This window comes from Rutidosis leptorrhynchoides, chromosome 2, assembly GCF_046630445.1.
Source record: "Rutidosis leptorrhynchoides isolate AG116_Rl617_1_P2 chromosome 2, CSIRO_AGI_Rlap_v1, whole genome shotgun sequence".
Taxonomy (NCBI): Eukaryota; Viridiplantae; Streptophyta; class Magnoliopsida; order Asterales; family Asteraceae; genus Rutidosis; species Rutidosis leptorrhynchoides.
Genome location: NC_092334.1, coordinates 71964664 through 72036752, shown reverse-complemented (window position 1 = coordinate 72036752; position 72089 = coordinate 71964664). Strand labels below are relative to the sequence as shown.

At 32.7% G+C, this 72089-nt stretch overlaps 2 protein-coding genes across 2 annotated transcripts; one reads left to right on the top strand and one right to left on the bottom strand.

Annotated features, from left to right (window-relative positions):
• Positions 1-22101: 22101 nt before the first annotated feature.
• On the bottom strand, positions 22102-30416 carry LOC139891000 (protein argonaute 16-like). The gene is made up of 23 exons (XM_071873933.1): positions 30303-30416; positions 28883-29134; positions 28598-28803; positions 28302-28511; positions 28072-28208; positions 27890-27987; positions 27718-27815; positions 27458-27626; positions 27250-27366; positions 27064-27171; positions 26898-26960; positions 26673-26786; positions 26307-26472; positions 26109-26221; positions 25856-25993; positions 25628-25758; positions 25246-25311; positions 24861-24924; positions 24197-24308; positions 24039-24112; positions 23579-23673; positions 22899-22930; positions 22102-22562 (listed from the first exon to the last, which is right to left on the bottom strand). Exons 2-23 carry the CDS (start codon positions 29120-29122, stop codon positions 22387-22389), a joined length of 2727 nt encoding a protein of 908 aa, XP_071730034.1. The 5' UTR covers positions 29123-29134; positions 30303-30416; the 3' UTR covers positions 22102-22386.
• A 7246-nt stretch (positions 30417-37662) lies between these two features.
• LOC139887971 (uncharacterized) lies at positions 37663-61028 on the top strand. The gene is given in 3 exon segments (XM_071871012.1): positions 37663-37735; positions 60485-60672; positions 60675-61028. Coding segments are annotated over 3 exon segments (615 nt in total).
• Positions 61029-72089: the final 11061 nt, after the last annotated feature.

Here is a 72089-nt window from a genome sequence, read left to right as displayed (position 1 = left end):
TAGGTCGATTCAAGATAATATTTATCAATTTATTTCTGTACATCTAACTGTGGACAACTAGTTGTAGGTTACTAACGAGGACAGCTGACTTAATAAACTTAAAACATCAAAATATATTAAAAGTGTTGTAAATATATTTTGAACATACTTTGATATACATGTATATATTGTTATAGGTTCGTGAATCAACCAGTGGCCAAGTCTTACTTCCCGACGAAGTAAAAATCTGTGAAAGTGAGTTATAGTCCCACTTTTAAAATCTAATATTTTTGGGATAAGAATACATGCAGGTTTTATAAATGATTTACAAAATAGACACAAGTACGTGAAACTACATTCTATGGTTGAATTATCGAAATCGAATATGCCCCTTTTTATTAAGTCTGGTAATCTAAGAATTAGGGAACAGACACCCTAATTGACGCGAATCCTAAAGATAGATCTACCGGGCCCAACAAGCCCCATCCAAAGTACCGGATGCTTTAGTACTTCGAAATTTATATCATATCCGAAGGGTGTCCCGGAATGATGGGGATATTCTTATATATGCATCTTGTTAATGTCGGTTACCAAGTGTTCACCATATGAATGATTTTTATCTCTATGTATGGGATGTGTATTGAAATATGAAATCTTGTGGTCTATTATTATGATTTGATATATATAGGTTAAACCTATAACTCACCAACATTTTTGTTGACGTTTTAAGCATGTTTATTCTCAGGTGATTATTAAGAGCTTCCGCTGTCGCATACTTAAATAAGGACGAGATTTGGAGTCCATGCTTGTATGATATTGTGTAAAAACTGCATTCAAGAAACTTATTTTGTTGTAACATATTTGTATTGTAAACCATTATGTAATGGTCGTGTGTAAACAGGATATTTTAGATTATCATTATTTGATAATCTACGTAAAGCTTTTTAAACCTTTATTGATGAAATAAAGGTTATGGTTTATTTTAAAATGAATGCAGTCTTTGAAAAACGTCTCATATAGAGGTCAAAACCTCGCAACGAAATCAATTAATATGGAACGTTTTTAATCAATAAGAACGGGACATTTCAGTTGGTATCCGAGCGTTGGTCTTAGAGAACCAGAATTTTGCATTAGTGTGTCTTATCGAGTTTGTTAGGATGCATTAGTGAGTCTGGACTTCGACCGTGTTTACTTGAAAAATGATTGCTTAACAAATTTTGTTGGAAACTATATATTTTAACATGTGAATATTATGTGATATATTAATCTCTTAACGCGTTTGATATTATGTGATAGATGTCTACCTCTAAAACAAGTCCCATTGACTCACCTAATAATAATGAAGAGTCAAATGTAAATTGGAATGATTCGTGGACTGATTCACAAGTTCCCGAAGAGGAACCGGAAGAAGAGTCGGAACCGGAAGAAGAATCGGAACCGGAAGAAGAATCGGAACCGGATGAAGAAATAGAACCGGTGGGGGAAATAATAAAATGGTTAAATAAAAGAAAATCCTCAACCAACCGACCAAGGTTAATTATGGTCAATGGTGTTTCCGCCAAGGAAGCATAATATTGGGAGGATTACCAATTCTCCGATGAATCGGATTCCGACGAGAATTCCGATGATGTTATAGAAATTACCCCAACTGAATTTAAAAAGGCAAAAGAAAATAATAAGGGAAAGGGAATAAAAATAGAAAAATCTAATTCCAACCCCGATGAAGTTTATATGTATCGTCAACCCCCGAAGTCCTTAAGTTGTAACAATGACCCGGGAACCTCTAAACCACCAGGTTTTTCTAAACCAATGTGGACAACGACGGCTCGTATTAGGGGAACATCATATATCCCTAGAAACTTGGCAAAACGAACCAAAACTGAACAAGAAGAAACGAGCGAGTCGGAATAAGATAGTTGTATTCGTGTGGTGTAATATATGTAATATAGTGTGCTTATGCTTTATGATATATGTAAAAATTGCTTGTATTAATAAGTATTTTTTTTTATGAATCTAACTCTTGTCTATTTTACAGTATAAAAACACAAAATGGATAGACAACCCAATATTTTAAGAGACCTACCCGGAGACATGATTGATGAAATCTTGTCTAGAGTCGGTCAGAATTCCTCGGCACAACTATTTAAGGCGAGATCAGTTTGTAAGACATTCGAAGAACGTTCCAAGAATGTCTTGGTTTATAAGAGACTTTCGTTTGAAAGATGGGGGATATCACATTGGGAAACCCATAAGTTACGATGTGTTTACTTTGACGCATATATTGCGGGGAACCCAAATGCTATTTTACGCAACGGGTTAAGAAATTATTTTGACTCAATATATCCAAATATTGGACTTCGTGATTTAGAAAAAGCGGCTAACATGCAACATAAAGAAGCATGTTATGCTTACGGATTAGTAATGTTCGCTTCTCACCAAAGTGAGAACAAGAACATCGGGCTACAACTATTAAACAAAACGTTTCCACAAGTGACGGAATCGGTAATTGGGGTAAGAAATGAGGTTTTTAGATTGTTACGGGACTGTTGGACATTACGTAACCCTCGTCCCTTTGACGACGTTACAACACGCTGTCTTATCAACGGCCATAACGGTTATGTTCCACAAGACCAAGGATGGGAAGTAATCCTAGTAAAACCAGAATGCATGACTTGTTTCTGGACGTATGAATTACGTGTCTTTATTGCCTTTGCTGAACGACTTGTGTACTAGCTAGAATTATCTTCACAACTATCTTGTATCAAAGTTATTGTGTGCTATATTTCATGCTTTATGTAAAATAAGCGGTATTGTAAGTTTGTAAAATATTGTATAAAAGTTTGAACGCGAAATATTATTATAATCAGTTTTTCATATAGAATTGTAGTAGTTGAATTGTATATTAGCTACTAAGTATGAACTTAACGGGTAGGTACTACCCGAATTTAAACTTATAAAACGCTAATATGAAGAAAAAGCTTTTATAAATGAGTTCATATTATGCTACGAAGTACTATTAACTACTCTTAATATTCTGTATGATTAACTTGTTCCATTTGACTATTGTGAAGGAAATGGCACCGACTACTCGACACACCGTGAATATGAATGAAGAGGAATTCCGTACTTTTCTAGCTTCAAACATAGCCACAGTACAGGCTGCGCTACATACCAACAATAACCTTGGATCTGGCAGTACAGGAAATCGTGTAGGATGCACCTACAAAGAATTCACTGCCTGCAAACCTTTGGAATTTGATGGAACCGAAGGACCGATCGGATTGAAACGGTGGACCGAGAAGGTCGAATCGGTGTTTGCCATAAGTAAGTGTACTGAAGAGGACAAAGTGAAGTACGCTACGCATACCTTCACAGGTTCTGCGTTAACATGGTGGAATACCTATCTAGAGCAAGTGGGACAAGACGATGCGTACGCACTACCGTGGTCAGCATTCAAGCACTTGATGAACGAGAAGTACCGTCCCATGACCGAGGTCAATAAGCTCAAGACAGAACTTAGAGGGTTACGAACCCAAGGATTTGATATTACCACGTATGAAAGACGATTCACAGAATTGTGCCTATTGTGTCCGGGAGCATTCGAAGATGAGGAAGAGAAGATCGACGCGTTTGTGAAAGGATTACCGGAAAGAATCCAAGAAGATATAAGTTCACACGAGCCCGCCTCCATACAACATGCATGTAGAATGGCTCACAAACTAGTGAACCAGATTGAAGAAAGAATTAAAGAACAGACTGCTGAAGAGGCCAATGTGAAGCAAGTCAAAAGAAAGTGGAGGAAAACGGTGATAAGAATCACCAATACAACAACAACAGCAATCGCAACAATAATCGCAACAATTATCCCAACAATCGCAATATCAATCGCAACTACAACAAACGGCCCAACAACAACAACAACAACAACAACAACAACAACAACAGCAACTACAACAATCATCCCAACAACAATAATAACCGCAACAACAACAACAATCAGAAGCAGCTATGCCAAAGGTGTGAAAAGTATCACCCGGGGTTCTACACCAAATTTTGCAACAAGTGTAAAAGAAATGGTCATAGCGCGGCGAAGTGTGAGGTCTACGGACCAGGGGTTAATAGAACGAAAGGAACAAATGGTGTCAGAACGAGTAATGGCGGAGCAAGTAGTGTCGGAGCAAGTTATACCAATGTAGTTTATTATAAATGTGGAAAACCGGGCCACATTATTAGAAATTGCCCAAACCAGGAGAACACGAATGGACAAGGCCGCGGAAGAGTTTTCAATATTAATGCGGCAGAGGCACAGGAAGACCCGGAGCTTGTTACGGGTACGTTTCTTATTGACAATAAATCTGCTTACGTTTTATTTGATTCGGGTGTGGATAGAAGCTATATGAGTAGAGATTTTTGTGCTAAATTAAGTTGTCCATTGACGCCTTTGGATAGTAAATTTTTACTCGAATTAGCAAATGGTAAATTAATTTCAGCAGATAATATATGTCGGAATCGAGAAATTAAACTGGTTAGCGAAACATTTAAGATTGATTTGATACCAGTAGAGTTAGGGAGTTTTGATGTGATAATCGGTATGGACTGGTTGAAAGAAGTGAAAGCAGAGATCGTTTGTTACAAAAATGCAATTCGCATTATACGAGAAAAAGGAAAACCCTTAATGGTGTACGGAGAAAAGGGAAACACGAAGCTACATCTTATTAGTAATTTGAAGGCACAAAAACTAATAAGAAAAGGTTGCTATGCTGTTCTAGCACACGTCGAGAAAGTACAAACTGAAGAAAAGAGCATCAATGATGTTCCCGTCGCAAAAGAATTTCCCGATGTATTTCCGAAAGAATTACCGGGATTACCCCCACATCGATCCGTTGAATTTCAAATAGATCTTGTACCAGGAGCTGCACCAATAGCTCGTGCTCCTTACAGACTCGCACCCAACGAGATGAAAGAACTGCAAAGCCAATTACAAGAACTTTTAGAGCGTGGTTTCATTCGACCAAGCACATCACCGTGGGGAGCTCCTGTTTTGTTTGTCAAGAAGAAAGATGGTACATTCAGGTTGTGTATCGACTACCGAGAGTTGAACAAACTTACCATCAAGAACTGCTACCCACTACCGAGAATCGACGACTTATTTGATCAACTACAAGGCTCGTCTGTTTATTCAAAGATTGACTTACGTTCCGGGTATCATCAAATGTGGGTGAAAGAAGATGATATTCCAAAGACTGCTTTCAGAACACGTTACGGTCATTACGAGTTTATGGTCATGCCGTTTGGTTTAACTAATGCACCAGCTGTGTTCATGGACCTTATGAACCGAGTGTGTGGACCATACCTTGACAAGTTTGTCATTGTTTTCATTGATGACATACTTATTTACTCAAAGAATGACCAAGAACACGGTGAACATTTGAAAAAGGTGTTAGAAGTATTGAGGAAGGAAGAATTGTACGCTAAGTTTTCAAAGTGTGCATTTTGGTTGGAAGAAGTTCAATTCCTCGGTCACATAGTGAACAAAGAAGGTATTAAGGTGGATCTGGAAAAGATAGAAACTGTTGAAAAGTGGGAAACCCCGAAAACTCCGAAACACATACGCCAGTTTTTAGGACTAGCTGGTTACTACAGAAGGTTCATCCAAGACTTTTCGAGAATAGCAAAACCCTTGACTGCATTAACGCATAAAGGGAAGAAATTTGAATGAAAGGATGAACAAGATAAAGCGTTTCAGTTATTGAAGAAAAAGCTAACTACGGCACCTATATTGTCATTGCCTGAAGGGAATGATGATTTTGTGATTTATTGTGACGCATCAAAGCAAGGTCTCGGTTGTGTATTAATGCAACGAACGAAGGTGATTGCTTATGCCTCTAGACAATTAAAGATTCATGAGCAAAATTATACGACGCATGATTTGGAATTAGGCGCGGTTGTTTTTGCAGTAAAGACTTGGAGGCACTACTTATATGGGGTCAAAAGTATTATATATACCGACCACAAAAGTCTTCAACACATATTTAATCAGAAACAACTGAATATGAGGCAGCGTAGGTGGATTGAATTATTGAATGATTACGACTTTGAGATTCGTTACCACCCGGGGAAGGCAAATGTGGTAGCCGATGCCTTGAGCAGGAAGGACAGAGAACCCATTCGAGTAAAATCTATGAATATAATGATTCATAATAACCTTACTACTCAAATAAAGGAGGCGCAACAAGGAGTTTTAAAAGAGGAAAATTTAAAGGATGAAATACCCAAAGGATCGGAGAAGCATCTTAATATTCGGGAAGACGGAACCCGGTATAGGGCTGAAAGGATTTGGGTACCAAAATTTGGAGATATGAGAGAAATGGTACTTAGAGAAGCTCATAAAACCAGATACTCAATACATCCTGGAACGGGGAAGATGTACAAGGATCTCAAGAAACATTTTTGGTGGCCGGGTATGAAAGCCGATGTTGCTAAATACGTAGGAGAATGTTTGACGTGTTCTAAGGTCAAAGCTGAGCATCAGAAACCATCAGGTCTACTTCAACAACCCGAAATCCCAGAATGGAAATGGGAAAACATTACCATGGATTTCATCACTAAATTGCCAAAGACTGCAAGTGGTTTTGATACTATTTGGGTAATAGTTGATCGTCTCACCAAATCAGCACACTTCCTGCCAATAAGAGAAGATGACAAGATGGAGAAGTTAGCACGACTGTATTTGAAGGAAGTCGTCTCCAGACATGGAATACCAATCTCTATTATCTCTGATAGGGATGGCAGATTTATTTCAAGATTCTGGCAGACATTACAGCAAGCATTAGGAACTCGTCTAGACATGAGTACTGCCTATCATCCACAAACTGATGGGCAGAGCGAAAGGACGATACAAGCGCTAGAAGACATGCTACGAGCATGTGTTATTGATTTCGGAAACAGTTGGGATCGACATCTACCGTTAGCAGAATTTTCCAACAACAACAGCTACCATTCAAGCATTGAGATGGCGCCGTTTGAAGCACTTTATGGTAGAAAGTGCAGGTCTCCGATTTGTTGGAGTGAAGTGGGGGATAGACAGATTACGGGTCCGGAGATTATATAAGAAACTACCGAGAAGATCATCCAAATTCAACAACGGTTGAAAACTGCCCAAAGTCGACAAAAGAGCTACGCTGACATTAAAAGAAAAGATATAGAATTTGAAATTGGAGAGATGGTCATGCTTAAAGTTGCACCTTGGAAAGGCGTTGTTCGATTTGGTAAACGAGGGAAATTAAATCCAAGGTATATTGGACCATTCAAGATTATTGATCGTGTCGGACCAGTAGCTTACCGAATTGAGTTACCTCAACAAATCGCGGCTGTACATAACACTTTCCACGTCTCGAATTTGAAGAAATGTTTTGCTAAAGAAGATCTCACTATTCCATTGGATGAAATCCAAATCAACGAAAAACTTCAATTCATCGAAGAACCCGTCGAAATAATGGATCGTGAGGTTAAAAGACTTAAGCAAAACAAGATACCAATTGTTAAGGTTCGATGGAATGTTCGTAGAGGACCCGAGTTCACCTGGGAGCGTGAAGATCAGATGAAGAAGAAATACCCGCATCTATTTCCAGAAGATTCGTCAACACCTTCAACAGCTTAAAATTTCGGGACGAAATTTATTTAACGGGTAGGTACTGTAGTGACCCGAACTTTTCCATGTTTATATATATTAATTGAGATTGATATTTACATGATTAAATGTTTCCAACATGTTAAGCAATCAAACTTGTTAAGACTTGATTAATTGAAATATGTTTCATATAGACAATTGACCACCCAAGTTGACCGGTGATTCACGAACGTTAAAACTTGTAAAAACTATACGATGACATATATATGGTTATATATATATAGTTAACATGTTTTTATTATAAGTATTTATCTCATTAGGTATTTTAACAATGAGTTATATACATAAAAATGAGACTATTAATTTAAGAAACTCGAAAATGATATATATAACGATTATCGTTATAACAACGTCTTACTAGGTACATATGAATCATATTAAGATATTGATACACTTGGTTAATTATGTTAAATGATAAGTAAATATATTATTAAGTGTATTAACAATGAAATACATATGTAAAAATAAGACTACTAACTTAATGATTTCGAAACGAGACATATATGTAACGATTATCGTTGTAACGACATTTAACTGTATATACATCATACTGCGATATATTATATATCATAATATCATGATAATATAACAATTTAACATCTCATTTGTTATAATAAACAATGGTTTAACAACATTCAACAAGATCATTAACCTAAAGGTTTCAAAACAACATTTACATGTAACGACTAACGATGACTTAACGACTCAGTTAAAATGTATATACATGTAGTGTTTTAATATGTATTCATACACTTTTGAAAGACTTCAAGACACTTATCAAAATACTTCTACTTAACAAAAATGCTTACAATTACATCCTCGTTCAGTTTCATCAACAATTCTACTCGTATGCACCCGTATTCATACTCGTACAATACACAGCTTTTAGATGTATGTACTATTGGTATATACACTCCAATGATCAGCTCTTAGAAGCCCATGTGAGTCACTTAACACATGTGGGAACCATCATTTGGCAACTAGCATGAAATATCTCATAAAATTACAAAAATATGAGTAATCATTCATGACTTATTTACATGAAAACAAAATTACATATCCTTTATATCTAATCCATACACCAACGACCAAAAACACCTACAAACACTTTCATTCTACAATTTTCTTCATATAATTGATCTCTCTCAAGTTCTATCTTCAAGTTCTAAGTGTTCTTCATATATTTTACAAGTTCTAGTTACATAAAATCAAGAATACTTTCAAGTTTGCTAGCTCACTTCCAATATTGTAAGGTGATCATCCAACCTCAAGAAATCTTTGTTTCTTACAGTAGGTTATCATTCTAATACAAGGTAATAATCATATTCAAACTTTGGTTCAATTTCTATAACTATAACAATCTTATTTCAAGTGATGATCTTACTTGAACTTGTTTTCGTGTCATGATTCTGTTTCAAGAACTTCGAGCCATCCAAGGATCCGTTGAAGCTAGATCCATTTTTCTCTTTTCCAGTAGGTTTATCCAAGGAACTTAAGGTAGTAATGATGTTCATAACATCATTAGATTCATACATATAAAGCTATCTTATTCGAAGGTTTAAACTTGTAATCACTAGAACATAGTTTAGTTAATTCTAAACTTGTTCGCAAACAAAAGTTAATCCTTCTAACTTGACTTTTAAAATCAACTAAACACATGTTCTATATCTATATGATATGCTAACTTAATGATTTAAAACCTGGAAACACGAAAAACACCGTAAAACCGGATTTACGCCGTCGTAGTAACACCGCGGGCTGTTTTGGGTTAGTTAATTAAAAACTATGATAAACTTTGATTTAAAAGTTGTTATTCTGAGAAAATGATTTTTATTATGAACATGAAACTATATCCAAAAATTATGGTTAAACTCAAAGTGGAAGTATGTTTTCTAAAATGGTCATCTAGACGTCGTTCTTTCGACTGAAATGACTACCTTTACAAAAACGAGTTGTAACTTATTTTTCCGACTATAAACCTATAATTTTCTGTTTAGATTCATAAAATAGAGTTCAATATGAAACCATAGCAATTTGATTCACTCAAAACGGATTTAAAATGAAGAAGTTATGGGTAAAACAAGATTGGATAATTTTTCTCATTTTAGCTACGTGAAAATTGGTAACAAATCTATTCCAACCATAACTTAATCAACTTGTAGTGTATATTATGTAATCTTGAGATACCATAGACACGTATACAATGTTTCGACCTATCATGTCGACACATCTATATATATTTCGGAACAACCATAGACACTCTATATGTGAATGTTGGAGTTAGCTATACAGGGTTGAGGTTGATTCCAAAATATATATAGTTTGAGTTGTGATCAATACTGAGATACGTATACACTGGGTCGTAGATTGATTCAAGATAATATTTATCAATTTATTTCTGTACATCTAACTGTGGACAACTAGTTGTAGGTTACTAACGAGGACAGCTGACTTAATAAACTTAAAACATCAAAATATATTAAAAGTGTTGTAAATATATTTTGAACATACTTTGATATATATGTATATATTGTTATAGGTTCGTGAATCAACCAGTGGCCAAGTCTTACTTCCCGACGAAGTAAAAATCTGTGAAAGTGAGTTATAGTCCCACTTTTAAAATCTAATATTTTTGGGATGAGAATACATGCAGGTTTTATAAATGATTTACAAAATAGACACAAGTACGTGAAACTACATTCTATGGTTGAATTATCGAAATCGAATATGCCCCTTTTTATTAAGTCTGGTAATCTAAGAATTAGGGAACAGACACCCTAATTGACGCGAATCCTAAAGATAGATCTATCGTGAAATGTCCCGTTCTTATTAATTAAAAACGTTCCATATTAATTGATTTCGTTGCGAGGTTTTGACCTCTATATGAGACGTTTTTCAAAGACTGCATTCATTTTTAAAACAAACCATAACCTTTATTTCATAAATAAAGGTTTAAAAAGCTTTACGTAGATTATCAAATAATGATAATCTAAAATATCCTGTTTACACACGACCATTACATAATGGTTTACAATACAAATATGTTACAACAAAATAAGTTTCTTGAATGCAGTTTTTACACAATATCATACAAGCATGGACTCCAAATCTCGTCCTTATTTAAGTATGCGACAGCGGAAGCTCTTAATAATCACCTGAGAATAAACATGCTTAAAACGTCAACAAAAAATGTTGGTGAGTTATAGGTTTAACCTATATATATCAAATCATAGTAATAGACCACAAGATTTTATATTTCAATACACATACCATACATAGAGATAAAAATCATTCATATGGTGAACACCTGGTAACCGACATTAACAAGATGCATATATAAGAATATCCCCATCATTCCGGGACACCCTTCGGATATGATATAAATTTCGAAGTACTAAAGCATCCGGTACTTTGGATGGGGTTTGTTAAGCCCAATAGATCTATCTTTAGGATTCGCGTCAATTAGGGTGTCTGTTCCCTAATTCTTAGATTACCAGACTTAATAAAAAGGGGCATATTCGATTTCGATAATTCAACCATAGAATGTAGTTTCACGTACTTGTGTCTATTTTGTAAATCATTTATAAAACCTGCATGTATTCTCATCCCAAAAATATTAGATTTTAAAAGTGGGACTATAACTCACTTTCACAGATTTTTACTTCGTCGGGAAGTAAGACTTGGCCACTGGTTGATTCACGAACCTATAACAATATATACATATATATCAAAGTATGTTCAAAATATATTTACAACACTTTTAATATATTTTGATGTTTTAAGTTTATTAAGTCAGCTGTCCTCGTTAGTAACCTACAACTAGTTGTCCACAATTAGATGTACAGAAATAAATCGATAAATATTATCTTGAATCAATCCACGACCCAGTGTATACGTATCTCAGTATTGATCACAACTCAAACTATATATATTTTGGAATCAACCTCAACCCTGTATAGCTAACTCCAACATTCACATATAGAGTGTCTATGGTTGTTCCGAAATATATATAGATGTGTCGACATGATAGGTCGAAACATTGTATACGTGTCTATGGTATCTCAAGATTACATAATATACAATACAAGTTGATTAAGTTATGGTTGGAATAGATTTGTTACCAATTTTCACGTAGCTAAAATGAGAAAAATTATCCAATCTTGTTTTACCCATAACTTCTTCATTTTAAATCCGTTTTGAGTGAATCAAATTGCTATGGTTTCATATTGAACTCTATTTTATGAATCTAAACAGAAAAAGTATAGGTTTATAGTCGGAAAAATAAGTTACAAGTCATTTTTGTAAAGGTAGTCATTTCAGTCGAAAGAACGACGTCTAGATGACCATTTTAGAAAACATACTTCCACTTTGAGTTTAACCATAATTTTTGGATATAGTTTCATGTTAATAATAAAAATCATTTACTCAGAATAACAACTTTTAAATCAAAGTTTATCATAGTTTTTAATTAACTAACCCAAAACAGCCCGCGGTGTTACTACGACGGCGTAAATCCGGTTTTACGGTGTTTTTCGTGTTTCCAGGTTTTAAATCATTAAGTTAGCATATCATATAGATATAGAACATGTGTTTAGTTGATTTTAAAAGTCAAGTTAGAAGGATTAACTTTTGTTTGCGAACAAGTTTAGAATTAACTAAACTATGTTCTAGTGATTACAAGTTTAAACCTTCGAATAAGATAGCTTTATATGTATGAATCGAATGATGTTATGAACATCATTACTACCTTAAGTTCCTTGGATAAACCTACTGGAAAAGAGAAAAATGGATCTAGCTTCAACGGATCCTTGGATGGCTCGAAGTTCTTGAAGCAGAATCATGACACGAAAACAAGTTCAAGTAAGATCATCACTTGAAATAAGATTGTTATAGTTATAGAAATTGAACCAAAGTTTGAATATGATTATTAACTTGTATTAGAATGATAACCTACTGTAAGAAACAAAGATTTCTTGAGGTTGGATGTGAAATGTCCCGTTCTTATTGATTAAAAACGTTCCATATTAATTGATTTCGTTGCGAGGTTTTGACCTCTATATGAGACGTTTTTCAAAGACTGCATTCATTTTTAAAACAAACCATAACCTTTATTTCATAAATAAAGGTTTAAAAAGCTTTACGTAGATTATCAAATAATGATAATCTAAAATATCCTGTTTACACACGACCATTACATAATGGTTTACAATACAAATATGTTACATCGAAATCAGTTTCTTGAATGCAGTTTTTACACAATATCATACAAACATGAACTCCAAATCTTGTCCTTATTTTAGTATGCAACAGCGGAAGCTCTTAATATTCACCTGAGAATAAACATGCTTTAAACGTCAACAAAAATGTTGGTGAGTTATAGGTTTAACCTATATATATCAAATCGTAACAATAGACCACAAGATTTCATATTTCAATACACATCCCATACATAGAGATAAAAATCATTCATATGGTGAACACCTGGTAACCGACAATAACAAGATGCATATATAATAATATCCCCATCATTCCGGGACACCCTTCGGATATGATATAAATTTCGAAGTACTAAAGCATCCGGTACTTTGGATGGGGTTTGTTAGGCCCAATAGATCTATCTTTAGGATTCGCGTCAATTAGGGTGTCTGTTCCCAAATTCTTAGATTACCAGAATTAATAAAAAGGGGCATATTCGATTTCGATAATTCAACCATAGAATGTAGTTTCACGTACTTGTGTCTATTTTGTAAATCATTTATAAAACCTGCATGTATTCTCATCCCAAAAATATTAGATTTTAAAAGTGGGACTATAACTCACTTTCACAGATTTTTACTTCGTCGGGAAGTAAGACTTGGCCACTGTTGATTCACGAACCTATAACAATATATACATATATATTAAAGTATGTTCAAAATATATTTACAACACTTTTAATATATTTTGATGTTTTAAGTTTATTAAGTCAGCTGTCCTCGTTAGTAACCTACAACTAGCTGTCCACAGTTAGATGTACAGAAATAAATCGATAAATATTATCTTGAATCAATCCACGACCCAGTGTATACGTATCTCAGTATTGATCACAACTCAAACTATATATATTTTGGAATCAACCTCAACCCTGTATAGCTAACTCCAACATTCACATATAGAGTGTCTATGGTTGTTCCGAAATATATATAGATGTGTCGACATGATAGGTCGAAACATTGTATACGTGTCTATGGTATCTCAAGATTACATAATATACAATACAAGTTGATTAAATTATGGTTGGAATAGATTTGTTACCAATTTTCACGTAGCTAAAATGAGAAAAATTATCCAATCTTGTTTTACCCATAACTTCTTCATTTTAAATCCGTTTTGAGTGAATCAAATTGCTATGGTTTCATATTGAACTCTATTTTATGAATCTAAACAGAAAAAGTATAGGTTTATAGTCGGAAAAATAAGTTACAAGTCGTTTTTGTAAAGGTAGTCATTTCAGTCGAAAGAACGACGTCTAGATGACCATTTTAGAAAACATACTTCCACTTTGAGTTTAACCATAATTTTTGGATATAGTTTCATGTTCATAATAAAAATCATTTTCTCAGAATAACAACTTTTAAATCAAAGTTTATCATAGTTTTTAATTAACTAACCCAAAACAGCCCGCGGTGTTACTACGACGGCGTAAATCCGGTTTTACGGTGTTTTTCGTGTTTCCAGGTTTTAAATCATTAAGCTAGCATATCATATAGATATAGAACATGTGTTTAGTTGATTTTAAAAGTCAAGTTAGAAGGATTAACTTTTGTTTGCGAACAAGTTTAGAATTAACTAAACTATGTTCTAGTGATTACAAGTTTAAACCTTCGAATAAGATAGCTTTATATGTATGAATCGAATGATGTTATGAACATCATTACTACCTTAAGTTCCTTGGATAAACCTACTGGAAAAGAGAAAAATGGATCTAGCTTCAACGGATCCTTGGATGGCTCGAAGTTCTTGAAGCAGAATCATGACACGAAAACAAGTTCAAGTAAGATCATCACTTGAAATAAGATTGTTATAGTTATAGAAATTGAACCAAAGTTTGAATATGATTATTAACTTGTATTAGAATGATAACCTACTGTAAGAAACAAAGATTTCTTGAGGTTGGATGATCACCTTACAAGATTGGAAGTGAGCTAGCAAACTTGAAAGTATTCTTGATTTTATGAAACTAGAACTTTTGGAATTTATGAAGAACACTTAGAACTTGAAGATAGAACTTGAGAGAGATCAATTAGATGAAGAAAATTGAAGAATGAAAGTGTTTGTAGGTGTTTTTGGTCGTTGGTGTATGGATTAGATATAAAAGATATGTAATTTTGTTTTCATGTAAATAAGTCATGAATGATTACTCATATTTTTGTAATTTTATGAGATATTTCATGCTAGTTGCCAAATGATGGTTCCCACATGTGTTAGGTGACTCACATGGGCTGCTAATAGCTGATCATTGGAGTGTATATACCAATAGTACATACATCTAAAAGCTGTGTATTGTACGAGTACGAATACGGGTGCATACGAGTAGAATTGTTGATGAAACTGAACGAGGATGTAATTGTAAGCATTTTTGTTAAGTAGAAGTATTTTGATAAGTGTCTTGAAGTCTTTCAAAAGTGTATGAATACATATTAAAACACTACATGTATATACATTTTAACTGAGTCGTTAAGTCATCGTTAGTCGTTACATGTAAATGTTGTTTTGAAACCTTTAGGTTAACGATCTTGTTAAATGTTGTTAACCCAATGTTTATAATATCAAAAGAGATTTTAAATTATTATATTATCATGATATTATGATGTACGAATATCTCTTAATATGATATATATACATTAAATGTCGTTACAACGATAATCGTTACATATATGTCTCGTTTCAAAATCATTAAGTTAGTAGTCTTGTTTTTACATATGTAGTTCATTGTTAATATACTTAATGATATGTTTACTTATAATAATATCATGTTAACTATATATATAACCATTTATATGTCATCATATAGTTTTTACAAGTTTTAACGTTCGTGAATCACCGGTCAACTTGGGTGGTCAATTGTCTATATGAAACCTATTTCAATTAATCAAGTCTTAACAAGTTTGATTGCTTAACATGTTGGAAACATTTAATCATGTAAATATCAATCTCAATTAATATATATAAACATGGAAAAGTTCGGGTCACTACATATCGGGCCCAACAAGCCCCTTCCAAAGTACCGGATGCTTTAGTACTTCGAAATTTATATCATATCCGAAGGGTGTCCCGGAATGATGGGGATATTCTTATATATGCATCTTGTTAATGTCGGTTACCAGGTGTTCACCATATGAATGATTTTTATCTCTATGTATGGGATGTGTATTGAAATATGAAATTTTGTGGTCTATTATTATGATTTGATATATATAGGTTAAACCTATAACTCACCAACATTTTTGTTGACGTTTTAAGGATGTTTATTCTCAGGTGATTATTAAGAGCTTCCGCTGTCGCATACTTAAATAAGGACGAGATTTGGAGTCCATGCTTGTATGATATTGTGTAAAAACTGCATTCAAGAAACTTATTTTGTTGTAACATATTTGTATTGTAAACCATTATGTAATGGTCGTGTGTAAACAAGATATTTTAGATTATCATTATTTGATAATCTACGTAAAGCTTTTTAAACCTTTATTGATGAAATAAAGGTTATGGTTTGTTTTAAAATGAATGCAGTCTTTGAAAAACGTCTCATATAGAGGTCAAAACCTCGCAACGAAATCAATTAATATGGAACGTTTTTAATCAATAAGAATGGGACATTTCAATATCCCCGTCCGAGCTGGAGCACTAGCCTTTTAACGGACGTATGCTATTTGAGAAGCGTACACGTTGGTTTGCGTGTATTATTAAGATGATTATACAAAGGGTACAAATTATATATACGTTAAGTTTAGTTACCAGGGTGCTCAATTTCGTAGAATATTTTGATAAACGTTTCTGGATGAAACAACTGAAATCTTGTGATCCATCTTTATATACAGATTATGCGAAACATACAAACTATGAACTCACCAACCTTTGTGTTGACACTTGTTAGCATGTTTATTCTCAGGTTCCCTAGAAGTCTTCCGCTGTTTGCTTATATGATAGACAAGCTATGTGCATGGAGTCTTATATGGCATATTTTTCAAGAAAACGCTGCATTCACCAATTCATCATCATGTACCTTATTTTGACTGCATTGTCAACGGAAGTACTATTGTAAACTATTATATACGGTGATTGTCTATATGTAGAAATCATCAGATGTCGAAAACCTTTGATTTAAATATTCATTTATGGTATGCCTTTTCAAAAGAATGCAATATTTACAAAACGTATCATATAGAGGTCAAATACCTCGCAATGAAATCAATGAATGACGTGTTCGTCCATATGGATTTGGAGCGATCGTCACATTATATGTAATAACCAAAGCTTGTATTTGATGATTTTTGCTGGAAAAATAGTAACTTAGACGTTCATGGAAGAGTGTGTGTGTTTTGAGAGAGAATTGGGAAGAAAATTGGAAGTGAAATGGAGTAGGTGGTGAGTGGTGAAGGTGGGTGGGGTTAAAAGGAGTTCTTGTTTTTGTTTCCTTGCTCATAAGTCATGCTAGTTGTCTAATTGTTGGTTCCACATGTTTGTTGACTATCTAGGGCTGCTAAGAGCTGAATTATTATGTGTATATACCAATAGTATATACGTCTAGGAGCTGGGTATTGTACGAGTACGCGTACAGTTGCATACGAGTAGAATTGTTGATGAAAATGAATGAGAATGCAATTGTAAGCATTTTTGTTAAGTAGAAGTACTTTGATATGTGTCTTGAAGTCTTTCAAAAGTGTACTAATACATCTAAATACACTACATGTATATACATTTTAACTGAGTCGTTAAGTCATCGTTACTCGTTACATGTAAGTGTTGTTTTGAAACCTTTAAGTTAACGATCTCATTTAATGTTGTTAACCCATTGTTTATTATATCTAATGAGATGTTAATTTATTACATTATCAAGATATTATGATGTATGAATATATCTTAATATGATATATATACATTAAAATGTCGTTACAACGATAATCGTTACATATATGCCTCGTTTCAAAATTCTTAAGTTAGTAATCTTGTTTTACATATGTAGTTCATTGTTAATATACTTAATGATATATATAATTATTATTTTATCATGTTAAATATAGTGTAACAATATCTTAATATGATACATATGTATTTAGTAAGACGTTGTAATAACGATAATCGTTATATATATCGTTTCGAGTTTCTTAACTTAGTAGTCTCATTTTTATGTATATAACTCATTGTTAATATACTTATGGAGATACTTACTTATCATAATCTCATGTTAACTATATGTATATCCATATATATAACGTCATGTCGTTTTTACAAGTTTTAACGTTCGTGAATCGCCGGTCAACTTGGGTGGTCAATTGTCTACATGAAACTCATTTCAAATAATCAAGTCTTAACAAGTTTGATTGCTTAACATGTTGGAAACACTTAATCATGTAAATAACAATTTCATTTAATATATATTAACATGGAAAAGTTCGGGTCACTACATTGTACGTTAAAGCATTAGAAGAACTGTCGTCAACCAAGATAGCTAAAGAGGTATCAATAATATCACGATCTTCGAGATCTTGGGAAAACCATTCTCAATCGATTTGAGTACCAGATCCAAATAGCTCGAAACTATGTCTGCACCCGATGAAACACCACCAACATCCTTGACATTAACATCTTCGAACTATTTTTGAAATGCATCTCCATAATCGATATCAACAGCGTTTTCATGCAAATTAAAAGAGCACGGTGCAATCTTCTCATTCTTCCTCCTGAGTCCTAATTGAACAACTTATGAAGAGTTATTGTTACTATGAGCACGATATCAAAAGTTATTGTTACTATCAGAGTATCACTCCGCATCACTTATATTTAGGCTTGAACAACTTCTGAAGAGTTATTGTTACTATGAGCACGATATCAAAAGTTACTGTTACTATCAGAGTATTACTCTGCATCACTTACATTTAGGCGGTGGAATACACTATTTCAATAAACTACAAAATAGAGTTAGTTTTTTTTACAAGCGATTAAACTTTTTGAATCTTTCACTAGCAAAACAATTATAGCTCATATATATGTATAAAAAAATATTATGCTTATATTATTTTTTTTTCAAAAATCGTAAATTTATATTATGTAGATCTAGATATCTAAAGGAGTTACAATTTTCTTTTGAACGACGGAAATTTTACAATTGATATCAAAAGGATTTTGGTCTATCGATATAATGGTAACTTATTAACTTTTATGTTGTGAATTTGAGTCCCGTGGTGGACTATTCGTAATATGAGTTTGTGCCTTTACCGTACCAAAAAACACAAATAGAAACAAATAAAATTAATCACGTTAAGAAGTCTTTTTTTTTTTCCAACAAAATCTCATTTTAGTCATTTCTCTTTAAAATTGGCAAAAACAATCGCAAGTCTAAACTAGTTCACATTTGGCTTCCTATACATAAACTTAGCCTTAAAATTGATATACTTAGAGATAATATATAAGGTATGCAAATGTTACTTTAAGTATATACTCGTAACATGTAAAACCAAGACAACTTAATTATAGAAACAACCTATTTTATAAATAACAGTGATAAAATTGACTTTGTTTATGTCGATTTGGATAAAACAAAGTTTGTTGAAAACTTGTAAAATAACAAAAGAACCCATATTCGTTTAACGTTTAGCCTGTTGTCACGACTACAACTTTACTGCTTTAATTTACATATATCTTATGAGGGGCAAGCCTCCAAATTGTAGCTAGTAAGGATTGAATACGAGTCTCCTTTAAAGATTCTCAAACATACAACCACTTACATTAAATTGTTTAAATGCAATTTCACACATACATGAATATTTTCACAAATATATACAAATGATTACTATTGGGCTTGAACTCACAACGTTCTGATTGTATGAGTTATCTTGATACCGAAGTTGTGATGTGGTCCAGCGGTTGGTGGCATGTCTCCTTTAGGGAGGACAGGAGTTCGACCCCAGTTGACTACATATTAAAAAACACAATTTCATCCATGACATGAAGTATCCACCCACGACACCTTTCCCATATCGTTTGGGGGGTAAAGAGGAAGGGGTTTTACTTGACCGTGCCCTTAGATCGGTTTCAAGGTTTCCTCCCGGGCAGCGATGGGGGCAGGTTATTATCGTTGCATCGGCATAGTCGAAACGGAAGATGATCGCTACGGGTAGTTTAGTCCCCCTCGGGTGATCCCAATCGTTGTTCAAAGAAAAAAGAAAAAAAGTTATCTTGATACCGATACCATCGATAGCCATTGTTAAAAACTTTTAATAGATCATTTACAAAATATGTACGATTAAAGTCGTGAAAGATAAAATGTGTTTGCCGTCTCAAAACACGATGATAAAGCTAGGATTTACTCTGCATATATTATCTTGACAAGTATAAGACCACAGATAACGCAGGCGTTTGTTGCCTGAATCCGCCCACAAACGCCCCACAAACGCCCGGAATGGGGCGTTTGTGTTGGGGCGTTTGTCAAGAAAGCACGGGCATGAAAATGTGCGTTTGTGATTTTTTATTTTATTTAAATTCTTTTCTACCTTTTTCACTACTTTTTAACCCAACCTCCAATCATATTTTGACACATCACCCACAAACGCGCTTACAAAAGCCCCCCATTACAACTCCTCCCCAAAATGTCATGGCCCAGTCACAGTTTTTCCCCAAAAAATGCAACTCACCCACTCCACGTCACAATCACCAATAACTGTGGTCTAACTATGTTTCGGACTACGGATGTAGAATTCAATCACACACAATGCCAAATTATGACACTTGACACAAGATTATTAATGTTATCATGAAATTGAGAAGACATGGTATGGAAGAAAGAGAAATTGTTTGGTGATAATGATATTCTTTGCATTTCCCAAACACAAAAGTGGGTCAAGATCCAATAAAGAAGAATGCCGGAAATAGGTATGGACCAGAGTCCAAGTTTTATTGTTTGGGTTCAGACTCACTCTCAATGCACAACAAAAGATTGGCAGGTGGGAATTGGCCCCCACCACCGGATTTAGTCAATCCTGCACCCATTTACATCTTGCCACGTTGACATACGTAACTACTTTTATCACTGAATAGTAACACTAATAAATGATTTGAAAATTCTTTACTTTTTAAAACCTATTAATTATTTTTAAATGCTTAGATGCTTTATTGTACGAAATTTTAAAGAATGACAAAAACATAGGAGTAAAACACGTAGAGAGTAGGTTTGTTGGTGTAAAAAATTGCTACGTAGTATTCTGGTCGCCCTTTTGTTTTCTACCAAAAATTACGAGTATTTCAATTCAAGCTTGTTATAGATCGATGTTATTTTTCCACTTACATATAATCATAACTAATTTACCTTTAACATTACACAAGCTTGTTTGTCACAAAATTGTAACAATTATATGATTTTAGATTGCTGGGTAATAAATTAGAACGATTAATAGATACTCCGTACAAACCATTGAACACATTGAAAAATACAAGTACATAAATTTGATATCCTAAATCTCTATGGTATCAACATTCAACATATTTCAGTTTACTTCAAGTACAATTCTAGTCTTATCAATCCATCGAAGTGAATTACTCGGTCAAACTCGATCAACATTTACATTTACATTTACATAATTACGAGTACAAAATTTGTGTTTTTAATCTAATTACGTTTTAGTCTCTTTATATATCATGGTTCTCACTCATTAGTGTCGGTTACCAATCACTCTTTAGTCTATTAAAGCATACAAGTTTGAAATTTACCATTTCAATGTAAAACATAAATCTGAGTACTTCTCGAGGCTCTATTCCCAAGTTTTACTATTTAGAAAGAAATGAAGATGAACGATTAAACGAAAGAGAAGTAAGATCATTCAAATTTGAAAGAGGTCTCATGTCACGATACAGTACAAAACGCCTAGCCAATTATACAATCTTGCTCAAAATAAGTAGTGATAGCATATACATTAAAACACTCTTAGAACAAGTATATACCAAAAATAACCCTTTGACTCGCAATATGCCTTTTCAAGGTGGTCACCAAAGCATCAAACTAACAAAAATAGAATAAAAGTCCGTGTTTTTCTTAAGATCTGCGAAGTTTCTGGGCTTGTATTGTATTGTATTTGGTGAAATATTGATGGACAAAAACCAAATGTGGATAGAACTAAAAACAAGCAAAGCACAAGGGCACTTTAATCGAGTCCAGTAAGGACCATACTATATTAAGGCTTAAGTTAGGACCTAGTTTCAGCTTTCAAACACCCACATGACCATGCTACTTAGATAACACACACATCTCAAAAATTGATAGATCCTAAAAGTCAAGTGATAGTTGGGTGACTCCTAGACCAATCAACTACACAAACAATCAAAATCAGACCCACAGCTTTCACTGCAATTTGGAGACTACCACTTGTCACGTGATAGACTATAACTGTCACGTGATACCATGCACCTTACAAATTTACAACAATAAGGATTCTACACATTTTAGTAATGGGGATAAATGTCACACCTTAACAGAAAAACATCGAGCTCTCGACCTCTTCGCTCAATTTCGGCATCTTGGGAATAGGTATACTTCCTATCGAAGTGACACTGTCCTCTCCAGAAGCATTTTCAGACGATTCTTCGAGATTTAGAAACTTACCCATTTGTTGGGCCGCAAGATGAGCATAAGAAATAGGTGCCACTGCAATATAGATAAAAGTGATGACATAGAACCACGATACTAAGTTTAGATGTGGTACAATGAGTGGGTTGGATGACAGATTAAAACAGGTTCGGTTGTATTAACCACGAAACACTTGTTGTACCTGAATTCTTTAAAAAAAAAGATTTCAGTTGTTTTATACTTTTATGTATAAATAGACACCTTGGGAGAAATTTGACCTGCTCACATCCTTTTTAAGTTTTTATGTATTTTTTTATTTCACCCGACTGACCCGTTGGAGATAAATGCATAACCTGTATCGACCCATTCATACAAAATTAAATGCAAGGTGCATGTTCCAGATGAAGATAGTACCGATTGAAGTTGCCGAGCTACTTCTTTGATACCTGTAACACCATATCGAATGTCAAGAAGAATGTAATGACCAACTTCAGATTTATTCGGTTTGAAAGAATTGTGTTATTCCAAGTCTTGTGATATTCCTACTTTCAGAGAAAGACCAATAAAGTTATAAATATTATTCATAACTTTATTAGTGACAAATACTTCTTTTCAGCCAAAACTCTCAAGTCAAAAAGTTTATTCCATTGACTAAAATGCCACATGTGGTATATGATAAAAAGCGTTTTTCAATACAAATAAAATGACTAAAGTAAAATCATCTTCATAAGAAAAATCAAAAACCAAAGTAAACAAAATTAATTCTATATTTAATATTTATAGTGAAATATTTCTACAAAATGACATCTTCCCAAGTTCTAGATTGAAAACCACAAAAGATTAGGATCATATCCATCCTAAAGATGAAGGACGAAGATGACTTTATTGTGTATTTGAAAAGAACTAATATCAAAAACAAGCCGTTCACGTATTATTTATGTTAAATTTATTTGTCCATAACAATGGATTATTCACCTAGAAGTCATTTCGATGGTCCAATAAAAGCAAGGTTTTATGAACATTTTGATGGAAAAAATTAAATACTCTGTATATCATGACGCGAGATATATATAATTCCTAGTTTAAATACTCACACATATGATAGCGAAAGGATCAGATTCTGAAGGGCATCAGGAGAGAAACCAATCTCATCAATCAAGACATGATAGTGGGCAGGACGAGATGTGCCCTGCATATTCAGATACAGCAACTAAGTAAATACAAACACCAATTTGCGATTAACCAAATATTTGCAAAAAAACTGCTTTAACTATTTGAAGGCTTCTTGATTTAACACATTAATCAAACATATTTCTCAAAAATTCTGCTTGGTTTCTTCTGCTTCTTATAACTTTTTTTTGCAAATTGTCAAAAAACCAATGTCCTGAGAATAAACAATCATAAAAAGAAAAAAAGACTTGATTGAAGAAAATAATATGTACTGCTAGCCTACCACCAAGTAGCGTAAGAAAGCGAATGAATATCTAGAATTCTAGAAGTCATAATTATGTAAGGGAGATTAATTTAATAAAGCAAAAGGTTATAGGAACTCACAATCATTCCTGGTTGAGCACACATGTAAAAGTCATAGTTTCTAGGGTGCACCACTTTAGTGTCTACTACGGTACCTAAAGATATATGCCCATAAAAAATAATAAGGTTCTTCTGTTGTTTACATACAACAAAATGATTAAGGATCACAAAAAACAGACCAGAAGGGACATTTTCAGGGCCATTAGCTTGGAAAAACTTTGTGTGATGCTTCTTTTGAGCTACAATCACCGTGAACTTGGGAACATTAACCTCATCCAGATACTGGTAAGCCTGTATCAAGCAAGTACAAAGGTTAAAATATATAAACCACTAATATATGAGAGCCATAAGTTATTATACTTTTTGTCACTAGACGTGTAATTCAAAACCCTAACTATGTAACTATGGTCAACCAAGCATTCAGTCTTGCAAGATTTCTATTTAAATCATGAAGTTTTAAAGAACAATACTAGGAACAAGGGGAACACTGCTTGCAAATAGTTTTCACCCTGATCTAAACCATTGTGCTCAGGTCTCCTATCTTCTATTATCAAATTAAACTACTTTTAGTCATTAGAGGTGTCTAATCGTGGCAGTTTGGGTTACTGGTCAAAATGGTTTCGGGTGAAACGAGTAGACCGGGTAAGTCTGTAGTCTGCTTTTGATATTGATAAATATTATTACAATAAGATTATCAGAAGAAGGATTTAAAAAGAATCATAACTTGCTGACCACTACCAGACCATTTCAGGCAGTGGTAGTGACTTGTGAGATGATCACAACAAGATTTCGCACGTATTGACGGCAACCAGTGCATTGGACAAACAAATCTGAGAAACGTACCTTGATCATCTGATCCAACTCGTAATTTAGAACTTCGTTAAACTGGGAGTCACTCACACCATCTCTGAGTAAAAAAAAATAAAACAATTCCATATTATTACCAGAAATTTTTTTAAAGATGTTCAGTTAAGCTCCTTTCTTTATGACCTTTAGGTCAATAGAAGAATTAAAATATTAAAAACACAGTTTTTCTTTTACGTAATTATTCCCATAACCAAGCACACATGTACAACTAGTTACACCATCACTCATTTTCAGTCTTTCCTCTTTATAAATAGATAACAATGATATTGATGAAAACGTTAACAAAAAAATATTAATATAATTTAATAATAAACAATAAACAATAATGATAACAAGAAGTCAACAACAATAATGATAATACCTGAATACTAAAATTTGAGTTGGTTTCCGTTTATTGCTTGTTAGATAGAAGTCCAGAAGCAATTCCCTGTTCGAAATAAAATTGTCAATATCAAACATCAAGACAGTCAAATTGAAACAAACTCATTAGCAAACGATTTGAGAAACATATTATGACCCTCTGCTACTGAAGCCCATGTTATAACACTTATAATACCGTTACTTCTCGAATTTTTAATTGTAGAACTATTTTTGTTATTGAAAAATTTCAGGTGTTTTTTTATTCTAATTTTGAAGAGCAAACTGAAACTATTTTGGTTGTTGAAAATAGTTATGATAGGGTCGATACGGGTTGTTCCTTTATCTCCAACGAATAAAACAAAAAATAGCTAAAAGGAAAAGACCTCATCATGCCAGTATCATTTCCATTCTCTTGTGGTTCGAACAAACCTTCAATCATTTCCACCTTTGATGATTGAGTCCTAACAAATGCTCTATATCGTGATATCAATGGATATGACCTAGATCCAACAACCTATAAGTGTAATCATTGAACAACCAATAGAGCAGTAAATATTTACCATGTACGAGAACATAATAGCCAGTAAATTAATTTTTTCTAGAAACATTACCGCAGCAATCGAAGGCATATCAGACCGACCCGGAGACCCATGTGAGACATCCATACCTATTATCATCGTTGGGGTATCATGAATGATGGGTATACGAGATGGCTCTTCTATTGCTAACAAAGAATTGATCCCACCAAGCTGAAGTATAAAAACAAAACAATTTAGTAAGACAGATGAATAACATTTGATCTAACTTTAAATAAAAACACAAAGGAGCATAATTTCACAGATAAAGTGTTACATTACACAATACCTTTGAATTCACTTTCAAAAGCACATTTGTGAGATATTGATCGCTGATCTTGACAGGACACATGCATTGAGTTGGAATTCCGTAGTCAATTAAACATTTTTTCTTCCAAGGACCTTTAAAAATTAGAAGGCATAATAAGTGAGAAGCAGAGGTAATTAGATACGACACAATTTGTGTATAGAAAAACAGAGTAAGTACCATATAAGTCTGAATTTTTTCTTTCTGGTAATATGCAAAGGAGAAAGTCAGGAAAACCCGGGAGCTTTGCTGAAAGCTGTTCAAACATCTTTTCAACACGTTCTACGGGACCATATCTTCTGTTATGTGGGTCTTCCTCCATTAATGAAAATGGGCGATCAATAATCTAAGAATCCAAATATCAATCAAACAAATAATTTAGAACAGGCAAGATGGGTAAGATGAACTTTTTGAATTGACCTATTTGAGATAAAACACAGCGCAAATGGCCTATTTATATGTAAAGGTGTCAAAATCGCCACCTCTACATCAATACAAACCATTTGTGATTACAGTAGACAAATAATTATCAAGTGTTTGACATACAAATCCAATTTTCCTTCCACAATCTATGAGCTCCCGCGTAAGATGACTTGCATCACACTTAGCAGAAAAATTTGCAACTGCCCACCTTTCTAATTTGGCTGGCTTAAAAAGCTTCTGCAAGAAACAATAATTTGTCAAGAAAAAACCTCTATTAGTTGTAATTCTTTGTTATCGCTCAAATATACAGATAGATAAAGGTCGTGAATAACATCCCAAAGAGACAACCTTTTTAGTAAAATTCCATCGCCCGTTACGAGGCAAAAATTCTTCTCCATTACCAACCTTCAACTGCAATTGTATACAACATAAAAAGGTGATTAGCATCATGATCACATATCCTGCAAATAAAGGTAGCACGTTTTAAAACATTTATAGAAAAGAGAAAAGTAACCTTTGGTGCTTCAAGGACACGACCATCCACTTGAGCAAATTGTTTTTCAATAGAAATGCCACATGAAACTAGTAGAGGGTCATCATCATAATGATAGTTCTTCATGGCCTGAAAAGTTAAATAAATGCTCAATTTATAGTAATGTAGACCATATCACATATGATTAAGGTGGTTATATAGCTTTACATCAGTTATAGCTTGCATTTTCTCTGCAGGCTTTTGCCTTGATTTTTCAACTAAAGATGCTCTTTGCAGTGTAGATAATGCCTTTGTATATCGTTGAAGTGATACAAGAGAGCAAAGCTGGGAGACATGGGAAATTAAAACATAATTAGAAGGTTGAGTCTATACAAATAGAGTGTTTATATAAAAATAGTAAGGAACAAGACACAACCTCCACGGGCAAATAGGTTGGCTTCTTCGGTTTACCGACATCAATGCATGGTATATATGCAGAGTAAGTAACCTCAATATTACGATGCTTGGTAAAATAACCAAATACCGTAACATTTATCGTTTGGTCATCGTATGTACCATCGTCTTTTTTCACTCTCAAAGGAAACCTTACCAATAAGTAAAAAAGACATATTAGTCTCACATATACCGTATATTACTATATTTGGTAAAATGATCATATACTGTAACAGAACTTACAATTGCTGATTGCAAGGCTTTTCACTCATCCCAGTGATCTTGAATTCCCTGTTGCTATGCGTAGTTCTAATTCTCATGTTTTTTAGCATTTTCTTGGCCTGACAAGAAGATGCACCTAAGATGCAAGTGTAGATCAATAGACAGAAAAAGATGTATATAACATTTTTCTTACCTTTACCCAATCAATAGACCGAGCATCGCGTGCGTTTTGGTTGGATTTTAGAAAATCAATAACTGGTCCAGGAGTAAGAATAATTGTAGTTGCAACATCTGCATAATCAAATGCACTAGCAAATGAAAGATCAAGCGAATAAAATCTAACATGAGTAGATTTTAGGTGACCATGTAACATACCCATATTCAGTGATAAACCACCACGTGTTGGACGAAAACTCGAATAATAACCACTGCATACACTAACACCCCCTCCAATATCACTACATTTTCTTGAGTCATCATGAAAGAAGGACTGCCTAACAAGAAGGCATCCCCTGTATCAAACATAGACAATTAATTATTTATTTATTTATATAATTTATTTTACATAAATTAATAAAGTTAAAATAAAATAAATTTAGAAGTGCCTTTGAGCTGCTTGTTGTCTCAAGATGATATCAAGAACCCTGAAAGCATCTTGGAGTTTTTCTGGTTCTTCTTCTTGAAGGGCAAGAGTAAAGGGTTTTAACGGTATTTCAGCAGCGTAAGTTATCTCTACTCTGAAGGACTTCTCCTGAAAAGATCGTCTAGACCTTTTACCAGGCTCACTGGAAATTTCATCACAAGCAGGACTTCCACTGCAAGAAAAAATAACTTTTTATAAGATCCAAATATCATTACAATTCGATTACAAGGCAAACAGGTATACAAAAATTGAGCCAACCAGTTAGCATGAGAATCTTCAAGAACAACCGTGAACTCCGACTTGCTTTTCGGGAGAGGCCTAACAGTAAACAGACTCTTATCTCCATCGTATGCAAATTGGTTACCCGAAAGGTCAGATGAGTAGGTTAGGTACAGTTTGTCAAGAACTTTTCTCCTAGTAACTTTGTTCTCAATTGGTCTGTTATCTTCAGTGTGTATGGATACCTGGACAAGCATGACATTATAATCGCCATGTGCTAAGATATAAAGATAACTAAAGACGATTAAGAATTCAATACCGTACACTGTATTGGTAGAATATAGCATCCGGATTCTTAACAGAAACTTTGAAGTGATTAGCAAGTAACTGAATGTGTCTTCCACTACTTCCAAAGTCAGGCCTACTAATTATAGAAAGCTTTGGATGGTTTTCTTGCTCGGTCGTCGTGTCAGGTTGTATAACTTCTGATTTTGGTGAAGGAGGTGATGATGATGGTGGTAAAGGTTGGGACCCATTATCAACTTCACCAGTTACATCCTCCATTGTTTACATACACTGGGATACTTACATATATAAGTAAGTTCTGATATAATAAAATAATCAATGGCATACAGACATTACCAAGATTGTATTTAGACTGAAACTAAAACACATGTAATGAAATAATCATTTGAAATTTTATTGAATATTTTACTAATTAACCAAATGAATTAGATATTAGATGTAATTTTAAAATGAAATCTCCAAGTTACATTTATGTTAATGAACAGTCCAACATATATCAACTACTAGTGTGATACCTACTTCCAATTCGATTTTTGCTTGAGCAGAATCAATCCATCAGTGCTTGAAACAGTTATTGCAGTTTCATTGTTTACAACCGTATGTAGAATTATAACACTTTCAAAATCATATACTCTAAATATGTATACATTACTAAGTATTGATATCATTTGTTCAAGTGAGCAATGTTCTATAGTAATTCTTAGCTACTTTTTTAGTCTAACATCTTCTTCTAAAATCTCTGTAATCAAGACAACTTTATTCCAAATTATTTACGTTTAATCCATGCTACCAGCATCTTCCATTTCACTTACGCCTCGAGAGTTACGCAGATTGGTTGATTAATTGTTTACATATGAAACTAATATCAATATATTGACTTAAAAACAATCTTCAAGTTATGAAGTAAGAACTACAAATCATATGTTACATAACCTAATTATTATCGAAATCAGAAGCTTAAACTAACAAATTTCATAAGTATTAAGCAATGCACCTTCAGAACAAGTAACACACAATGGGAACAAGTGAAATAAACCTAAGAAACCTAAAATGGAATCATTAAAGTATACATTAAAGTAACAATCAGCAAATATAATCATGCATTTAGGAAAAAGGAAAGTCAACTGAGAATCGTTCTCAATGAAGATAAATGCAGAATTTAAGAACATAACCTAATTATTAATAAAATCGGAAGTTTAACTAACTAATTTCATAAGGTTTTGAGCAATGCACCTTCAGAACAAGCAATACACAATGCGAACAAGTGAAATGAACCTAATAGACCTAAAATGAAATCATAAAAGCATATATTGAAGAGACAATCAGCAAAAAATATCATGCATTTAGGAAAAAGGAAATTCAATTGAGGATCGATCGTTCTCATTGAAGATGAATGCAGAAATTGATAACACAAAATAATGTGAAGGATTCATTATACCTTTGATGACGATGACGAAGGTGATGAAATTGGGATTCCGTATAATTTTTTTTAGGGTTTTAAGAACAGTATGTTAATTCTCTCCCTCAGCAGCTACAGCGAGAGAGAGTATCAAACCAGTCGTGCTGTGTCGGGTGCGCCTACCACGAAACAAATACGGACTACTACATTTGTACAGTACAATTTTGTAATTTTAATTTTTATTATTGTTATATATTTATATTTATATATTTATATTTATATTTATATTTATATTTATATTTATATTTATATTTATATTTTATATTTATATTTATTTAATATGTAATATTTTTATATTTTATATTTGAATAAAAATAAAAAACGAAGTATGTAATATTTAATACGGAGTATTTTTTTATTTTATTTTATTTTTTTATTTTTTTGAAAGGCAACAACAATTTTATTAAATTAAAAAGGGGCATAAGTTGTACAAGATAACTAGCCTACACAATTTTACATATAAGGCCCATATAGATTTTGGCAGAGGCATTAACAGGAAAACACGAAAACAATTTACATATGTAGAATTACACGAAATCGAAATTTACATGTTTAAATAATAAGACAGGTCAGCAAGTCATTGATTCCACTAGATCTTTATCTTTTTCGAACGGTTTGATAACCACTTAAAGCTTTTGATTTGGATTTCACTGAATGATACCGAAGCGCACGACCATTTGTTTTTGAAGATCTTTTGGTTGCGATTTCGCCAAATGAAATAATCACAAATTCATTCCATAGCTTGCCATAGCTTACTACCCCAACTAGATTTGATGTGACTGTTTTTTCCGCAAAATATTTCGTCGATACTAAGGTTTGTTACCGGTTCAATCTTCCATCATTTGTTAACATGAACCCATAGTTCCATGGCATGCTTACATGGGATGAGTGCATGATCTAGTGATTCGATACCGTCATCACAAGTGGGACATCGGACCGAGCCTAGATCAATTCCTCATTTGTCCAACTCGGTGAGGATAGGGAGTCTTCTTAGTTTTGATCTCTACGCAAAAATCTCCAACTTTTTGGGCACAAGATTATTCCTCATAACCAATTGGTTCGGTATACTTGCTAAACTGGATTCATCAATAATTTTTGAGAGACATTTCGTAGTGAACAAACCATTATGTCCCAGCGTCCAATACCATGAATCAGTTTCTTTTGAGGACCTCGAAAATGTTGATGATAGCTCAGTCAGTTCCAGCAGTTCACTTCTTGTTCTACCACGTGGTTCCCTTGTCCAATTTCCCAGCAGCTCACAACCTGTTTCGTTCCATGATAATTGATATTATGTCTTTGACCGAGCAGCCCTTTTCTGACTCGAGTAAAATAAACCTTCTAAACCTGCATTTTAAGCTGCAAATTGCAAAGGCACATGTCTTCCCAAAATTTTGTACCCTCCCCATTACCAATTTCCCTTTTAAAGCTCCCTTTGAAATTTTGTCCAGAAGATTCAAACCAACCCGTTTTGAATAAAATTAAACCAGGTGGAGCCATGAGGGTAACGGTTAGCATTTGTTGAAGCAGAAGAGTCCCCAAGACCACAATGGCTACCATAAATACTCTTTTTAATTGAAGTCCAGAGTGCATGTGGTTCGTTTTTGAATCTCCACCACCCTTTACCCAAAAGAGCACGATTGTTTCCATTTAAAGACCCGATTCCCAACCCACGGGAATCAGAGGAAGTAAGGATCAAATCCCATTTAACCCACAATAATTTCGTTTTATCTCCGGTCCCACCCCAAAAAGATGTACGACAAATTTTTTCTAGAGAATTAAAAAGTCAAACATGATACATTTCACATGGTCGACCACCTTGTATTGGTTGGTCAACCACCTTGTTAGTGTCGGTCGACTACGTAGTCAACCATTTTATAATGGTAGTCGACCCAATTTTTGTTCGAATAAAAGTGGTCGACCACTTTGTAATGGTTGGTCGACCACCTTGTTAGAATTGGTCGACTACGCAGTCAACCATGTTATAATGGTAGTCGACCAAAATCTTAGTCGCGTTGATAGTTTATAATGGCAATTTTTTTTTAAAAACATGTATTTTGTTTTAAGACTTTTTAAAAAAGTGTATCTTAACCAATTTCCCGATAACATATTACTCTAATCGGCCCAACTACATAGAGTTGTATAAACAGGCCCACTAGACGTAGTACAAGTTATGAAATTTGCCATTGGACGGAGATCGTGCAGCCATGGACTATTTTAGCTAGAGCCAATAAGAAAGTATACATCTCAAAGATACAAGTTAGGGAAATTGGATTGTATAACGACCCGTCCCTATCCATCTGGACGAATACATTACATTTGGTTATATCACGAGGTACTTGACCTCTATATGATACATTTTACAAACATTGCATTCGTTTTTAAAAGACAAACTTTCTTTACATCGAAAATTGACGGCAATGCATACCATTTCATAATATATCCAACTATAATTGACCTAGTAGTAATATTGATGAACTCAACGACTCGAATGCAACGTCTTTCGAAATATGTCATGAATGACTCCAAGTAATATCTTTAAAATGAGCAAATGCACAGCGGAAGATTTCTTTCATACCTGAGAATAAACATGCTTTCAAGTATCACACCCCCAAATAGGGCCTGGGGTAATTGTGACTAATTATATCAAATCACAGTTGTATAAACGAGAACGACTCTACATGAGACGTTTTATTGAGTTTTTGTAGCGGAAGATAAATATGTCTTTAATTGATATGATATGTAATGAAGACTCCAAGCATAGCAAGCAATCATCATCAAAGCAGTAGATATACAGCGGAAGCAATATTTAAGTACCTGAGAATAAACATGCTTAAAAAGTCAACACGAGGTTGAGTGAGTTCATAGGTTTGTCATAAATAATGATTTTAGTAATAGTGTTAGACCACAAGATTTGTTTTCATAAGTAGATCACTCAGATCCAGTCAAGTTGATCTCCCGCAGGATCAAAAAAGTTATGTCAGTGCGTGATATTTAGACTAAACGTTGTTTGCCCCGTGACAAGTTGTTCTGTCCTTGTCGTTTAATTTCATTATCAAGTAATACAAAAAATGTATCGGGGAAGTTACTCCCGATAGGCCTATCCCCAATAATTAAGAATGCCGCAGCAATTAAAAATATCACTGTAGGGACTTAGTTAGACATAGCCGGGTATAGCATAGTTTAATAGTTGGTACTGATATTTAGACTAGACTTTCAAGTTTACCCCGTACAAGTTATCGCTTATACTTGTTGGTTGGGGACTTGCTGGTCATAGCCCAACATATCACAGTTTAATAGTTGGTACTGATATTTAGACTAGACTTTCAAGTTTGCCCCGTACAAGTTATCGTTTATACTTGTCGGTTGGGGACTTGCTGGTCATAGCCCAACATATCACAGTTTAATAGTTGTTACTTGTAAAACAGTTATAAAAGTTGCGCATGTATTCTCAGCCCAAAAATATATAAAAAGGGAGCAGATGAACTCACATTAAATAGCAGTTGAAGTATTCCACGCAAGAAGGAAAGTAAAGCAAGTAAGTGATCTGGATATCAACCTTGAGGTATAACGTTTGATTAGTTAATGTCTAACTTGACATAAAGTATGTTTATTAATATAGCAACTATATTGACAGTGACGGTTTTCGAGAAAAGTTCCTATTTCTCAAAAGTTTCTATTTTTGGAAACCTACTATTTATGAAAAACTTCCACTTATAGTAAGCTTCTAGTTTAAGAATGTTCGGGTTATAATTCTTAACAAAGATGTTGTACAATCTCGCCCAAACTTCGTCGCTAACATGCAAGTCACTCGAATGATCTATTATTACCGAGCGGCCCAGGATCTCTTGACCAGAATCTAAGTCTTGGCATTCGAGATCCACAAGCGTCCCATAATGGTAACAAGGATCACCCTAGGCCACAAGTAGCGGTGATGTTTGTAGTCTTTGTACGCTATCTTTAATTATAACCTTCACGTTAGGTGCGTATATATGTATATATTCATTAATTCGATTTTAATTATAACTCCTATATATTAATTCATAAAAATACTTTTATAATTTTTAGTAACATATATTACTAATTATAACATGTTATTTATTTTAATTTTAATTGCATATAATTTATAACATTATTTACATATTTCGGTAAAAAAATAATAAACCGAAGTAAAAAGTAAAAAGTAATAGTAAAAAGTAAAAAGTAAGAAAAGAATACTTACTAGTAGTAAATCTTCAAAGAGAGAATGAGAGAAATTTTTGGTGTGAGTTTGAATGAGAAATGAGGGGTATTTGTACTTAAAAAAACTAGGTAAAAAGAATAAAATAATTAAAAGAAAAAGAAATATTTTAATTTTTAATGGGATTTTAAAATTCAAAAGTATTAAATGTTAGGTCATGGGATAATGCATAAAATAAAATAATAAAAGTAGTTTTCCATTATAAAAAGTAATTTATTTATTTATTTATTTTATTAAAAAAATCATTTATTTAAGGATTTTTTTTATATATTTTTTTAAAAATAAACAAATTGATTTACTACTTTTCCACGAATATTTGTCAATATTTTTTTTATTCATAATAACAATACTGATAATAAAGATATTAATTATTGATATCTTGTTTAAAAAGGATATTAATAATAATAATATTAATATATCAAATTAATGCGTAATTATTTATAAATAATTGTTCGTGAATCGTCGGAATTAGTCGAGGTTAAATGAAATCATATAAAGATTTTTTTTTAAATTTTGCCGAAAATTTACGGGTTGTCACATCAAGTGTCAACCAAAAGGTTGGTGAGTTCATTAGTTTATCGTAATCAATCATTTTCATAATTTTAATAGACCACAAGATTCTCATTTTTCATAATTATCATTACACTCGCAAGTGTATAAAAATCCATTCGTATGATGAACACCTGGTAACCGATATTAACATAATGCATATAGAATATTCCCCGCATACTCGCAAGTATGCCATATATATTGGCAATCGCAATCACCATTTAAATCGAAGTACTAAAGCATTCCAAATTCCAGAATGGAGTTTGTTAGGACCATAGAACTATCTTTAGGATTCGCGTCAATTAGGGGCCATTTCCCTAATTCTTAAGTTACCAGACTTGAAGGAGCGATATTCGGTATAGTAATCCAACCATAGAATGTAGTTTTAAGTACTTGTATCTATTTCTTCAAACATTTATAAAAGCAGCGCATGTATTCTCAGTCCCAAAAATATATATTGTAAAAGCATTTAAAAAGGGAGCAAATGAAACTCACCTAATGTATTTTGTAGTAAAAATACATATGACTATATTGAACAATGCAGGGTTGGCCTCGGATTCACGAACCTATATCATTTATATATTCATTAATATATATAATAGTAATCAAATAAATATTTTTATTATATTTTAATTTATATTTTATGTATAGTTAATTTGTGTATATATTCAAATTGATTAATATTTATATAGTTATATTAATATGTCCATATTTATATACATAATTGTTTAGTGTTACAATTAAAATCGATAGTCTGTCATTTGTAAGTATTTATATAAATAATCTTAATAGGTTTGATATATATAGTTATATGAAATTTTATTATAATTATAGTATAGGTGATAAGTATATTTATGTACAAAATTTTATCTATTTGAAAGGATAGTTTTAGATAATAATAATGGTTTACTAATAATAATACTAATAATAATAAAAATTTTAATACTTGATGATACTAATATTAATAACAATAATGATGATTGTAATAATAACTATAATAATAATAATAATAATAATAATCATATTAGTAATAATAATACTTAAATGATAAAATTAATAATAATAAATATATTAATGATACTTATATGACTAAATATAATAATAATGGTTATAATACTTAATATTATGGTAATTCTAATAATAATACTTATATTACCAATAATAACAATAATAATAATAACAATAACAATATTAATAGTAATAATAATAATAATGAAAATGATAATAATAATTTCAATAAAAATGAAACTACCTTCTTTGAAAAAGTCTTAAAAAACTAATGCTCTAAGAGGGACTCGAACCCGTGACCTCACGTTCACCTTAAACACTCCTAACCATTACGCCAATCTTATTTTTCTATTATAATCCATGATTGATCTCCCTTTAACCTGATTTCGTATGTTTTCATTTTCCTTCCACCAAAACACTCTACACCCAATCTTATTTAATTGATTAATGGACCATGAAGCCCAACTATTTAACCTCAGCCCAAGGAATATTATGTCTCGGCCCAGCTTTTCAACAGCAACCACAACTGGGTTTCGGCCCAATCATTACCATTAAACACGGGCCAAGGAATAATATGTTTCGGCCCAACAGTTGAACGGCCCAACAATTGTGAAATCACTTGATGATAAAAATAAAATAAATTGTGGAGGCCTAGGTTCGAACTCAGGACCTCTAGCTAAACCCTAACACCTTGAACCATCGCTCCATTTATTATTTTCTGAAATAATACGTATACTAAAAACATTTAACTCGAATAGTTCTGTTTTCCTTTATCTTATTAAAACGAAACCCACTTATCTCTTCATTATATCAGGTACCGTATATCATCACTATCAGCATCGTTTCTGTATCATCGTGTACCATCATCAACTTTCAATCATCATCGTTGTGTGCATCATACAACGTAATCATCATCATCATTTTCATTATGTTCATCATCACCATCTTTTTCGTTCACCTTTACTATTCGTCATCATCATCCTCACGTTCCTCATCATTATCATACATGATCATTATCATCATGCATTTAACTGAACCAACTTAAGTAAGCACGCATCAGAAGAAACTAAACAGTAACATCTCCACCATGGTTTCGGTTTGGTGCAAACCGAATAGGAAATAGTTGCAGCATTTTTGTTAATGTTGTTATGTTGATTTTTGAATAGAAAAGGAAAAAGTACGAGGAGTAGTAGCTTGCATCGAATAAATAGTAGTGGTCATACAATAAAATGAAAAAAATAGCAACGGTCATGGGTTTGTGTGGTGGTTATGATGTTCTTGTTGTTCATTCGAAGTGGGACGAAAGCAAGTGTAGTTACAGCAACGAACAATCAACAAACGATGGTGCATGTTTGGGTTAAATGGGTGTCGCTTGCACCAGAAAAACTATAGTCGGAGATAGGCGTTTGAGGGTGGTTAATGGGTGATCGAGCAGTAGGTTATTGTGATAAAAAGTAACGAGGTCTTGATTGGTTTGAGTGATCACAAAAGGGAAGAAGGAGAAGAATAAGAAGAAGAAGAAGAAGAAGAAGAAGAAGAAGGGTAATGGTGGTTGACGGTTTGCAGGATAGTGAGGTGATGGTGAAAGCCGGTGGAGGGTGGCCAGTGGTGGTGATGGGTTGTAGCAGGAGGTGAGCCAAGGTTGATCGAGTATGTGATGGTGTTTGTATGTATATGTTATGATGCATTTATGTAATGTACATGTAAATATGTAGTGATAATTGATAAAGAAAAAGTAGAAACAGTAATTCCTTCAATTAATATAATTCACTAGATAAACACAGTGCATCTTAATCATAGTTCACGGACAAAAATTATATAATATATATTTTTTTACAAGTTTTCTGCAAGTGTGTTGAAAATAACAAAAGCGTAAAGTATCTCATATAATTATAATATACTTTAAGAATTAAAACGTGAAATTAGTTAGCCGTCGCCTATTACGGACAAAATTTCGTACTCCGTTGATAAATCAGTGGCGGATAAAAGTATTCAGAAAAATCCCATATTTTTAAATTAACTTTATTTATTTATTTTGGTCATTATGGTATAAAATTCGATCATTAATTTATCAAATAAAAATTACATCAATTGTCCCTCTCATTTATGGGTGAAATAAAAAAAAATGTTAAAACTTAACAAATTGTTCCTAAATACATTTTTAATAAGCCTAAAATTTATAGAACTCATTTTCGTATCACCGTTTATTTTAAAATCATATAAGTTTGAATTTAACTTGCTTAATATCAATTGAAACATCAAACGGGTATTACAATCATTTAATATTTATTTTTAATATATTTTATTTATATATAGAGATATATTTTAAATAGTAATTATTATAACACCTTATTTTTATTTTATTAATTTTTAATAACACCAACATATAATACTTCAAATTATATTTCGAATTATTATTTATATATGCATACACACATATCTATTTACAATTAATTGTTCGTGAATCGTCAAGAGCAGTCGAAGGTCAATTGAATATATGAACATCGTTTCAAAATTTTCTAGACTCAATATTACAGACTTTGCTTATCTTGTCAGAAACATATAAAGATTAAGTTTAAATTTGGTCGGAAATTTCTGGGTCGTCACAGTACCTACCCGTTAAAGAAATTTCGTCCCGAGATTTGATTGGGATGGTCAATGCTAACAATAAAAATGTTTTCATGACGCATACGAGCTGAAAATTAGAGTTCTATCATCATCGAGTAATATAGACGAAACAATTTGATTTTGTGAAGAGTACGAGTGAAGCTATCACAAAATATTGAGATGAGTAAATGCAGATTTGTCTTTGATGTTAAAGCTAAGGGGTATAAAATACTATTAAATTTTACAAGGAAATACTATTAAATATGATACAATTTTACACAAGATATTTATTTATTTATAGAATGGATATACTTAAACCTTGCTACAACACTTATAGGCAGTGTACCTAATCGTACAGTAGTGTAGTTTTTAGTAAGTCCGGTTCGTTCCACAGGGAAAATCTTTAAATAAAGCTTAACGCTATATTAGTTTACTTTTATAAAAATACAAATATATATATATAAGTAATATTATTATTATAAAGGGGGGTTTTTACCGTTTAATGACCGGTTTGTCGATTTTAAAACTTTAGTCGCAGTTAAAACCAAATGTAAAATATTAAATAAATAAAAGACTTAATTTAAAGCGTAAAGTAAATAACGATAATGAAATTGCGAATAATAAAAGTGCGATAAAATAAACTTGCGATAATTAAAAAGTGCAATTAAATACAATAACAATAAATAAAAATGCGATAATTAGAAGTGCAATTAAATATAAAATAAAGAAAATTAAATATGAAATAAAAGAATTATGCTTATTTAAACTTTCGTAATCATGATGTTTGACGTGTTGATTTTAGTTTTATGCCCATGGGTTAATTGTTCTTTGTCCTGGATTATTTAATATGTCCATACGGATTTGTCCATAATAGTCCATCAGTCATAAATATAAAGAGCGAAAGCCTTCGTCAAATTATTCTTATTCCCGAAGTCAAATATTTCAACTAATTGGGGATTCGAATTGTAACAAGGTTTTAATACTTTGTTTAATGAATACACCAGGTTATCGACTGCGTGTAAACCAAGGTTTTACTACTTTGTTAACAATTACACCAATTACCCTTGAATGTAATTCACCCCTATTTCAACAAGTCTATTAACTATTAATCCAGTTCCGTGTCCGGTAAAATGAATAATTATTGGTATTTATAGATATCCCGCCCACCGTACCCAGTCAAGCGTATGTGGTTATATATAAATACGTCGAATTATAAGTTTGTATATTAAATTAACAAGGTATTGTTTAGTTAATATAAAACCCATTAATAGCTCATAGTCTAATTTCCACAAGTGTTTTTCTTTTATCCAAACCCCAATTATAGTACAAGGCCCAATTACCCAATTTTAGTAATTAGCCCAACATCATGATTACTTCGGATTAAATAAGCATAATAATAACTTAGCTACGAGACATTAAATTAAAAAGGTTGAACATAACTTACAATGATTAAAAATAGCGTAGCGTTACACGGACAGAATTTCGACTTACACCCTTACAACATTCGCTAACATACCCTTATTATTAGGATTTAAAATTAAAATTAAAATTAAAATATAAATTATATATATATATTTACGTATATATTGAGAGAGAGATATATTGGATGGTTTTTGCGATCAAACTGCGTTTGCTTTTATAGGGAATTGAGTCCAGGGGAACTCCGCGACTCGCGGCATTTTTTGCCTTCAAACTCCGCGAGTCGCGGAGTTTGAAATTCCAGCTCACCAGCTTTGGCTTCTTTCTTGCCGACGATTTTAAATATTAATATAATATATATATAATTTTTAAGAATTATTTATATATTATATTATATTCATGTGCATAGTTGACTTGTAATTTTTAGTCCGTTGCGTCGAGCGTTGAGAGTTGACTCTGGTCCCGGTTTCGAATTTTCGAACGTCCTTGCGTACAATTTAATATCTTGTACTTTGCATTTTGAATCTTGTACTCTTGTAATTTCGAGACGTTTCTTATCAATAATTAGAACCTCTTTGATTGTATTTTGTACTTTTGAGCTTTTTGGTCGTTTACGTCTTCAATTCGTCGAATATGTCTTTTGTCTTCACCTTTTAATATTTAAACGAATATCACTTGTAAATAGAACATTTGCAACTAAAAGCTTGTCTTTCTTGGGGGAATAATGCTATGAAATATATGTTCGTTTTTAGCATTATCAAATATTCCCACACTTGAGCGTTGCTTGTCCTCAAGCAATATAGTCTTGAAATACTATAATCACTTCTTTATTCTTCACACTTTGTACATCAGTGATTTCTTTACGGCGGTATAAACAATGGTAGTAACGATATGGTTTACAGTCCCACATGACTATAAAAATTTAGATCCATTAAGGAAATTGGATCTTTATGAAAACATTTGATCTTTTGAAAATTAAATCTAGCTTTTACCCTAGATAAGTTTTCCGGAATAACCCTTCACCGGTGTTTGCAAAATATTTTTGTGGGTTTGGTGGGTTTCAGATTTGAAAATTTTAGCTCAAAACTTATGGTTTTGTGTCACCCACTTGCTAACCTTGTATTAGGAAAGCAACACATCCAGTTTACTTGTCCCGTATATTACCTTTCGGTAAACTACCGTCCGGTTGTAAAGGAAAGTGTTGAACAAGCAACTGTTAAGGCAATGTCCCCTGACATGCTTTTAATTATAGTCTATAACGTGTCGGACGCAATTACTATCCTTGGTAGGAGCAATAGTAAAGCTCACCCTTATGTTTTTTCGATCTGGCACAAGGTCCTGTCTTTGACCATGCTATGCAACCACCGTTCTTACGGTTGACACCCGATTTGGTTCAGATGACCTAATGAATTCCAGGTGAATTCCTAGGATTTTACGTTCAATGGTAATGAACGCATTGAAAATGGGTTTTCAGAAAACAAATCGGTTTGTATTTTTGATCAAAATATTTTCTCGTTCAAGCTCGAGTTTAGATATCATTGAATTCCATGAGTTTGTAATTCTCAATCTTTAAGGTCAATCTCTAGGATTGAGTAATATCAGTCTTAAAAGCTGATTTTTAATCTTTAAGGAGATTATCCTTTCTGGGGATCTGATTCATTAGTCTTATCCAGCTAATTTGCACGGTGCCCCCCCCATTGTACGAGATAAATCATTCTCATGGTTAGGATAAATCTGACCACTTGGTGACCCTGTTTTATGCTGAGGTCCGTGGATTTCCTGCTGATTTTAGTGATGACTTTTCTAGATTTTTCGTCAACCTACAGCTGGTCTGAACGACAACTTCCTGACCTAAATCAAGAAGCGCGTTTCTTTTTTGGAAGACTTTACTTCCTTTTAATGATGGAATTGATTCATCGTGTAGATCCATCTCTTCTTTTCTTTCATCGGGTAAAACAGTTTAGTTTAGTCCCAAGCAAAAGTATTTTCAGTTATTTGTTACAGAAATATGTGACATATGTTTAAGATAACTTGGTAATTTTTTCCACACTTGGCTTTTATTTTCCTTTTTATTGTCCTCTATTCCATTTTAAATGAATTTTAACATTTTGGTTTGTTTCTCAATTTATGTCCTTTCCAAGGTAACAATAATTTCGGTGTTAAAACCTAGTTTTATCGTTCATAAATATGTATAAACATGATTTTGAGTTCATTTAGTTGAAAATTTTGAAAAATTTTACTAGAATTGGGTAGTCAGTATATAAGACTAGGGCTGTTCTTTATTACCAGAGAGCACTAGATTCTAATACAACTACTACTTTACTAGTATTTCTAATGGTAACCAAGTGTATAAAGTAAAAATTTTAAAATCCGAAAGAATTTAACCCCTTCCCACACTTAAGATCTTGCAATGCCCTCATTTGCAAGAAATCAGTAACAATTTAAATTATTGAGGGTGATTTGTGTGAAAATGATTAAATTTTACCAAAGTTTCCAAACATATTTGTGTTTGCTTGCTGAATGATAAATGGTGCATATCATTTGTTCATTCCGTCTTGTTGTTATTTCACATATATTTTGCATCTTGTCGTCAAAATTAGTTGCTTTTGCTGAACTTAATGCCAGTCTTTGAAAATGCGTTGTTTTACCCTGTTGTGTACATAAAATAAACTGCAAACGTATATACATATTTTTGAAGTTTGGTATATTACCCCACATTCAAAAATTATTAAAATCTAAGAATAAAAGTTAGAAAATTATAAAAACTATTACAATATTAACATAAGTATTAAACATATCAACATTACAAATTACAAAATAAATAAAACTAAGTAGACTAGGGATGATACTGATACCAGTAGGGGTTCCATGCATAACCATAGGTGCTATAAAATGCTTCGGCTGGGTTATACGTAGGATACGGTGGTTGAATCTCTATAGACCAGGGAGGGAATATGGGCGATGGAGTAGGAATATAGTTTCTACCTATATGTTGGCAATAAGCTAAGATTTGGTTTTGATGAACTTTCCAATCTTCAAATGCTCTATGTCTAGCATTTTCATACTCTTGTGAAGCTATAAACCTTTGCATTTCTGCTATTTCATTTCCCCCTCCTACATTACCTTGCTGTTGGTTTCTCTCAACCTGTGGATGTCTACCATGGTATTGTACTGCGGCGTTATTTCGCCTCTTCAAAACCTTCGCACCATGGTATACATTTAAACCTATTGTATCGCGGGGTTCTGGTTCTTCGACTAATAATCCCCCCGACTTATATCCACACCGAGATATTCAGCAATCAAAGTAATAAATATACCACCTCCTATTATGCTATGCGGTCTCATCCCCCTAACCATAGCTGATAAATAATAACCCACACAATAAGGTATACTTACAGCGCTTTGTGGGTCTCGAATACACATATGGTAAAACAAATCCTGGTCATTTACCTTTTCCTTATTCTTACCTCTTTGTGTAATCGAATTAGCTAAAAACCTATGAATTACTCTTAACTCTGCTCTATCTATATCCAAATAAGAGTAATTTCCCCCCTTTAAATCGGTGATGGCTAGTCATTTGATTCCATACACCATGCGTATCAAAATTTTCGTCTATCTTCCTACCGTTCAATATCAACCCTCTACAATCGGCAGATGCTAACTCCTCAGGCGTATATATACGTAAAGCCAGAGCCATGTCTAGTAAAGACATGTGGCACATCGAACCTCCTAACAAAAATCTAATAAAAGATCGATCGGTTAAACTAGCTACCCGATCATTTAATTCTATACTGTAACACCGGCCATTTTTTTTTTTTTTTTTTTTTTAAATACACAGCGGAAGACTTTATTAACAAACACAATATAAGTCACGTCATTACGTTTAAGTTTACACAACGGTGTTACGTTATCACAAAACATTATTTATACAAAAGTCCACATCAGAGTTGGGTTGTCAAACATGTCTTCTGCTGTAGCACCCTTCTCGACTAGCAGTACCTAAACCTGCAAGGGGAGAATATGTGGGGGATTAGCGCACCGCTAAGTGAATGGAATCTATCTAACAGATATAGCTTAAGTCACACACAAGCTATATACTAACAACAACACATGCTAACTATCAACTAGCATACAATAAGACAATACGAGGATCGGCGGCTTGTACGAGCACACGACTCCCAGCTGATCGGGCCTGAGTCTACCGATAGTCCCTGCTACTCAATTAACAGTATAGTTATCCAGATGCAGGGGATGCATCATTCACACTATACTCCACAATTAGTAGCCTATGGACCCAACCTCCCCTAGGCACGGTTGACCTCATACGGACTCTAACCTCTCCCAGGCACGGTCTCGAGTCCCCAGTCTCCCTAGGCCCGACTGGTGCCATTCACACAGTGTACACATAATTCACATACAACATCAGGCAAACGATATTATTCTATCATGGCAATTCCTACACTATGCATGGTAAAAGAGTCAACCACGGTAGCATGATATGCTACTTAAACTCTATCCGTAGATAGACCCACTCACCAATTACCAGCAACTGCTCAGTTATTATTTCTGAGCTTCCTCCTTGTCCTTTTCTCCTGAGAACAGCAACAACCAAGTTAGAATAGTGTTCCCATCAAGATTAGACACACTGACAGCGAATTATAGCAAATTAGTAAAAATTTGCGTCCGCTAAAATTTTCATGCTTAACACTTATGCACTTTCAAAATTTACATCATGAACACTAAAATACAAACGGGCAGCATAACGGCTAGAATTCCACACTTAGTAAGAATTTCACTGCCTAAGACCATCGGTCGATGGTCCCATCCATCGGCCGATCGTCAACACACCATCGGTCGATGGTCACACCCAATCGGCCGATCGTTAAAATTACATCCGCTGGTCAGAAATCATACACCATCGGTCGATGGTCTCGTCCATCGGCCGATCGTCCTCACCATCGGTCGATGGTCAACGACCATCGGCCGAAGGTAGTTCATCAGCTGCAACAGCAGCAAAGTGACGGGTTTCAACCCAAAATCACCAAATCTCAACTTTGGACACGTTTTTGACCTCAAAACTGGTTACATCTTTTACACTAAACATTTAGAAACATAAACCCACAACTTTTATGAACAAACAACAACAAATTGAACCAATTTGGACATCAAAACCCACTTTCATAAAACTTGACTAAAACACCCATTTTGACACTGATTTGATCACGAAATCAGATAAACTTTACCTTGTTAGAATCACAACAACATAAGGAACGATTTGACACCAAAATCAAGCTTTAATTCGAGATCAAATGATTTAGGGTTGAGATGAAAATGGTGAAGTTTAGGTTAGGTGAATGTGTGAGTGAGAGGAAAGTTCAGGAAACCTCAAGAAAAGAGCTGGTCACTAGCTTATATTTGTGTTAAAACACAATACCCCATCACACACGGGTATTTACCAGTTATCTGATATCTTTCGCACAAGATTAGGTAACCCAAACGAGGTCCAAATAAAATAAACAAACCTGTTCTGGGACCCTTGTCACAAACTGGTCACAACACAATTATATTAAAATACTAATAAAATAATTAAAATAAAAAGCACTTAAGACTAAGCACAAACCCTAAAGGCAAAAATAGACAACTTACAACTAGCCCGGGTTTCAGTCTGTTACATATACTACACAACAATTCTTCACACCATACTTTATATACAGGTCTACGCATGTTGAATAACCGTACCCAATCGTTAAAAGTAGAATTACCATACCCCTGTGCAAGTAATTCCCTTATTGGCCCGGCTAATTCTACAGCTTCTAATGGTCCCCATTCTATGACCCTAGGTACCTCAACAGCTTTAGAATGAAGAGTATGCAAACCCCTTTGGTATTTTGGATAATCTATCCAAAGTCTGTCAAATCTCAGGTTCGGGTGCAAATCTTCCAAGTGCATATCAGAGAATTTCATGACTGGATGAGGTATATCTTGTTTGTAGTAGTTATCCACCTCCTGTTATTCCGCATTCTCAGCAGGAGCATTGCGAGCTTGGGATGAAGATTCACCCCTTTCAGTCTGCAAAACACATCAAACACAATTTTTGTGCATCCAAATATGCATTAGTGTCAGCAAAATCATCAATCAAAATAATTACAATGACATGATCAATTTATATCAAACTTAAGCTCATTTACATATTTTCATCAAATCTACACTTTTTCAAATAAGCATATACGAAAATGTTCGCCAAGTTCATAAGCATTCAACTCAAATAACATGTCAAAATAATCATTACTAGCAATTAAACAAGTTTCAAATGGCATTATCTCTCAAAAATCAAGTTCATGAATTTTAGACTTGAAAAAGTCCACTTTAATTCTCAAAATCATGTTTAGGCTCAAAGTTTGGGGGTGTTTTTTCGGGTTTTTTCGGGTGTTATTTCGCAGTTTTGTGGTGTGGGGAGTGAGGATACTGATCTGATTACGTTTTTATTTTTTTCTGAGTTTTGGTCCCTCCGCGAGTCGCGGTGTTTGACCCTTCAAACTCCGCGAGTCGCGGAGTTTGTATTTTTTTTTTAAACAATCCTTAACTTGTAAAACAAATAAAATAAATTTAAAATTTCGTTTTCCTTTGTTTTAGGACGAGGTCGTTTCGGATCGATGTCCTAGTCCGTCCCTCGACAAAATTTTAAAATTTGTCTTTTTGTAGTGATTGTTTTAAAAGCTAAGATTTTTGGGTTTTTTTAATGTTTTTGGCATACTTTAATTCAATAAGATTAAAAATAATGATAATAAAAGTTCTCGTCCCTCCCTTGGGTAAAGCAATTTCGGTTCAAAGACCTAGTCTTCAACTTACGACGAATTTTTAAAAATCATATTTTTAACTTAATGAGATAAAGTAAATTTTTATTTTTAAATTCACACAACTTAAATATAAAATTCAAAATTAATATTAAAAATTCACACCAAACTTAAAATTTAAAATGCATAAAATTAAAATTCATATTTTAAAAATTAAAAATTCACACCAAACTTAATTTAAAAATTCATATTATAAATTCACACCAAACTTATATTAATTTTTCAAATATTTACAATTTTAAATATATTGATTTTACAAAGTTTACAATATTAATTTAAGATTTATATATTAATTTTAAAAACATGGTAAAAATAAAATTAAAAATCTTTTTGGCTTTTATCCCACTTTAATCAATCAAATATTATCAAAAATATGCGCCCCTCTTTTCGGTAAAGTAATTTCGGTTCCAAGACCTAATTTAACTCATGACGAATTTTTGAAATATTTTGGGTTGATTGATTAAAGATATTTATACCTTAAGAATAAACGTTAAATTTCGCAGTGATGTAATAAATTTTTGTATGATATCAATAATTTCGGTCGCCAAACCTAATTTTATTCAATACCAATTTAATACTTTATAGCGAACAAATTAGCGTTTATTATCAAAAGGTTAAAAATAAAAATAAAAAATAAAAACTGTACAGACTTACCTGTGAGATAGTATTCTTAGTTATATGATCTATCCCATTCATAAGATAGTCGGTTTAATTGGTTTTCCATGGCTACATAGGCGTAACCTAGAGCATTCAATGTTTTTTCTTCTAAACATATGAACGGTCCGTCTCTGCATAAAGTAACAAATTCGGTATTTGAATATGTTTGATTATTTGAACATTTACCTCCATGTGACCATTTTCCGCATTTATGACATCTTTCTAGGTGCCGTGCTCTTCTTTTCGCTGCGGATTTTGATTTTCCTTTACCAAATTGTAACTTATTATCTTCGCATCTGGATTCTTTTCTTACTCCGTCCAATCTTTCTCTGATTACTGATACTATTTCACTCAGAAGTGTGTCATTATTACGTTTAGTGATCAAAGCGTGTAGCATTAGACCATGGTTTAGTTCACAAGCAGTCTTCATATCGTAAAAACCTAAAAAAAAATAAAAATTTAGAATGGGGGGAGAAGACTAGTTCTTTAGGGTCTGCTAGGGAAAGACCATTCGGGTTCTATTTTCGAGAACTACACGAAAACAGACAATCTAACTCTAACAGAAATACATACAATCCTTTAAAGATTTGATTCTCCCCACACTTAGTTGAAATTGTGATTAACATTATTTTCAATTGAATCATCAACAACTTGTATATCTTTGACTTTTACTTCAATCCATTTGTTGATTTCCTCCGTATCTTTCACAAATTCAACTAACATCGCCTTTTCTTTTGACGATAAATTGGATATTAATCGGTTATATAACTTAAAGTTTCCTTTAATCTTAGCATCGTGAATCCGTTTATAAAGTTTCTTCGTTGAACTGTTAAAAAAGGGTTCATCTAATTTCGTATCATCAACGGCATTCTTTGTGATTGGATCATCATTAAGTGTTTCTTCATCTTCCCCACACTTATGCGTTTTTATTGGTCTAACAGTTTTGGTTTGTGGAGATCTAAACTTTCGGTTCACAAAGGTGATCGATGTATCACCATCCCTAAGTGTCATTCTACCTTCTCTTACATCAATGAATGCCTCGGTGGTTGCTAAAAATGGGTGACCTAGAATTAGAGGAATATCAAGGTTTTCCTCCATATTAATCACTATGAAGTTTGCAACAAAGGTCAAACTTCCCACGTTAACAAGTAAATTATTTGCTATTCCAACCGGGTGTTTAATGGTTTGGTCAAATGATTGAACACCTATTTTGGTTGGTTTTAATTTACTCATGCCTAATCTTTTGTATAAGGAAAGAGGCATAATATTTGCACTTGCTCCTAAATCTGCGAGTCCATTATATACAGCACCATCATTAAGCAAGCAAGAAATGATAAATTCACCCGGGTCTCCTGCTTTAGTAAGTCGAGTTGGTTTGTAAACCTTTTTCGTGTGTTCTTTCTTTGGTTCTTTCACTTCTATTTGAATTTCTTGTTCACATTTTTCTTCGTTTCTTGGAATGGGAGGTTTGTATAAGAATTCTTCTTCATCACTCAAATTTGAATCCTCCTTATATTCTAATTTTGATTTTTCATATGTTGTTGATAACATATTTATGTTTTCATTTTGAAGGTTTTCTTTGGTGGTGAAATTATGATTAACTTCATTGTCAACTTCCATCGGACCATGTATGTAATGTTTAACTCTGTGACCATTAACTTTAAATTCAATTCCATTTGAATTTATTAATTCTATCATTCCGTATGAGAAAACTCTTTTGACTATGAATGGTCCAGACCATCTTGATTTCAATTTTCCAGGAAATAGCTTGAATCGTGAATTGAAAAGAAGAACTCTGTCTCCTTCTTTAAATTCTTTTGAACTTCTAATTCTTTTATCATGCCATTTCTTCGTTCTTTCTTTATAGATTAACGAATTTTCGTATGCTTCATGTCTTAATTCTTCTAATTCGTTTAGTTGACTTAATCGTAGACGTTCAGCTTCATGTAAATCAAGATTACATGTCTTCAAAGCCCAAAATGCTTTGTGTTCAATTTCTACTGGAAGATGACATGCTTTTCCATAAACAAGTCTAAAAGGTGTGGTTCCAATTGGAGTTTTGTAGGCTGTTCTAAAAGCCCAGAGTGCATCCTCCAATTTAATGGACCATTCCTTCGGATTTGATCCTACGGTTTTCTCTAGAATACATTTTAAAGCTCGGTTGGTATTTTCAACTTGTCCACTTGTTTGTGGATGATAAGCAGTGGAGATTTTATGAGTTACTCCATATCTTTTGAGAACTTTCTCAAGTTGATTATTACAGAAATGAGTTTCCCGATCACTTATTAAAGCTTTCGGTGTTCCAAACCTTGCAAAAAGACGTTTTAAAAAGTTGACTACAACTCATGCATCGTTAGTTGGGAGAGCTTGTGCTTCCGCCCATTTAGATACATAATCAATGGCAACGAGAATGTAGAGATTATTATGAGATTTTGGAAATGGACCCATAAAGTCAATACCCCAAATGTCAAATACTTCACATACTTGAATGACATTTTGTGGCATTTCATCACGTTGACTTATTTTTCCGGCCCTTTGACAAGCATCACAGGATTTGCAAAGAAGGTGTGCGTCTTTGTAAATTGTAGGCCAATAGAAGCCAGCATCGTAAACTTTTCTTGCTGTTAATTGAGGCCCATAATGCCCTCCTGTTGGTCCTGTGTGACAATGGTTTAAAATTTTACTAGCTTCATCTCCGAATACACATCGGCGTATTATTCCATCGGGACAACTTTTAAACAGATGTGGATCTTCCCAGAAATAGTGTTTTATATCACTGAAGAATTTCTTTCATTTTTGGTATGATAATCCTTTTTCAAGGAATCCACATACTAAGTAGTTTGCATAGTCTGCAAACCATGAGATTTCATTATAATCTATCTTCAATAGATATTCATCAGGAAAGTTGTCTTGTATGGCCGATTCATTTAGAACTTCTAACACAGGATTTTCAAGACGAGAAAGATGATCAGCGGCGAGATTTTCTGCTCCTCTTTTATCTCGGATTTCAATATCGAACTCTTGTAAGAGTAAGATCCAATGGATTAATCTTGGTTTAGCATCTTGTTTCGAAAATAGGTATCTAAGAGCAGAATGGTCGGTATAGACCACCGTTTTAGCTAGAACGAGATATGAACGAAATTTGTCAAAAGCAAAGACAATAGCAAGGAGTTCTTTTTCAGTAGTTGTATAGTTCGTTTGTGCTCCTTGTAACGTCTTACTAGCATAATATATAGGTTGAAATCGTTTTTCAATCCTTTGTCCTAAAACGGCTCCCATTGCAAAATCACTTGCATCGCACATTAGTTCAAACGGTAGATTCCAATTTGGTGTTATCATGATCGGCGCATTAGTGAGTTTCTCTTTAAGAATATTAAAAGATTTGATACATTCATCTGAAAAGATGAATGGAGCATCCTTTTCTAGGAGTTTATTCATAGGAGTGGCAATTTTAGAAAAATCTTTTATGAAACGTCGGTAAAAATCGGCATGCCCTAGAAAACTCCTAACTCCTCTAACATTGGTGGGATGTGGAAGTTTAGCAATTACATCTACTTTAGCTCTATCTACTTCAATTCCTTCTTTTGAAATTTTATGTCCAAGAACGATGCCTTCTTTAACCATGAAATGGCATTTCTCCCAATTAAGTACTAGATTTGATTGTTCGCATCTAATCAGCATTCGTTCAAGATTAGCTAGACATGATTCAAATGTATCACCAAAGACTGAAAAGTCATCCATGAAAACTTTCATGCATTCTTCTATCATGTCATGAAAAATCGCCATCATACACCTTTGAAAGGTTGCAGGGGCGTTGCAAAGTCCAAATGGCATGCGTTTGTAAGCAAAAGTACCATAAGGGCACGTGAATGTGGTTTTCGCTTGGTCCTCGGGTGCTATTGGAATTTGAAAATATCCAGAAAATCCATCTAGAAAACAATAGTAACTATTTCCGGCTAATCTTTCCAACATTTGATCAATGAAAGGTAAGGGAAAGTGATCTTTTCTGGTGGCGTCATTTAATTTTCTATAATCAATACACACACGCCATCCTGTTACAGTCCTAGTAGGAATAAGCTCATTTTTCTCATTTGTAATGACAGTCATGCCACCCTTCTTAGGCACGCATTGAACTGGGCTTACCCATGGACTATCAGAAATTGGATATATCAAACCTGCATCTAGTAGTTTAATAATTTCTTTCTTAACTACATCTTGCATATTAGGATTTAGTCTTCATTGGCGTTGCACATACGTTTTATGACCTTCTTCCATAAGGATTTTATGTGTGCAATACGAAGGACTTATTCCTTTAATATCATGAATCTTCCATGCAATGGCTGGTTTATGAGCTTTCAACACAGAAATGAGTTGTGATTTCTCATTTTCAGTAAGAGAAGACGATATTATTACAAGTAATTCAGATTCACCATGTAAATAAGCGTATTCCAAATGGTTTGGAAGTGGCTTTAACTCTAATTTCGGAGGTTCTTCTATCGATGATTTATATCGATATCTGTCTTCTTCTTTTAGCATTTGAATTTCTTCTGTTGTTGGTTCATATCCATTAGCTATTAGTGTAGCTAACATTTCAGCTTCATCAATTGGTTCAGTTCCTTCTCCTAAAGAACATTCTCCTGTTCCTTGTAATTCTGGAAATTCTTCTAATAATTCTGCATGTGCATCTATAGTTTGAATATAATAACATGTATCATCTGCAGATTGTGGTTGTTGCATTGCTCTATCAACTGAAAAGGTAACACTCTCGTCCTCTATACTTAGGGTCAATTTCTTACCGAACACGTCTATCATTGCTTTAGCCGTGTTTAAGAATGGTCTTCCTAATATGAGAGGAACTTAAGAATCTTCTTCCATGTCCAGAACAACAAAATCTACTGGAAATACTAAAGTACCAACTTTAACTAGTATGTTCTCCATTATCCCTCTAAGATATTTTATTGATCTATCGGCTAGTTGTATGCTTATTCTTGTTGGTTTCAATTCTCCAAGGTCTAGTTTAGCGTATAGTGAATACGGCATTAAATTTATACTAGCACCTAAGTCTGCCAATGCTTCTATTGAACTAAGACTACCCAGAAAATATGGAATTGTGAAACTTTCTGGATCAGATAGTTTTTCTGGTATCTTATTCAACAGCACTGCTGAACAATTAGCGTTCATAGTAACAGCTGAGAGTTCTTCCATTTTCTTTCTATTCGAGATTAGATCTTTCAAGAATTTAGCATATCTAGGCATTCCCGAAATCATATCAATGAAAGGAAGATTTACATTTATCTGTTTAAACATATCCAAGAATTTAGATTGCTCGGCTTCAAGTTTCTCTTTCTTCATTTTACTCGGGTAAGGAAGTGGTGGTTGGTATGGTTTAACATAAGGTTTAGCCTTAACTGTGTTATCTTCATTAACCTTTTCAACTACCGGTTCTTTTTCCTTATCTTGATCCAGGTTGTGGTTCTTGTGGAGTAGGAATAGCTTCATCAGAAGTTACAGGTATTTCAGGTAGTTTATGTGTTGTACCACTTCTTGTGGTAATGGCTTTAGTTGTTTCATTCCGGGGGTTAGCATTTGTATTACTAGGTAAACTTCCCGATTTTCTTTCACCTATTAACCTTGCTAGGTTACTTACTTCTTGTTCCAAGTTTTGAATAGAAGCTTGTTGATTTCTAAATGCTTGAGCATTTTGTTCATTAGTTTGTTTCTGAGATGTGAAAAACTGCGTTTGAGTTTCAACTAGCTTCGTCATCAAATATTCTAAATTCGGCTTTTTATCATCGGGTTGTGGTGGTTTGTTTTGAAAATTAGGTCTTTGCTGGTTGTAAGTATTGTTGGATACTTGTTGATTGCTAGGACCTTGTTGGTTGTTGTATGGAATATTTCTATTATAATTCTGGTTTTGATTGTAGATTGGTCTTGGTGGTTGATAATTATTCTGATAATTATTTCCAGGCCTTTGGTTTAGATATGAAACATTCTCTCTTTGTTCCATTGTTAATTCAATACTAAGACAATCTTTTGTCAAATGTGGTCCTCCACACTGCTCACAACTAATTCGTATTGAGTGAATATCCTTAGTCATCTTTTCCATTCGTCTCTCGATAGCATCTATCTTTGCGGAAATGGAATCTAAGTCATGGCTAGAATCGGCTCTAGCTGCTTTAGATGATCTAACGATATCTTTTTCTTGGTGCCACTCATGTGAGTGGGAAGCAGTGTTATCAATAATTTTGTAAGCATCAGTTTCTGTTTTCTTCATAATGGAACCACCAGCTGCTATATCTATGTCTTTCCTTGTAGTGATGTCGCATCCTTGGTAGAATAATTGTACTATTTGACAGGTGTCTAAACCATGTTGCGGACATCCTCTTAATAACTTTCCAAATCTTGTCCACGCCTCATATAGAGTTTCATTTGGCTTCTGTGTGAACGTAACAATTTCTCCTTGAAGTCTTACGGCTTTAGATGCCGGAAAGAATTGTTTAAGAAATTTTTCAACTAAAACGTCCCATGTATCAATCGCCCCTTCAGGTAACGATTCCAACCAATCTTTGGCTTCTCCCTTTAAAGTTCAGGGAAATAACATGAGATATATCTGTTCATCCTCCACTTCTCTTATTTTAAATAGTGTGCAGATCCTATTAAAGGTACGAAGATGTTCATTTGGATCTTCCTTCGGTGCACCACTAAATTGGCATTGATTAGTCACCATGTGTAGAATTTGTCCTTTGATTTCATAATCTGGCGCATTAATTTCTGGATGAGTAATTGCGTGACCTTGGCCAGTGCGTTTAGCTCTCATTCGGTCTTCCATACTTAAAGGTTCCAGATTCTCCATAATTGAATTTGTTGAATCGGAATCACTAGAGGATTCTAATTTAATGGTTCGTTCCTCAACAATCTCTGTTTGAATGATTGGTGGTTCCGGAGGAAAATTTAATGGTTCAGGATCTATGAATCGTCCCTGAATATTCTCTGGATTCTCAATTGTGAGGTCGGGTTCAAAAAATGGATTATCGGAAATTTGAACTGGAGTACTTGGTCGACTGGATGACGATTCTAAAGAAAAATCAACGGCGGTAATATTTGCTAAATGTCTTGATCTAGTTACAGGTGGTGAACGTACAAAAGGTGGTGAACGTCTTGCTCGGTGCATTCACTGAATATCCTATTAGTTTTTTTAAAAGGAAAGAAAAATTATATAAGTTATCCAATCAATAGACTTTTCTGATTTTGCCCACGTTTCGAATAGCCAAAAGATGCAGCAGAGGGGCAGGATTCGTTTGGTCTCAATATAATTGAGGACTGTTTGGCTCCAATAACCCGGTCCACGTACAAATCCAACTATTACTACGAACCAAAAAATTTTGATGTCTATCAATTTAACCACTTAAAATAAATTTTCGTAATTTTAAGAAATTTAGATAAGAAGTAGAATAAAAATCTATGTCCTAAAAACTAGAATGACGAGAAATAAGAAAGAAAAAGAGTGCGTCGGAAAAGGTCGAAAAAGAAAAGATCGAAAAAAATAAAAGGCGTCGAAAAATAAGAAATAAAAAGAGTTACTTATAAAACTTTAAAACACTTGCCTAACCCAACCTTATTACTACCACTAACTTAAAATTATAATCGCAAATTGAGATTACTAATTGGAATGATAATTGATACATAGGTAAAAGGTGTCTAAAAATATTAAAGCTTACAAGAAAAACTATATCCCAAATGGCAATAACTTAAAAAGATACTAAAACTTAAAAAGGTGTCGCAAAATTCTAAAGCACCTAAATCTTAGTCTAAAGAAAAAGCACTTAAGGAATTTTACGGCAAGGCCTAAAAATCTAGAAATAAAAATAACTATGGCAAAAACTATGTATTAAAAGTAAATACGAGCGAAAAATACAAAAAATTACGCTAAAACAATTAAAAAGGGACAAAATATAAAAATATACAAAAAGTTGTAAAAAGTACAATTTTTATAAAAATATTATTTTTATATTATTTATTTTATAAAACTATTAATTTTTATATATAATAAAACTAATTAAAATTTAAAATACAATTTAATTTAAAAACTTAAACTAATTATAATAATAATTAAACTAATTAGGGTTTATTAATAATAATAATAATAATAAAATCCGTAATTAATGCGAAATTAGGGTTCTGTCACGTGTGTCAGGGAGGCTCCGCGAGTTGCGGTGCTCGAAGCAGCAAACTCCGCGAGTCGCGGGGTTCCAATTTTCAACTCAGGTACTTTTTTTAATTCGACGTTTTTTTTTATTCTGTTTTATATTTTCTGTTTAAATAAAATTATTTATATAATAAAAACTTATATTTAAAAACTAAAATAAAAATAAAAATAAAAATCTTAAAACTAGATTTATATATATATATATATATATATATATATATATATATATTTTGGTTTTTTTTAAATAAAAATATTTAAATAAAACTTATATTTTTATAAAATAAAAATAAAGAAACTTTATAAAACTTAAATATTTAACAAAATCTTAAAAAAATATATAAATTTTTGTTTTCTTTTTATATTTTCGAATAATTAAAAACGTATTTTTACAAAAGTGAATTTTAATAAAAGTAAACTAAAAATAAAAATATTTTTTTTTATAATTATTAGCGTTGCGCTTCCGGCTTTTAAGCTAGATTATCCCCGGCAGCGGCGCCAAAAATACTTGATGTTAAAGCTAAGGGGTATAAAATACTATTAAATTTTACAAGGAAATACTATTAAATACGATACAATTTTACACAAGATATTTATTTATTTATAGAATGGATATACTTAAACCTTGCTGCAACACTTATAGGCAGTGTACCTAATCGTACAGTAGTGTAGTTTTTAGTAAGTCCGGTTCGTTCCACAGGGAAAATCTTTAAAGAAAGCTTAACGCTATATTAGTTTACTTTTATAAAAATACAAATATATATATAAGTAATATTATTATTATAAAGGGGAGTTTTTACCGTTTAATGACCGGTTTGTCGATTTTAAAACTTTAGTCGCAGTTAAAACCAAATGTAAAATATTAAATAAATAAAAGACTTAATTTAAAGCGTAAAGTAAATAACGATAATGAAATTGCGAATAATAAAAGTGCGATAAAATAAACTTGCGATAATTAAAAAGTGCAATTAAATACAATAACAATAAATAAAAATGCGATAATTAGAAGTGCAATTAAATATAAAATAAAGGAAATTAAATATGAAATAAAAGAATTATGCTTATTTAAACTTTCGTAATCATGATGTTTGACGTGTTGATTTTAGTTTTATGCCCATGGGTTAATTGTTCTTTGTCCTGGATTATTTAATATGTCCATATGGATTTGTCCATAATAGTCCATCAGTCATAAATATAAAGAGCGAAAGCCTTCGTCAAATTATTCTTATTCCCGAAGTCAAATATTTCAACTAATTGGGGATTCGAATTGTAACAAGGTTTTAATACTTTGTTTAATGAATACACCAGGTTATCGACTGCGTGTAAACCAAGGTTTTACTACTTTGTTAACAATTACACCAATTACCCTTGAATGTAATTCACCCCTGTTTCAACAAGTCTATTAACTATTAATCCAGTTCCGTGTCCGGTAAAATGAATAATTATTGGTATTTATAGATATCCCGCCCACCGTACCCAGTCAAGCGTATGTGGTTATATATAAATACGTCGAATTATAAGTTTGTATATTAAATTAACAAGGTATTGTTTAGTTAATATAAAACCCATTAATAGCCCATAGTCTAATTTTCACAAGTGTCGTTCATTTATCCAAACTCCAATTATGGTACAAGGCCCAATTACCCAATTTTAGTAATTAGCCCAACATCATGATTACTTCGGATTAAATAAGCATAATAATAACTTAGCTACGAGACATTAAATTTAAAAGGTTGAACATAACTTACAATGATTAAAAATAGCGTAGCGTTACACGGACAGAATTTCGACTTACACCCTTACAACATTCGCTAACATACCCTTATTATTAGGATTTAAAATTAAAATTAAAATTAAAATATAAATTATATATATATATATATATATATATATATATATATATATATATATATATATATATTTACGTATATATTGAGAGAGAGTTATATTGGATGGTTTTTGCGATCAAACTGCGTTTGCTTTTATAGGGAATTGAGTCCAGGGGAACTCCGCGACTCGCGGCATTTTTTGCCTTCAAACTTCGCGAGTCGCGGAGTTTGAAATTCCAGCTCACCAGCTTTGGCTTCTTTCTTGCCGACGATTTTAAATATTAATATAATATATATATAATTTTTAAGAATTATTTATATATTATATTATATTCATGTGCATAGTTGACTTGTAATTTTTAGTCCGTTGCGTCGAGCGTTGAGAGTTGACTCTGGTCGCGGTTCCGGATTTTCGAACGTCCTTGCGTACAATTTAATATCTTGTACTTTGCGTTTTGAATCTTGTACTCTTGTAATTTCGAGACGTTTCTTATCAATAATTGGAACCTCTTTGATTGTATTTTGTACTTTTGAGCTTTTTGGTCGTTTGCGTCTTCAATTCGTCGAATCTGTCTTTTGTCTTCACCTTTTAATATTTAAACGAATATCACTTGTAAATAGAACATTTGCAACTAAAAGCTTGTCTTTCTTGGGGAATAATGCTATGAAATATATGTTCGTTTTTAGCATTATCAGTCTTAACCAGTGACGTAGTCATGGTTGATTTTCCGGAATTTGAGGGATTTAAAGAAAATCTTCGAAATCTAAAAGATTTGATTCTCCGGCGAATAAGGAAATTAAGATTAAGATCACTATAAATAAATACAATGATCTCCCTCGATTACTCTGTCTGTTATTTCCATTATAAATTAAATTCTTCCGTTCCATTATTCTCATCATTCCTATACTTTCTTTCTTAGTTCATACATCCAAACGATTGTGAAAATGCTTAATACAGTTCTGATCCTTGTCCTCATCCTTACTATCGCAACACTCATTCTCCTTTTCTAACTTCCACCAGAGGAATCTGCTTTCTTCTACTTCGCCCTTGGGGTTATAATGTTTTTAATTCTCCCGTGTCTTTATGTTGCAGTAAACATTGATATACACGGTTTGTAATTTATGTGTTGTTATAGGGCTTTATATTCTCCCTTATATTTCGAAGCTCTATGCTTTTGTTTTCTCTTCCCGACTTCAAGTCAAGCGAATAATGGTCCAGAATTTGTAGATATAGAGTTTTGAATGATTATAATGTTCTAAGCAGGAAGGAACGTGATAGCACGATTTGATTTTCAAATTTATCAACATCACGGAGAATAGAACCATCAAGAATACATTTTCTTGAGTTGTTCAGGAGTTAAGTAGAATGAAAGAGTTATGTAACATGGCACATGATGACGTTATAATCTGTGAATCATCACGTCCCATTAGAAACTCAGCATGACTTACTGTAATATAATCATGTTGATCAAGTGTCATTATATTATACTAACTCATGCATCAATTTTCAACACTACTTCAAAATCATTCATAATTCAAACTCAAATTTTAAAGAAATTTAGAAACTAAAGTAGTTTCCTTTATGATGTAATATAGATAGCACGAAGAGATAAATAATTTCAGACGAGAATATTTATGAAAATATCTTCAGAAATATCGAAGATATTTATGATGATATTTTGGAATTTCCAAGTTCGAAGGTTGACGAAAAAAAATTTCCGCAAGATTTTAACATGACTTCGGAGCAAGATATTCTCTAAAGATTTCAACGGAACCAGAATTACCTGTATTCTTTGAATATAGGGTATGGTCCTTGTATTTGTTCTTGGTCTCCTTCAGGGTTAGCTCAATCCGTTTTTCAGTACCAAATTTTTCTATCGAGCGTTCCTAACACTCTCTTCTTTATTATCAATCTTTTGCCCGTTTAGACCATCCACAATTTTTCTATTTCCTCTGCATTTAATGCTACCATACCTGAATCATCGGTTATCAATTCGAGGTGGTTTCAAGAGAATTGTGTTTTTATATGATTAAACGCTGATGGTAATATGGTGGAATATAAAAGGTTCCCCGGTAACAATAAAAGATCACGCACATATATCAAGGTTATAATAAGGTTGTTTCGAACGAAAAGTCGAAATTGACTTGCTGGAGCTGTGACAAAATTGACTAATTTGAAAAGGAATTGCATTGTTATTTTCGATAATAGCAATGCCAAAAGAGCTAGCACATATACGTGTTAAACGTTTACTCAGGTTCCGAGAGTTTTTCCAGTGCATAACTATATGCATAAATCTTTCCTTTCGTAGATGAGATGCAGTTGGTTCATCCTCTCGATTGAGGTGTTTTCAAGAATCATGAAAGGTTTGAACGCAGATTCTAATCGTTAAGATACAAATGAGGTTTAAGATGAAATCAAGTGGCAAACTTGAAGAAATGTTTAGTTTCATATGTTATAATCAATATTTTAATTCATTTTAATTGTCCAATGTTATTAGTCCACAGTCGATAGTCCACAGTTAACAGTTCAATAATTCATATATAGCTTAATATATTATATTCGAATTAATTAATACATGTCGTGACCCGTGTACATGTCTCAGACTCGATCACAACTTAAAGTATATATATTATTATAGAATCAACCTCAACCCTGTATAGCTAACTCGATCATTACTGCATATAGAGTATCTATGATTATTCTAAATAATATATATATAGATGCGTCGATATGATATGTCAAAACCTTGTATACGTGTCCCGATATTTAATTATAAATAAATAATTAAATAATGAAGATCTCCTTCTGCCCACTCTCCGTTCACACGGTTCTCAAAGCAGAGGAGGAAGGGTGGGCAGCAGGTACCACGAGCCCTCTGTCCCACACATCTATCCAGAAGCAAGTGTAGTTCACCGGTTCCACCGAATGCTCCTATCTGTCGGCAAAGATCGTGTGAGTGTGCAGTTATGCTTCGGATGCTTCGACATAGAATAGATCGACCCAGTTCCCGTTCTTTTCCGGTGCACTCGCTTTATATCTCCGACACACAAGGAAGGACGCGGTGGGAAGGAAGGAGCCCTAGCCTCTGTCCGGCCGATCATTCCGCTGGCATCTCGCATTCACGCCCCCGTTTGACTGCCGCTCGGGGATGTAGTTGTAGATACGTTAGTCTTAGTGGGTCGTTGGCTCCACTTGTTATCTCCTTCTACGACATGCTGTTGTCGTCGCCATATTCCATATGTCACTTAGTCATCTCTGCCTCGCTGCGGGTCAGCACCTCCGAAAGAAATGGAGGACTTCATTCAGTGACCCCGCGATCGCCCTCTGAACGATCAGAATAAGGTAAAGCTTGAAGATAAGTTTTGTACTCTATTAATTTCTCAGTCCCTCTAGTCGGGTGGGCGCCGGCCGGTCTTTCGACCAGATCCCCCTAAAAACCGTACGTGCGGGTCTCCCCGCATGCGGCTCACGCCATTCGAGGTGGCCCAGCCCAGCATTCATTCTAAAATCCTGTAGTGAAATTGAGACTGCTCGACTTCCTGCGTAAAATAAATAACAGAAATTAAATGACGATAAATAAAATTGTGATAAATAAAATGTAATCAGTTAGCTAGGAACAGTTAGCTAGGAATAGTTAACGTGGATTCTTAACAAAAATTTTCATAGTTAATTTGTTTGTTTCTAACAAATTTTATTTTGTCCAATGTTTTCTTCATTATGCCACTTGTTGAATTCTGATAGGTCAAAATCCAAATATGAAATTGAATGAAAATGGTTATTCTGTGGTGAATGGATACGTATATCTGTGGATGTAAGTAGGATAGTAAATGACAGTTGAATCAGATTCGAAGAATGTACAGTGTAACTTATTAATGTGAAATCTAAATATTCCTCGGGTATTACCTAGCCGTTAAAATATTTTCATCATTAACAGTTTGTACGAAAGAATTTTCAATTACAATCTTTATGAAATATATATATATATATATATATATATATATATATATATATATATATATATATATATATATATATATATATATATATATATATATTTTCTTCAGAGGTAATTATGGATTTAATGAGTCAATATGCTATTAAACTCATTTGATTTTTGGTTTGAGCTAGAATAAATAATCTCCAAAACTTTTAGAAACCACATATTCTTCGCAGAATATTTCTTCAATGAAGTTATGAATTAATACTTCATCGTTCATTGTTGTTGGTACTCCTTGGTATCTATGGTGCGTATGACGTTGATGTTCGTGTAACAGATTGTGAAGTTGAAGTTTGCGATGTGGTTGTCGTTGGTGACAATCACCCTGTTGTTGTTGTTGGCGTTGATGATGGTGGTACTGGTTATGCTGCTGGTGCTGCTGCTGGTGTTTGTAACCTTTGCACCATATTCTACAAAGCCACTACCCGTGCACGAAGCTCGTTGACTTCTTCTATTACACCGGGGTGATTGTCGGTTCGGACGAGCGGATAAATATTATCTAGAATTTGGTATAGTATATAATCGTGACGAGATACTCTGGAAATGAGAGAGAAAATGGTGTTTCGGACAGGTTCGCAGATAAGTGCTTCTTGTTCTTCGCCAAGAGAGCAATGTGGTGGATGAAAAGGATCACCTGCTTCTTGTCTCAAATGATTAAGGAGGCTACGAACCCAGCCCCAATTCATCCAGAATAGATGATGGCTAATCGGTTGATCCATTCCGGTTACACTGCTTTCGGAGTTCGAGTGGAAATCCATATCGGAATAGCTGTCGGAATCCGAGGAACTTGAACTGGTTGCGGAATTCATCTTGCACGGTTAGGTAAAGGATTTTATGAAATAATTTTCGGATATCAGATGATATTCTAATTACATAGAATATCTATGTATAGTACAGAAGATCCCATAGATTACGGAGGAAATTAAGGAAACGTGTCAGATAAAGTCTACAGTAACAGATACGCTAAGATCTGAATTTTGTCTCTACACTATTCATGCAATCAATGCAATAAGAAGTGTCTAGACTAAAAATGATAAGCAGATAATTTCCTAAGGATGATAAGTTGATGATTTTCGACACGAAATGATAAGCAAAACTTTTGACATGCAGACACGGTCGAAGTCCAGACCCACTAATGCATCTAAACAACTATCAGTTAGACACACTAATGCAAGACCTGGTTCGCTAAGACCACCGCTCTGATACTAACTATAACGACCCGTCCTAATCCATCTGGACGAATACATTACATTTGGTTACATCACGAGATACTTGACCTCTATATGATACATTTTACAAACATTGCATTCGTTTTTAAAAGACAAACTTTCTTTACATCGAAAGTTGACGTCAATGCATACCATTTCATAATATATCCAACTATATTTGACCTAGTAGTAATCTTGATGAACTCAACGACTCGAATGCAACGTCTTTTGAAATATGTCATGAATGACTCCAAGTAATATCTTTAAAATGAGCAAATGCACAGCGGAAGATTTCTTTCATACCTGAGAATAAACATGCTTTCAAGTGTCAACCAAAAGGTTGGTGAGTTCATTAGTTTATCGTAATCAATCATTTCCATAATTTTAATAGACCACAAGATTCTCATTTTTCATAGTTATCATTACACTCGCAAGTGTATAAAAATCCATTCGTATGATGAACACCTGGTAACCGACATTAACATAATGCATATAGAATATTCCCCGCATACTCGCAAGTATACCATATATATTGGCAATTGCAATCACCATTTAAATCAAAGTATTAAAGCATTCCAAATTCCAGAAGGGGGTTTGTTAGACCCATAGATCTATCTTTAGGATTCGCGTCAATTAGGGGCCATTTCCCTAATTCTTAGGTTACCAGACTTGAAGGAGCGATATTCGGTATAGTAATCCAACCATAGAATGTAGTTTTAAGTACTTGTATCTATTTCGTCAAACATTTATAAAAGCAGCGCATGTATTCTCAGTCCCAAAAATATATATTGTAAAATCATTTAAAAAGGGAGAAAATGAAACTCACCTAATGTATTTTGTAGTAAAAATACATATGACTATATTGAACAATGCAGGGTTGGCCTCGGATTCACGAACCTATATCATTTATATATTCATTAATATATATAATAGTAATCAAATAAATATTTTTATTATATTTTAATTTATATTTTATGTATAGTTAATTTGTGTATATATTCAAATTGATTAATATTTATATAGTTATATTAATATGTCCATATTTATATACATAATTGTTTAGTGTTACAATTAAAATCGATAGTCTGTCATTTGTAAGTATTTATATAAATAATCTTAATAGGTTTGATATATATAGTTATATGAAATTTTATTATAATTATAGTATAGGTGATAATTATATTTATGTACAAAATTTTATCTATCTGAAAGGATAGTTTTAGATAATAATAATGGTTTACTAATAATAATACTAATAATAATAAAAATTTTAATACTTGAGGATACTAATATTAATAACAATAATGATGATTGTAATAATAACTATAATAATAATAATAATCATATTAGTAATAATAATACTTAAATGATAATATTAATAATAATAAATATGTTAATGATACTTATATGACTAAATATAATAATAATGGTTATAATACTTAATATTATGATAATTCTAATAATAATGCTTATATTACCAATAATAACAATAATAATAATAACAATAACAATATTAATAGTAATAATAATAATAATGAAAATGATAATAATAATTTCAATAAAAATGAAACTACCTTCTTTGAAAACGTCTTAAAAAAACTAATGCTCCAAGAGGGACTCGAACCCGAGACCTCACGTTCACCTTAAACACTCCTAACCATTACGCCAATCTTATTTTTCTGTTATAATCCATGATTGATCTCCCTTTAACCCGATTTCGTATGTTTTCATTTTACTTCCACCAAAACACTGTACACCCAATCTTATTTAATTGATTAATTTACCATGAAGCCCAACTATTTAACCTCGGCCCAAGGAATATTATGTCTCAGCCCAGCTTTTCAACAGCAACCACAACTGGGTTTCGGCCCAATCATTACCATTAAACACTGGCCAAGGAATACTATGTTTCGGCCCAACAGTTGAACGGCCCAACAATTGTGAAATCACTTGATGATAAAAATAAAATAAATTATCGAGGCCTAGGTTCGAACTCAGGACCTCTAGCTTAACCCTAACACCTTGAACCATCGCTCCATTTATTATTTTCTGAAATAATACGTATACTAAAAACATTTAACTCGAATAGTTCTGTTTTCCTTTATCTTATTAAAACGAAACCCACTTATCTCTTCATTATACCAGGTACCGTATATCATCACTATCAGCATCGTTTCTGTATCATCGTGTACCATCATCAACTTTCAATCATCATCATTGTGTGCATCATACAACGTAATCATCATTATTTTCATTACGTTCATCATCACCATCTTTTTCGTTCACCTTTACTATTCGTCATCATCATCCTCACGTTCCTCATCATTATCATACATGATCATTATCATCATGCATTTAACTGAACCAACTTAAGTAAGCACACATCAGAAGAAACTAAACAGTAACATCTCCACCATGGTTTCGGTTTGGTGCAAACCGAATAGGAAATAGTTGCAGCATTTTTGTTAATGTTGTTATGTTGATTTTCGAATAGAAAAGGAAAAATTACGAGGAGTAGTAGCTTGCATCGAATAAATAGTAGTGGTCATACAATGAAACATAAAAATAGCAACGGTCATGGGTTTGTGTGGTGGTTTTGATGTTCTTATTGTTCATTCGAAGTGGGACGAAAGCAAGTGTAGTTACAGCAACGAACAATCAACAAACGATGGTGCATGTTTGGGTTAAGTGGGTTTCGCTTGCACCAGAAAAACTATAGTCGGAGATAGGTGTTTGAGGGTGGTTAATGGGTGATCGAGCAGTAGGTTATTGTGATAAAAAGTAACGAGGTCTTGATTAGTTTGAGTGATCACAAAAGGGAAGAAGAAGAAGAAGAAGAAGAAGAAGAAGAAGAAGAAGAAGAAGGGTAATGGTGGTTGACGGTTTGCAGGATAGTGAGGTGATGGTGAAAGCCGGTGGAGGGTGGCCAGTGGTGGTGATGGGTTGTAGCAGGAGGTGAGTCAAGGTTGATCGAGTATGTGATGGTGTTTGTATGTATATGTTATGATGCATTTATCTATGTCTCTCACTGATTGTAATGTACATGTAAATATGTAGTGATAATTGATAAAGAAAAAGTAGAAACATTAATTCCTTCAATTAATATAATTCACTAGATAAACACAGTGCATCTTAATCATAGTTCACGGACAAAAATTATATAATATATATTTCTTTACAAGTTTCTGTAAGTGTGTTGAAAATAACAAAAGCGTAAAGTATCTCATATAATTATAATATACTTTAAGAATTAAAACGTGAAATTAGTTAGCCGTCGCCTATTACGGACAAAATTTCGTACTCCGTTGATAAATCAGTGGCGGATAAAAGTATTCAGAAAAATCCCATATTTTTAAATTAACTTTATTTATTTATTTTGGTCATTATGGTATAAAATTCGATCATTAATTTATCAAATAAAAATTACATCAATTGTCCCTCTCATTTATGGGTGAAATAAAAAAAATGTTAAAACTTAACAAATAGTTCCTAAATACATTTTTAATAAGCCTAAAATTTATAGAACACATTTTCGTATCACCGTTTATTTTAAAATCATATAAGTTTGAATTTAACTTGCTTAATATCAATTGAAATATCAAACGGGTATTACAATCATTTAAATTTATTTTTAATATATTTTATTTATATATAGAGATATATTTTAAATAGTAATTATTATAACACCTTATTTTTATTTTATTAATTTTTAATAACACCAACATATAATACTTCAAATTATATTTCGAATTATTATTTATATATGCATACACACATATCTATTTACAATTAATTGTTCGTGAATCGTCGAGAGCAGTCGAAGGTCAATTGAATATATGAACATCGTTTCAAAATTTTCTAGACTCAACATTACAGACTTTGCTTATCTTGTCGAAAACATATAAAGATTAAGTTTAAATTTGTTCGGAAATTTCCGGGTCGTCACAGATTGAATCATTTATATGATACTCCGCAGTCCGCAAAATGTTTTATACTCAAACTAAAATATTATATTAGCTAAGATATTCACAAAAGTAATTGAAATGATTTATCCAAGAAAAGTATGTAAAACATTTTCCACAATGTATACGCACATTCAATTCCGTTCCATTTTCCCAATGGTTGACAAACACAAAATAAAGGAATGAAATTCAATTTCATTGTTTTGTATGTGACCCAAATATTTATATACTTCATCTGTCTCTAATTTATAATTTATTGTTCATTATTCAATTTTGGTATGTTCCAAATAATTGTCCACTTTTATAAATAGACCAGAATAAGAAGTTTAAATTCTATTATGTCATTAATGTATGTGAATAGGATTAAAAGAGAAAGCAAATTAAGGTTAAAAACTGGAAAATAACAGAAAATACAGTACTTTTTATGATATTTTCTTAAATTGTGTGTTTTTTGTCTAGGGACAATTAATATGGGACGAATGGAGTATATATCATTTAAAAATACGATTTTATTGTTCACGTCAATTTTTTAATGGAAAATGGACATTTTCGTCTTTTTACCACCCTAGGTATTTAATGGTGTCTGGCTTCCTCCCACTAGCGACGTCTCGATGTTTCTAGCGATTAGGGTTCATTCACCTGCATCCTTGGCGATTTTTCACGTCGCCACCATCTCCGTCGATTTTTCCCTTGCCATTGTAGCCACCATCTCCGTCGCAACAACCGATGGCCTCTTCGCCAATGCACTCTGTGACGACCCGGAAATTTCTGATCAAATTTAAACTTAATCTTTATATGTTTCCAACACGATAAGTAAAGTCTATTAAACCGAGTCTCAAAATTTTTGAACTAATTTTATATATTTAATTACCCCTCGACTGCTCTTGACGATTCACGAACCTTTAATTGTAACCAGAAATATAAATATAAATAATTATATATGTAAATAATTATATTAAATATATTAATGAACTATTAAGTAATTTAGTTATTATGAAAAATAACTTTAAATAATTAAAGCTTGTTATTTTGAATATATATATATATATATATATATATATATATATATATATATATATATATATATATATATATAGTATATTGTATATAAATGGATCAAACATAATTTGCCAACGTTATCAAAATATTAAATGTATAATGTTATACTTTGAGATTAATTGTTTAATATATATAATTAATTAGCTACTTAACATTTAAAACATAATTATATATATATATATATATATATATATATATATATATATATATATATATATATATATATATATATATATATATATATATATATATATATATATATATAGTATATTGTATATAAATGGATCAAACATAATTTGCCAACGTTATCAAAATATTAAATGTATAATGTTATACTTTGAGATTAATTGTTTAATATATATAATTAATTAGCTACTTAACATTTAAAACATAATTTTATATATATAGTATATATATAGTATATATATATATATATATATATATATATATATATATATATATATATGATTTCTAATCAAGATTATATTGTAATATATAAAATGTACAAATATTAAATATTCAAATGAATGATATCATATAATATATTATGTAATTATTAAATATTACATAAATTAATAAATTGGATATTAATATATTAAATGTGGTTACAAGATAAAAAATATAGTTGTTATACTAATATTATTATTATTGCTTAATTATTATTATTATTATTATTATTATTAATATTAATGTTAATATTAATATCAGTATTATTAATATTACCAGATATGAAATTTGATACATATAATGTGTTAAAAGTTTTACCATTTTTATTTAATAATATCATTATCATTATTTTATCACTTTACTTATTATTATTATTAAGTATTATAAGTATTATTAAAATTATAATAAGAAATTGTTAAATGTAATTTAATATATTATTATTAGTATTATTATGATCATTGTTATCATTATGATTATTAACAATATTATCATATTATTATTATTATTATTATTATTATTTTTATCAATATTGTTATTACCATTTTTATTATTATTATCAATATTAAACTTATTAAGATCATTATTATTGTAATTATTAATATCATATTATTATTATTATTATTATTATTATTATTATTATTATTATTACTCTTATTATTATTATTATTATTATTATTATTATTATTATTATTATTATTATTATTATTATTATTATTATTATTATTATTATTATTATTATTATTATTATTAGTATTATTAGTATTTTTTTATTATCATTAATATAATTATGATTAATAATTATTAATACTATTTACATAAAATTATATATAAACAGAATTGGAATCAAAATCTGTTTCACGTAGCATTCAAACTGTGAATAAATTTTGTTTATGTGTCTAGGTTGTTACAGGTCAATCTCAGATTATAATGCAAACAAGAATCGATTCACATCAATTATAACTTTTTATTTATTTATTTATTTATTTGCTGTACCATTTGATTCCTCTTGTCGACCTTAATTTGCTATAAAACTTGACCAAATGCAGTGTTAGGGATACCAGTCGACCTACAATACCACTTAACAATTACAACTACCCTTTTACAGCCTCCAAATTATCGAATTAAATTAGAAATAGAAAGAACACAGGCCCCTGTCCTGTTCTTACTCCATTTTTCAAATCAAACGATTTCTTAATCAATTTCAAATTGTGTTAATGTAGTTCTGTTCTAAGTCTTCCATTTAAACTTTCTGGAAAGATTCAAATCCCAATTTTTAGTATCAAGTAAGAATTTTGGAGTCAAAGGTTACGTTTCAAAAGTCAAACTTCTTGTTCATCATAAAATTCGAGTTTAATTCGATGTTTTAAATTAAATTAAGGTTACAGGAAGTTTCTAAGAGGATTTGAAACGTATTTCGTGTTGTGATCGTGGTCTATAACGGCCTCTAAATTCGAAGTTGTTTTTGAGTAAATACGTGTTCTTCAGGCCTGCTAGGATTCTTTTTATTTTATTATTCTTTGTTAATTAATCACAACAGAATGATTTTGTTTCAATTTGTAATATAAATTTAAACTTTAAAACCCGTTGATACCTCGGTTTGATTTATGGTCGAATTGTTTGGAGTCATGAAGAATATGAAATAATATTATGGGGTTAAATGAAATTGGAATCCATAAGATAACAGAAAAACAGGCATAGCAGAACGGTTTAAGGGGTGTGCGGGTGAGCGGGTGGTCACGGGTTCGAGTTCAGGCATGGGCTGTTTTTTTTTTTTTAACTCTTTTCATGTGAGGTAGTTTTCTATTATTATTATTATTATTATTATTATTATTATTATTATTATTATTATTATTATTATTATTATTATTATTATTATTATTATTATTATTATTATTATTATTATTATTACTATTATTATAATTATTATCATTATTATTGTTATGATTTTAGTTATTATTATTGTTATTAGTATTATTGTTATTATTATATGAAAATGATTATTATTATTATTATTATTATTATTATTATTATTATTATTATTATTATTATTATTATTATTATTATTATTATTATTATTATTATTATTATTATTATAACTAGTAAAAGTTACCATTTATTATTACTAATAATTACTGTAAAAATTACAAATATGACTACTATTATTATTATTATCATTATTACTAATATTATTACCATTATTAGTATTATTATTAAGTAATATTAGTATTAATATTATCATTAGTATTACTATAAGTAATACTAATATTATTAATCTTATCATTATAATCAATATTATGAATATGATTAGTATTATTAATATTATTATAAAAATGATACAATTTATTAGTACTTTCATAAAAATTAGTATTATTATCATTTTTAAAAATAGTAGAACTATTATTTTTAACATAAGTTTATTATTAATGTTCATGCATATTTTTTCCAAGGGAAAACCTACACACGAACAACAATGCGAAAGGGTTTTTTTAGGCGTCAACGTCGTTGATCTCCAGTCCGGTTACCGTGAATAACCCGTACCCGAGATGATGATCTCGAGAGGGTGGCCAACGAATTTCCCTCCGGTCGATAGTCGGACCCTATCGACGGCAAAGGGAGAAAAAACCCTACAAGACCCGTAGGTAAAAACCCTAGTGTTGCGATCGTGAAGACGATCGTGGAGAAGATCCGGCGAGAACTGCCGTATGCGTTGCGGACTTGTGATGGTGGAGGAGTTGCGGTGTGATCGAATGACCGTATGAGGTGTGCTTTGTGTAGGGAGAGAGCCCTATATTTATAGGGGAAAGACTAGGGTTAAAGGGAAATTAGGGTTTATAGCTTATGGGCCAAGCGTAAATATAACCCTAATGGACCATACCCGATCAAGTCCCCCCGGTTCGGTATGATATCTTTTGTTAGGTATCGTATCGAATTATCCATTGCAATACAGTAAGAACAAAACAAGTGTGCGCAATAGCTACACGAGAGATACGCGGACAGCCTGCGGAAAACCAATTCTGCGTTAAGCTGCGCAAAAGTTGCGCAAATAGCTGTGCGGAAAACCAATTCCGTTTGAAGCTACATGAGGTCGCAGCACAAAAGCTACGCGGAAAACCAATTCCACATATGTGTGCGTGAAAGACAGTAGCTGCGCATATTGTTTTCTTAAAACCGCATACAAATAAACAATTCAGCAAAATAAAAAACAAACTTTCTCAAACCGAACGCGTAAGTAGGAGTTCTAGATATTATCTAGAGACCCATTCTCAAAGTTATGTCGTTGAGATCTACCAAAATCTTGAGATCTATTTAAATATTTAATTGTTCCTTTCCTCGTAACAATTCTACGGAGGTTAATAGATATAGATACTCCGTATCAAATGAAACAATTAATTATAAAATAAATTGTAAAGCACATGTAGTCACATGGAGTTAATGTGATCATCCTTTAATTAATTACGCTTGTGAAAAGGTACCATCGATATTGAGAATTGATAAAGAAAATCACAAAACTTACGTACATGAGCAAGATCTACTTTGCCGATAAAAACTTTGAGAATATTTGACGGGCCCCACAGTGGGCGCTAATTGTTCATGCATATTTTTTCCAAGGGAAAACCTACACACGAACAACAATGCGAAAGGGTTTTTTTAGGCGTCAACGTCGTTGATCTCCGGTCCGGTTACCGTGAATAACTCGTACCCAAGATGATGATCTCGGGAGGGTGGCCA

Coding starts and splice junctions, on each gene's coding strand:
- LOC139891000 (XM_071873933.1), bottom strand. CDS start 29,122: ATGGAGGATGTAACTGGTGAAGTTGATAATGGGTCCCAACCTTTACCA. Junction 26,222..26,306: donor AAAAAATTCAGACTTATATG/GTACTTACTCTG, acceptor TAATTTTTAAAG/GTCCTTGGAAGAAAAAATGT. Junction 23,674..24,038: donor GTGCTCAACCAGGAATGATT/GTGAGTTCCTAT, acceptor CTGAATATGCAG/GGCACATCTCGTCCTGCCCA.